At 40.1% G+C, this 72,089-nt stretch overlaps 1 protein-coding gene across 2 annotated transcripts; it reads left to right on the top strand.

Annotated features, from left to right (window-relative positions):
• The first annotated feature begins 23,358 nt into the window (after window positions 1-23,358).
• On the top strand, window positions 23,359-68,126 carry LOC147457862 (uncharacterized). Of its 2 annotated transcripts, XM_086512643.1 has the most exons (4): window positions 23,359-26,117; window positions 26,272-26,948; window positions 67,036-67,337; window positions 67,445-67,623. In XM_086512643.1, exons 1-4 carry the CDS (start codon window positions 25,045-25,047, stop codon window positions 67,487-67,489), a joined length of 2,097 nt encoding a protein of 698 aa, XP_086368769.1. In that variant the 5' UTR covers window positions 23,359-25,044; the 3' UTR covers window positions 67,490-67,623. The 2 variants fall into 2 exon arrangements, with proteins under 2 accessions (XP_086368769.1, XP_086368768.1); XM_086512642.1 differs by having other exon boundaries at window positions 24,217-26,117; window positions 67,036-68,126.
• Window positions 68,127-72,089: the final 3,963 nt, after the last annotated feature.

Raw genomic sequence — 72,089 nt, 5'->3', positions numbered from 1 at the left:
CGGGTGAAGAGAGTTTATTTCGCGCAAGAGAGAGAGAGAGAGAGAGAGAGAGAGAGAGAGAGAGAGAGAGAGAGAGAGAGAACTTCTGCAAGAAGCTGAGAGAGGAAGAGAGAGACGAAGTCCTGCAGCTCTTCTGCCACCTTCATTGCTCTGCAGATGTTTGCTCCAACCTCATGTTGTCGCTTCCTGCTGATGTTGTCTGCACGTGTATGTGTGAGAGCATGTTGTCTGCACGTGTATGTGCTGATGTTGTCTGCACGTGTATGTGTGAGAGCATGTTGAGGCTGCGCTACCATTTTTCTGCTAGTTGGCTACCTGTTTTTAGGTAGGGAGCTCCATGCCGTGTTCTGTAAGGGTTTGGGCAAAGGTTTTATGCTCGCTTATGCTGTGGTGCGCAAGGTAAATTACCAACTGAGAAGCCCATGTTTGCTTTCAGCTTTGTAAATTGTCTTTTCGTATGATTTAATTTAATAAAGAAGAAGCTCTGAACTGCTGTTTCTTTTATAAAGCTTTAATTATTAATTGCCATCCCCTCAACGTGATTGTTTTTGTTTTGAAATGCTCATTTGAGCTTGATTGCTTATTAACAAATTTTATGAGTTGGCTTATCTTTAGTTGTGCAAAACGGGCTGTCTGTTTTTGGCCTTCAGAAGGCCGTAGGAGAGTGGGTGGAGAATTGGTGCACTTTTCGGACAGTTGATTAAGAATCACGGATTGACGACACATGCCAGATGAGCTTGTTTTATAATGTATATTGGTCTTTTCATAATTTCAACTTGGTTCCTTCTTATAATGCTTAATTGACTTCCTTGTTTTATAAAGGTTATATTTTTTTTTTATAATGTAAATGGTTCTTTCCATCATTTTAATTTTAATTGGTCCCTTCATTTAATGCTCACTTGACTTTTTTTCTTTTTTAAATCTTTGTTTAGTTTATTAGTTTTATAAATATTATATTTTCCTTTTATAGTGTAAGTGTCTCTTTTCATCATTGTAATTTGGTCCCTTTATTAAATGCTCACTTGATTTTTTATTTTTATTTTGGTTTAGTTTGTAAATGGGTCTCTTCATTTAAGGATCTAATGACTTTTTAATCAACTTTTTGATTTAAAACATACATTTTTCTTGTAATTTTTTTTCATTTACAAACAATTTCTGACTAAAAAATTATAAATTATTCTAAAATGAAAAAAAATCACAATTATATATTTTTTTTCAACTTTTGGTTTTGATATGCAAATGTCGCCTTATTACTTTAGTGCACGTATTATTATTAGGGATTAGCTTTAGAATTTTTTCACACAACTAAGATTTTTTTTTTCAACTCTTTGTTTTGGCATGCAAATGTCACCTTGTTACTTTAGTGCATGTATTATTATCAGGGATTAAGTTTAAACATTTTCAATATTCATTTGTATCCTAAATATATTATGGATTTCTTTCATTTAATAGCATGCATCATTTTATTGTGTAGTTTGTTTTATTTATATATTTATACAAGAATTGGATCGATTTTTAAACTCTCACTAATATTTTATATGCTTTATGTTTTCATGAGGTCAATAAATATAACACTTATACATAAGTGCATAAGGAAAAGCAAAGATTTTTGGTGCAATTTCTTTATCATTGAATTGAATTATTGTTGGATGTTCTCCATGTGGCATTTGAACGTTTTTGAATTTAAATGTGCGCATATGGGAGTGCCCCTCCACTCCTCTCACTTCATTGGAGGTGAGGTAACTCTCTCTCTCTCTCTCTCTCTCTCTCTCTCTCTCTCTTTCTTCTGTAGGCCACCATAAATCTTTACCTTGTTGGATACACGTTTGTAAATGAAGCTATTTGTTTTTGCCTTAAAAATTTAAATTTGCAAACCTTTTCAAAGATTTATCTTGGTATTGTCTTTAAAAAAAAGAAAGAGAGAGTTGCGGACTCAACAACTCAACAGCCTCAATTGTCGTAGGAGCAGTAGTAGTTGTCTTTTGCTTCCACACACACACACACACAATTGCCACTACATTGGCCGTTTAACACCATGAAGCTAATTCGATGGTAGCAGTCTTGCTTGCACCTTTGGCTATGGCTCTTGCTCCCCCTCAATGCAGCAAGGCAACCCTTTGTTGCTCTATGCTTTGGCCGCAGCTTTGATTGTCCACCACAGCTATCGGAAATGCCAATTTTCATTGCTGCAAGTGTAGTAGATCCCATTGCTGCATTGGCCCAATCCCAAACATGCTTCACCTCGTGGAGCCTTCTCGATGCATGTTGTCTATAGCGGCCTTCCCCCATCTATCCATAACAAGCCCCCAACCGTCTACGATGGGTAACAAATGAAGAGTTGCCGTAGAAGAGGTCAGGGATGGTGAGCTCCTTCTACCACTAGCCCCAACATTGACACTTCGCTCTTGCTATGGCACTATTTGTAACGACATCACACCTTGGGTAGCATTGAATGCTTTGCCTTCCATAGAGCACGGAGACAGGAGTGGCAAGCATAGGATTGCCCACATACCTTGGAGACACAACCACCTGCGCTTGCATGCTGACGGCATGGTAGACTATCCAAAACATTGACATCGACGAAGACGCATGTCGGGAGTTGCCACAATCTCTACTCACCATCAGGCCCATTGCCAGGGCGTTCAACCCGATGAATGGTATCCACACGTGTGAATGCATCATAAAAAAATTGAGCCCGATTCCTCTAGAAACCCGATGACCACCAAAAGCAACAACATGATGTGGGGATTGGCATCAAGACAATTATTTTCCAAATCTCCTTCCTATGCAGTGAGCACATGCAACACACACACACGCACACATGTACACACAGATCCGAAAAGGGAAATACCTTATCGTGTAAATGAGTATGTCAAAGGTCCACTTGCTGCCAAAGCAAGCTTGAATTTCTCTAGGGGAAACCAAGGACAAGGTAATGGAGCCTCAAGATTTGGCTCAACAACAACCCTTAGGGCCTCTGTAATTTGTGCCTCATGTATCCGAGAGAGAGAGAGAGAGAGAGAGAGAGAGAGAGAGAGAGAGAGAGAGAGAGAGAGAGAGAGAGAGCACTACAAAGTTGTTTGAGAAACCAGACACAGTTCCTTTTTATCAAATTTTCAAGAGGAAAATGTGAAAACTTAACTGATGCATGGTTTTTAGGACCCCTTCTGAAGGTGCAATAAAGGCACAGTCAGTTGTTGGGGAGATGAGGATACTCTAGTCCAAGGGATCTCGAAAGAGAAGAAAAATCTACTTCACAAGCACCAAAGAGTAAAAAGTGCCATGGACAGAAGATACGTGGGAACGAGCTCTTATGCATGCCTACAACCTATATCTTACAGAATAGCCCATTCTAGGTCTAGTAAAATTTACACGAGGATGTTCGTGTGGACTCACAGCACAGCATACTCCGTTTTCACTTTTTTACTGACAGTAAATATTTTTTACCTACAGTAAATATTTTTCACCTACATGGTAAATACAAATCACTTTTTACCTACAGTAACTTTTTTTACCCATGGTAAATATTTTTTACTGCACCATAAGTATTTGGTAGGTAGCAGTTCACTGTTACTAGAAGCAGTGATTGGGCATCAACAATGCAGTTACAAGAGGAGAAAAGGGGAAAATCTTATGGTAAAGGTGAGTCAACAGGAATAAAGACTTTTGAGTTGAAAAGAGACATGCTGATTTTTTCAAAGAACACATGTCAAAAGAAGCCATGGTTGAGGATTTTTTGAGAATTTGATATTCAGGAGGACCCAGCTGCCACCTCCCCCCTGCAGGTCCCCCCCTGACATGTGCAGAACCTCTAGTTTCAACAGCCACCTTACCTGCTCTTAAATGCTGGTAAAGGCCTTATCCCCATGTGTCACAATCAGAAAAATCAACATTTACCCTCCCCTCTCACATCACTCTAGAGAATATCTTGATGGTGACATATCAGGTGACCTCAATCTGTTGACCACCCTAAGCAAAAAGTAACCCCAATCAGCGGATTTAAGCATGTTTATCCCTAATCCTAAACCCTCTCAGAAACCTATATAAGGAGGCTTTCTCTCACTCAAAACCAACACTTCACCCACTTCACCAAGCAACGAAGCTATGACGACATTGCTCACAACGAGGAGCTATGGATGGAGCTCTACTCTCTCTCCCTCTCTCTCTCTCTCCCTCTAGTATGCTACATTACTAGCCCTAAAACCTAAATAAGGAGTCTTCTCTCATGCTCCATGGCCACCATCCTTGCCATCATTCTCTAAGGTATTGATGTGTTGCTAGTAGGATCATACCTACTTGCTGGGTTGATTGTTTTTGACAAGGGATTATGCCATCCTTGGCTTGCTTCTCTATATCCTTGTTATGTATGATCAGATGCCGTTGTATTGTTAAGCTGATGTCTTGTGTATATATATGATACATAAGGTCCCTAAGCTTCGTTTCTATGTGTTTTGCCATATGTTTTGATGCCATCATAATGCCAGAAGTCTCACTTGCCTATGTGCACTATGTGTGAGGTCCCTAAACCTCTTAATTTAGGGTGGTGCCCCCTTTGTTTTGTTCTTTGCTTGTTTGCATGAGGCGTGGTTTGTGGAGTGTGCACGAGTACAGAGGCCACCCGATTGCACTGCTCTTTTTTCCGCTATCATTTTGGTGCCCCCACTGAGGAGGGCTACACAGACCTTCAGTCCACAAGCAATGAAGATGTGCAATCTACAACATGGACGAATGGCGTGAGGAGTTTGCAAATTGGAGAATAGAAGAGGAGGAGGCTTTAGAGGCCTTAAAAGCTTTCATCGAGGTCTTGTTACCAGGTTGCAGTATCATTGAAATTCAAGAAGTAATTTCTTCTACATGCCTTGTTCGTGATCGTCGCCAACGAAGGAGAGTGAGAAGAAGAGCTTGAGATACCTCTCCTCTCAACCTATGAGTGTCCAAAAACCTCCAATGCACACGAGCTTGAAATATTCTACATCAACATACACGAAGGTACTGTGACACACATTAAGGGAAGAGAAAGCATCACCAGACCTCTCTTTCCTGAGGAGCCGACTAAGAGGAGGAAGATCACCTCTACACCTAAGTGGCCCAAGGCCGCAACGCGTGCTCAAGCGTAAGGTAACATTTGGCTTAATCTCATTAATAAGGGACTACATGACCACTACAGGCAAGAAAAAGGCTAGTGAGCAACCAACTTCAACCTCCAACTTGCAACCACGACTCTCACCCCTAAATCCTTCTGAAGCAAAGAGGCGAAGGCTTGCCTACAAGATTGCCGCCCGTCTGCGAGTGCTCCCAGTGCACTTTGTGAATCCAGACACCACCAATCCCGAGCCAACCTCCTGTCCGCGTGAAGATCACTTTGGATATTGTCCAAAGTGCTTTGGAGACCGGGTGAAAAGCCTCCCTGCCCTACCTTTGCTGCTAATTTTCAAGAAGTTATCTCAATCTAAGGAAACTATTTTAGTTGATGATGTGCTGCACATTAATGGTGTCACTTTCATTCGTCATGCTGATTATGGTAATAGCATCCAATTGTTGCTTGCTAAAAGGCTCAGCATTGTACAAAGTGTTGCCATCACGCCTTATGTCTTCACAGATGCATCAGGAAGAGTCGAAGTGATCCGAGGTGCTGACCTTCTGTGGCTGATCAGGCTCATTGGTCCCAAGGTGGTGCAACTAAGCTAGGCTCTTGTGTGTAAGTATGGATGCCAATAATGGATATTGTCCAAAGTGCTTTGGAGACCGGGTGAAAAGCCTCCCTGCCCTACCTTTGCTGCTAATTTTCAAGAAGTTATCTCAATCTAAGGAAACTATCTTAGTTGATGATGTGCTGCACATTAATGGTGTCACTTTCATTCGTCATGCTGATTATGGTAATAGCATCCAATTGTTGCTTGCTAAAAGGCTTAGCATTGTACAAAGTGTTGCCATCACGCCTTACGTCTTCACAGATGCATCAGGAAGAGTCGAAGTGATCCGAGGTGCTGACCTTCTGTGGCTTATCAGGCTCATTGGTCCCAAGGTGGTGCAACTAAGCTAGGCTCTTGTGTGTAAGTATGGATGCCAATAATGATAATGATGATCCCCGCATGTTTCCTTTTCATTTTGTGCGTCATATCCGTGTGAATATTTGTATTGATAGAAAAATCTTTTATCAGCAAAGAATAGCCCTGTTGTTTGGAGCCGAGAGACTTGGGGAAATCTTGCGCTCTCCTCATCCTGTCATTCTACCCATACTAGACTATTACCATTCCTTTGATGTGTCGATCTTCATCCTATTTTGAGCTAAGTTGTGCTAAAGTTCCAAATTGTAATTACCATACTCTATTTTAAAATAAATTGGAGCTGTTTGTGTAATTGTTTACTCTCTCACTTATGGCCTTCCCTAAATTTTATGGTAAGCCTGGGGAGGTTGCTCTAGACTTTTTGGATAATTTGGAAATGGCCTTTCTGGTATCGGGAAGGGATGACGAAGCTACTAAGTTAAGGGCCTTTCCTTTGGTCTTGAGGGAAGGTGCAAAATTATGGTATCAAACTTTGGCACCTGAAGAAAGAACAGACTGGGAGTCCTTAAAGATGGCCTTCATCGAAGAATTTCGTCGCCATGAGCCTCCAGAGGAGATATGGAGACAGCTCTTAGAGCTACGCCAAACATCACCCAATGACTATAGAATCTATGAAGGAAAGTTTTCCAACCTGTGGGAGAAATGGTGTGCATCACTAGGTGAAGGAGAAAGGGCGCCAGAATGCCTAAAGAAGGACTGTTTCCTGGCAGGGCTTTACCCCATCCTTTGAGAAAAGGTAAAAGGTAAATTCCCAGATACCTTTGATAAAGCTATGACTTATGCAAGGGAGAAGGATACAAAGTTAAAATTCCAAGCTCAACTACAAGGGGGAATGGAGCCTCCACCGCTAGCTCAACCTACGGCAAGGGTACTAGCAGGGACAGGAGCAACAGACCAAGAGTCCTCTCAACAAGAATTACTTCAACAAATCACCAATCAACTAGAGAGCCTGTCCATCAATCTGGTTCAAGGTGTAAGGGCTCCCCAGCCAGGAAATGAACGAAATAGACAAGAAGGACAAAGGCAAGCACGTGAGTACATTTGCTACAACTGTGGAGAGGTAGGTCACGGCATGTATTATTGCCCCCATCCACGACGCTATCAAGGAAATGGTAATCAAAGACGGCCTCCTCGCCAGCAAGTCACTCCTCCTTGAGCTAGGCCACTAAATGGACAAAATGCACACGTTGCTACACCAATCCAAATATTGAGACCCCCTCCTCCACCACCACAAGCACCAGTAGAGATCCCTCCACTACCATCGGGAGGGGCACTACCATCGGGAGGGGAGGACAGGGCTGTCTCTGTCATAAGTCTTGACAATGGTAAGGATAAAGGGAAAGAAAAAATGGAGGAAGCTGTTGCCATGCCAATAAAGAGAGTTAGGAGACAAAGAACTGATGAAATGGAAGCTTCAGAGCCGGATAAAGGGAATGAGGGTTCCTCCCAAGTGATAGGAGACAAGAAAAGGAAGATTAGGTCAAGGAGGCACATAGGAGTAGAAGACTTTCCACTTGGGGTAGGATTCATACCTTACGACCTGGTAGCAGATGTGAGTAAGCAAGAACCAAAGATTTCATGGCAGCAACTCCTCCACCTTTCCCCAAAGATGCGTAGAACCTGGTCTAAGATGGTCAGCACCAGGAGGGCTAAGGCAAAGTCAGTTGGGTCTATTAGTGCAAGAGGCATGAAGGATATCGTGCCAGTCATTGATGCAGAGATTAAGAGTTAGCGAGTCTCCAATGTGTACGTAGATGGTGGAGCCGAGATTTGTGTTATGATAGAGAAATTAATGCACAGGTTGGGTTTGGAAGTAAACGAGCAAACTTCCTTACAAGCTAAGATGGCAAATAATGTAAGGGTGGCTTGTGTGGGAAAGGTTAATGGAGTGAAGGTTTCAGCTTTTGGTGTTGCAATCTCAATTGATGCTTATGTGATCCCAACTAAGGGGGAGGGCTATCCGCTAATCCTTGGAAGACCTTGGCTTATGGCTATGAAAGCTAGGCAAGATTGGGAGACAGGTTCCCTTGAGTTGTGACCAAATCATAAGGTAGGTGGCTAGCAACAAAAAATTGTGTATGACATGAAGCAGGGTAGACAACAAGACCTAAAGATGGAGATTTCTATGGATAAATGGAGCACAAGTAGTTGCTCTTCATCTGAGGAGGATGCTAGCTCTTTGGAAGTCATGGGTATAATACTGCGAAACCCAGAAGGAGAAGGTGGTCAAGAATCTCTAAACAAGGAAGAAGCCACATGCTTAGAGGAGATGCTAGCTAAGGACCTACTAGAAGAAGAGAGAGAACCCTATTTGCAGGTACTAAAGAAGCATGCTGGCCTCTTTATAACTGATTACGAGCACATTAAAGGAGTGACGGTAACCCAACACCATATCCAATTAAAGAAAGGTGCCAAACCAATGGTGCAAAGGCTAAGGAGATTAGGGCTAGTGCAACAAGATGCACTCTTAAAAGAAGTAAAAAGATTACTCAAGGCAGAATTTATCTACCCAGTGGAAGATTCTGAGTGGGTGTCTCCAGTTGTGGTAGCACCAAAGAAAAATGGGAAGTGGAGGGTATGTGTGGATTACAAGCCTCTAAACGCAGCCACAAAAAGGGACCATTTTCCTTTGCCTTTTCAAGATGAGATACTAAATGAAGTGGCTGGTCATGAAAGATACACAGTGTGTGATGGGTACTCAGGCTACTTCCAAATCAGAATTGCAGATGAAGACCAAAGAAAGACTACCTTCATAACACCTTGGGGGTGTTTTGCTTATAGAGTTATGCCTTTTGGTTTAACTAATGCCCCAGCTACTTTCTAGAGGTTTATGAACTTGGTGTTTCAACCTACTTTGGTAAGTCCATACGAGTCTTCATTGATAATTTTTGCATTTACAGCTCTAGGGAAGTACATCTGTCCAAGGTTGATGAAGGTTTCACCCGTCTGGCCCAATTGGGTGGGCAATTGAATAAAGACAAGTGCCACATAGGTGAGAGCAAGGTCACTCTACTAGGCCATGTTGTGTCTCAAGATGGTATTGAGGCTGACCCTGAAAAGGTAAAGACATTGTTAGCTTTACCTACTCCTTCAAACGTGAAGCAACTAGTCTCCTTCATTCAAAAGGTTCGCTACATGGGACGATTCATACATCTCCTTTCTCAGGCAATCTATCCTTTGCAGCAGCTCACTAAACACACTACATTGACATGGAGTGAGGAGGGAAAGGTGCTTTCAAGAAGTAAAACCATTTTGAGCTCATTGCCTGTCGTCCTACAACCCACATGGGGTGAATTATTCTATGTAAATCCTAGTGTAGGTCCAGAAGCTCTAGGAGCTGTCTTGATGCAAAAAGACCCAAAGACATCTCTCATGAGACCAGTCTACTTCTCTAGTAGAGTGATGACAGCTGCTGAAAAGAGTTTCAGCGCAACTGAATTTGTGGTGATCACAACTGAGGAGGTTTTTCCATATGCCCTACAACACATGGAATTGTCTCAAAGAATAGCAAAGTGGGTGGTGCAGCTTCAAGAGTTTGACTACACACTACAAGTAGAGGATTCCACCCGTGCTTGTTTGGCAGATGTCCTCACACAAAGGTGTTATGAGAAGGCCAAGAAAGAGGCACCTAGTAAGGTACCGCCTATCCCGGAGCCTGAAGTTCTACTGGGAGCACACAGTCTGTATTTTGATGGGGCTTACAAGAGGACCAAAGACAAGGCATCAGCAGGCATAGTAATATTAGGTCCAGAGAAGGAGAAGATCTTTGCAAAAGGGTTTCATCTAAAAGAGGTTCATTCTAACAATGAGGCAGAGTACCATGCCCTTGTTTTAGGGTTGCAATGTTGTCTTTCTCAGGGCATCACAAAGCTAAATGTTTTTGGTGACTCCATGTTGATTGTTAAGCAAATGGTTGGTGTATGGGCCTGTAAAAATGATAATTGTCTGTTAAGATGAGGGAAGCAAAGGCCTTGTTGAAGGGTAAAGAAGTTCGAGTGCACTTTGTACCTAGAGATCAAAATCGAGAAGCAGATGCCTTAGCAGGTGAAGAACTACAAACTCTCATAGTAGGTGCTATCCTTGTGAAAAGTCCTTTATACCAGGGAAAGGAGGAGCTGCATGATTTACTTTACTTTCTTGAGCATTGTGAAGCACCCTCTGGTATGAGTAAAAGTGAACGTAGGTGGTTGGCAAAAAAGGCTACCAGCTATAGCTTAGTGAATGAGGACTTGTATTCAAGAGGGAAAGATGCTGTCTTAAGGAGAGTTCCTGCATCCCAAGAGATAAAGGATATTTTGTTTAGTTGTCATGAAGGTGTGTGTGGTGGCCACTTTGCACAAGAGATTACTAGCAGAAAGATTTTACAAGCAGGGTTCACGTGGCCAAGCCTCCATCGAGATGTACAACATTGGTGCCGCACATGTGAGGTTTGCCAAAAAGCTAGACCAAGGCGTCTTACCCATGAAAATCAGCATCCAATCAAAACCTATGGGCCATTTGAAAAATGGGGGATAGATGCAATAGGGCCACTACCTTGCACTCAATCAGGGAAGGAATACATCATTATGGGGGTGGAGTACATGACCAGATGGGCAGAAGCTCGTCCCACAAAGCGCATCACAGCCAAGGACGTGAGTGATTTCATTTTTGAATGCCTTTGTTGCCATTTTGGCACACCTTTGGAGATTCTCTCGGATAGGGGACCGGGATTTCGAGCTGATTTAGTCGGGCAATTGATGAGCAAGTTAAAAATCAAGCGCATGCACTCTACACCATACTACCCTCAGTGCAATGGTCTTGTGGAAAAGGTAAATGGTCTTATATGTAAAATCATCACTAAGCAAGTGCATTTACATCCTAAGGCATGGGACAAACACCTAGACGCAACACTTTGGGCCTACAGAACATCCTTTAAAACATCCTTGGGGTATACACCTTTTCACTTGGTTTACGGGCAAGAGGCACTATTGCCTATAGAAGTGGAGCTAGCGAGCCTCCGAGTTCTAAAAGCACATCAAGAGGATAGTCAAGAGAAGCAGGTGGAAGGAAGAATCATCGATTTGGAGAGGTTAGGGCTAGATCGAGAGTCAGCAGTGAAGTACTATGCAGCCCAGGCAGAGAAGAAACGAAAGAAGTTCAATCGCAACCTTGTCAAGAAAGGTATCAAGGAAGGTTCTTTAGTGCTCAGATACGACAATCGCTTTGATCGCAGGAAGGATGGTAAGTTCTTGGTTACGTGGGAAGGCCCTTTTGTAGTGATACAGAGGTTCTCAAATGGTAGTTACCAACTAGGTGACCTAGATGGTAAGGTACATCAGACCCCGGTAAATGGTTGGCGATTGAAGGCCTACCAATGTCGTCTTTCACAGCCATATGCTGGTGAAATCAATGCTAAGGATGGTTCAGAGGAGAGCTCATCATATTCGAGCTCCAACTAAGGTAACAATCATGTACATAAGGTCCCCCCCAAAAAAAAAAAAAAAAGAGAAGACAAAAAAAAGAAAAAAAAAAGGAAAAAAAGAGAAGAAAAAAAGAAAAAAAGAAAAAAAGAGAATGCTACCAGTGAAAGCGGATATTGACAATGGATGGGGTATGGCTTTCAAGGGTCTAGGAGACTAGTTGTTAGTCATGGATGGATACAATTATTCATCAGAAAGGACTAAACAGGGTGCATCAGCAAAGAAAGCAGTAACATGGCAAATTCAATTGGTACCAGGTGGGTAAGTATTCAAGAGAACCCTATTGTAGCACAACCTACAGCTAGAGGCATCAAATACCTCTAGCTTAAGGGGGAGGGCTATATGATGCATGGTTTTTAGGACCCCTTCTGAAGATGCAATAAAGGCACAGTCAGTTGTTGGGGAGATGAGGATACTCTAGTCCAAGGGATCTCGAAAGAGAAGAAAAATCTACTTCACAAGCACCAAAGAGTAAAAAGTGCCATGGACAGAAGATACGTGGGAACGAGCTCTTATGCATGCCTACAACCTATATCTTCCATTCTAAGTGTGAATTTCTAGTGAAATTTACACGAGGATGTTCGTGTGGACTCACAGCACAACATACTCCGTTTTCACTTTTTTACCGACAGTAAATATTTTTTACCTACAGTAAATATTTTTCACCTACATGGTAAATACAAATCACTTTTTACCTACAGTAACTTTTTTTACCCATGGTAAATATTTTTTACTGCACCATAAGTATTTGGTAGGTAACAGTTCACTGTTACTAGAAGCAGTGATTGGGCATCAACAATGCAGTTACAAGAGGAGAAAAGGGGAAAATCTTATGGTAAAGGTGAGTCAACAGGGATAAAAACTTTTGAGTTGAAAAGAGACATGCTGATTTTTTCAAAGAACACATGTCAAAAGAAGCTATGGTTGATGATTTTTTGAGAATTTGTTATTCAGGAGGACCCAGCTGCCACCTCCCCCCCGCAGGTCCCCCCCTGACATGTGCAGAACCTCCAGTTTCAACAGCCACCTTACCTGCTCTTAAATGCTGGTAAAGGCCTTATCCCCATGTGTCACAATCAGAAAAATCAGCATTTACCCTCCCCTCTCACATCACTCTAGAGAATATCTTGATGGTGACATATCAGGTGACCTCAATCTGTTGACCACCCTAAGCAAAAAGTAACCCCAATCAGCGGATTTAAGCATGTTTATCCCTAATCCTAAACCCTCTCAGAAACCTATATAAGGAGGCCTTCTCTCACTCAAAACCAACACTTCACCCACTTCACCAAGCAACGAAGCTATGACGACATTGCTCACAACGAGGAGCTATGGATGGAGCTCTACTCTCTCTCCCTCTAGTATGCTACATTACTAGCCCTAAAACCTAAATAAGGAGTCTTCTCTCATGCTCCATGGCCACCATCCTCGCCATCATTCTCTAAGGTATTGATGTGTTGCTAGTAGGATCATACCTACTTGCTGGGTTGATTGTTTTTGACAAGGGATTATGCCATCCTTGGCTTGCTTCTCTATATCCTTGTTATGTATGATCAGATGCCGTTGTATTGTTAAGCTGATGTCTTGTGTATATATATGCTACATAAGGTCCCTAAGCTTCGTTTCTATGTGTTTTTCCATATGTTTTGATGCCATCATAATGCCAGAAGTCTCACTTGCCTATGTGCACTATGTGTGAGGTCCCTAAACCTCTTAATTTAGGGTGGTGCCCCTTTTGTTTTGTTCTTTGCTTGTTTGCATGAGGCGTGGTTTGTGGAGTGTGCACGAGTACAGAGGCCACCCGATTGCACTGCTCTTTTTCCCTCTATCATTAACCAATTGTGAAAATTATGAAAAGAGAGAGAGAGAGAGAGAGAGAGAGAGAGAGAGAGAGAGAGAGCACTGCAAAGTTCGAGAAATTCATTTTTGCAACTAGACACGATTTCTTTTTATCAATTTTCCAAGAGGAAATTATGAAAATTTAACCAATTTAACAATTTTCTTCAAAATCTAGGTGAGACAAAGAGAGACTCCACTGGTAGAGAGAGAGAGAGAGAGAGAGAGAGAGAGAGAGAGAGAGAGAGAGAGAGAGTACTTGATTTGTTTTTATGAAATTTGTCAAGAGCAAGAGTCTTGAGGGTAAGAGGGGCCATGTCACCGCCGAAGGCGTCACCGTTTTACTAGTGTAGAATAGAAAGTCTTTTTACTTTACATTTGAAAAGGCTTGTCAGTTCTTACATTGTGCAAAGGTTGTCATTTCTTACAATCTTACCTTTTACTTTTGCATTTTAAATTAGATGTTTTGTAAGGTGTTTTTTTGGCCAAGAAGGCCATAGGGGTGTGGTATAAAAAACATGCAATTCCTCTTTGCACCTCTCATCATCCAATGGTCACCATCACATTAACTTTCATTGTTGATATTTCAATTCATTTTGTAAGAAAATCACACCGTATTATTTTAAAAGTTGATTGATGGTTGACATTTCAAATCATTAAAAAAAATTCACACCATATAATTTTAAAACTTGATTGTTCATATCATGAATTGTCAGTGTTCGAGAAAAATCATTTTTTCAAACGTATAGTTTTATAAAATTAAATTTACTTTTTAGTTTTTTATACTATTTTGAGACAAAATTTTTCCTTTTTTTTTTCTTGCTGTCAATCGGTATTTTTGAAATTGAAAACGACACAATATTAAGCTGAGACACATTTTTCTCGAACACGGGTTTGCTTAATAAACTATGAAGAATATTTATTTGAATTTCTAGTATGCAATGTTAAATGCTATTTCACACACACACACACACACAATATACATTATATATATATATATATATATATATATATATATATATATATATATATATATATATATATATATATATATATATATATATATATATATATATATATACACATACACACACACACACGATTGTAAAAGGGAGAGGGATTCCGAGGACCCCCAACACGTGACACAACCTCCTTCAACCGCCCAGTGTGTCTTGCAGCTCCGATGTTACAAAGGATAGTGCGCATAGCTAGAGAGAGAGAGAGAGAGAGAGAGAGAGAGAGAGAGAGAGAGAGAGAGAGAGAGAGAGAGAGAGAGAAGCCAAAGGCCACCGGCCATACAAGTATATATGAGAAAGAGCCTTACAAATGTGCTGGCAATCATGTGTATCTCTCTCTCTCTCTCCCCCCTCCATTAACATGTCAAATGTGTTCTAATAATCATTAATGTCTCTCTCTCTCTCTCTCTCTCTCTCTCTCTCTCTCTCTCTCCTCCATTAACATGTCAAATGTGTTCTAATAATTGCTCAATTTATTACATCAAAAAATGTTACCTTCTTCACATGATTGCCAATACGTTTGTAAGGTTCTTTCTCATATATACTCGTATGGATGGTGGCCTTTGGCTTCTCTCTCTCTCTCTCTCTCTCTCTCTCTCTCTCTCCATTAACATGTCAAAAGTGTTCTAATAATCACTCAATTTATTACAGTGAGAATTGTACCTTCTGGAGGCCATCGTGAAGTCTTCATCTTGTTGAAATAAACCAGGGAGTGACACGCGGACACTCTCTCCTTCCTTGAAAATTTTAAGCTGCATTATAAAGAGTATAGACTAGTGTCACTTTCTTGTTTTCACTCGGACAAAGAAGCCTCTTATTATTAGATTTCTCTTTTTATCGATAGTATGTATTTTGTGACATATCATGCTTTGTTTCTTTTAGCAATGTGACTTGTTTACGTTTGTTGGAAGTCATTGCTCGAAAAACAAGTGAAAGGGTCACGGTGGCTTTCTAAAACAATAAGAACATGATAAAATCATTAGGTTGAGTTTAACTAGAATTATATGAGGTAAAGCATTATTCAGGAATATCACTTTTATTAAGGGACTGAGTTTCCTCCTTGCAAAGAAGCAAACCGAAAATATTAGTCGGATTTTGAATTTGCAAGATTTTTAAACTAAGTTTTCACATATTTCACCATTTTTTCTTCCCTCTACCATGGTTTGCTCATTTAATGTATATATATATATATATGTGTGTGTGTGTGTGTGTGTGTGTGTGTGTCTATGTATGTGTAAAATAAATAAATAAATATATGTATGTATGTATGCATATGTATAGAATTTATTAGAATTATGCAAGGTGAAGCTTGCATTCTAAAAGGAAGGAGGGAGAGAGAGAGAGAGAGAGAGAGAGAGAGAGAGAGAGAGAGAGAGAGAGAGAGAGAGAGATTTTTCTTCCTACTGACGTGGTTTGAGACCTGTTAATCTTGAGACCGACTAATCTTGACTCTCAACTATTAAGTCAAACATTGTTGGCAACAAGTCGTCATGTTGCATAGCATGTTAGGAGAGAGAAGGAGAGAGAGAGAGAGAGAGAGTGAGAGAGAGAGAGAGAGAAGAAGAAGAAGAAGAAGATCATAAGAGACCTAAAATTTTTAGCCAATGAACGTTGATTCTTGAACTCAAGGGCTTGCATGCTCACATACTTATACAAGGAGAGGGGGACACAGTGACCTCAAAGGTTAACGAGAGAGAGAGAGAGAGAGAGAGAGAGAGAGAGAGAGAGAGAGAGAGAGAGAGAGAGAGAGAGAGAGAGAGAGAGAGAGAGATATCATCCTTAAATATCAAATTGACCTATGGACCGAGTACAACATGTAACATGCTTGAAGACTATGGATATAAGGAAGGCCACTGACAAGTTGAATCCATGAGGTGGCTAGGAGAGAAAGGCATGTAGGCCATGGTATGGGCCAAAATGTGGGTAAAGCAAGTTTGACGTGATCAAAAGCTGAGACTCATGTAGGGTATGATGATCGCACTCTCAAATTGTTAAAGGATATAGTTCGCGTACAAAAAGAGACTCTCGTCCATGTAGTGCCTCAATGCTCTCTCTCACATTTAAGGGAGTGGGAGCTAAGCCAAATGGCTCCTATGGTATAAAATATGGGTAAGGGCAAGCATGTGAATGGTTGAATACAGTCTACTCTCTCAAAGAAGAATATGCATGTGTGTATGTTTGTGTGTGTGTATTTTACAGCACGCCCTTTCTTTTAGCATGATGCCCAAAACTCTTGCAAAGAGAAACGATTGAGTGAACTTTTATGATTTCATTGCCCTCACATTTTAAGGTGCCAATGGTGCCCAAATGTACACAAAAAAACAATATGCGCCTTATATTACTAATATGATTATGGTCAATTGCAAGAGACCTCAACATCCATGCGACGAGTCTTGGTAGATGCAAGTGTACATGCTAGCTAGATTGAGTGCAATCCAACCTATAAATTTTGAAATTTACCCACATATAGAGACAAAGTTGGAATAGTGCCTTTGAGAAGCAAACGACACACTACTCACTAAATCAGTTGTGCATACCAATGGCAAGTTTCTTCTACTACTATGTGGTGTAATGTTGGCATGTTGGGTCATGGCTAGTACATGCATCCTAAGTGCCAACAAATAGCAGTTGATGACTTAGTTGACAGTGATGCCCCAAATGCAAGACCAAAACTACATGAGAGAAGCATGGGACAGTTGCTATCATGACCAATGCCTTGATTGGTAAGGATGGTGAGAGGGGATGCTAATGCATCTAAAGAATTCGTCGTTCAATGCAAACACTATATTCAAAGAAGGATACCAACTCTCTGTTAGTCTATTTAGAGGGCCATACCAATCACCACGGTCCCATATCAATTGTGTGAGGGGGACGTGTCTAGCCTAATTGCAAATTGGTCACCTCCTTAGAGAGAAACATAGGATGTTAAGACAAGACATCATGCGAAGGGAGCCCATTACTTAATTCATTCCCAAGAGACCTCAAATTGACCCGATAATTCTTGAACTCAACCACACACACACATAGAAGGGGGGAGGGGAGGGGGAGGGACAAACTTGCCATGATTAGGAGGAGTATATTGGAGCTTGGCATGACCAACTAGAAGGAGATTTGTCCTTGGTCAATCCACAAGAATGTACAGAGTAACTACACTTCATTAGTTGTTTGATCTTACACTCGAAAAGGTAGACATAGTGTTGATCCAAAATATAGATTTGTGCTTGGTTGATGTGAATGTGAAGGGTACTTAGACCTTGTGTGTTATCATACATTGTCATCTAGAAGTAGTTATAGTGGTGGTTGATGCACAAGTGTATTAAAGAGCTATAAAATCTCACTTGAGAATCATGGGCATTTGCCTCTCTTTGAAGGGAAGGAGAACAATGGTTGCTTTAATTGACACACATGTAGCCGCGGCAACGCGTAGGTTACATACTAGTTCTAAAAGAATAGAATGCACGTGAAGTCAAACCTTGTAAGAATGTGAATGAAAGGTGAAATAGAAAGATACATTTAATATTTTAAAATGGAAATAACATTTAAGGTAAGTCTCCATCATGGCACTCAAAACAATGAAAGTATGCCTAACCCAACTCAACACTAAGGCTTCTTTTAAAAAGCCAAAAATCCTTTTTGCTAAAACTTACATATGAGAATTTTTTGTAGGTGATAAATCTCAAAAATTGTAGATGGGATTACACTAAACTTATGTTTTTCTTCGAGCATTGGACAATGGAAGTGGTTGTTCACACTAATATGGACAAAGCCGACGTCCTTCCAAACGGGTATGGCATTTTCTTTGAGAAACTGTCGGAATTGAAGGGCAGTTTAATGCGGCAAGCGATAAGCTACCTAACGATGAAAACTCCAAAGAAAAGACTAAAGCAAGTCTAGCAATCCCAATTCCCTGAGCCTCTGATTTGAGGTACTTGGTCGTTGTTACGTCCATAACTTTTTAGTGATGTCCACGATCTCTCAAGGGCTCTCCTCTAAGAGAGAAGATAAGCTTGGCCTCTTAGAGAGACGAATCCTTGCGTAGTCTAGGGACAAAAACATCTTCCGTAAGAGTATGGTGCAGTTGAAGCTTTTGTTGTCTCTGTCTCTTTCGTATTTAATTTGTACTAGTATGTGACCCGCGCGTTGCTGCGGCCAAGGAAACAATGCTTCTATTCTCATAGGGCTATCTTCTCTTCCAAGTGGAACACTATCAATACTCTCTTCCTACACGTATAAGTCTATGTCATCTATAAAAGTGATGCATGACACGACCTCTTAATAGATGCGGCAAAGCATTCTTTGATACCAAGATTGGAAGCTTCTCATAGGCATTATTTTTCATGAGGTGCTAGCCCTTGTTCAACAAACTTAAGAGTACTCTAATTCTATTGGTGTGTGTGTGTGTGTAGAGAGAGAGAGAGAGAGAGAGAGAGAGAGAGAGAGAGAGAGAGATTGAGAGATTCCTCCTTTTACCAAGCTTGATTATAGAGATTAGATAAGTTAGCATGGTGTGAAGAGATGAAAGCTAAGAGAAGTCAATGTAATAATAAAACTTTCTTTTATAAATGGAGTGGGTTCTAGAATTGGTTTCAATGATAGAAACGTAATTGGATTCGATGTCTCTTCTCTACTCTCTTACTTACTTCTATCTTTGTACGTATGTATGGATATATGTATACATATATATCTATATGTACACATAGTACACACACCCACACACACATATCTCTCTCTCTCTCTCTCTCTCTCTCTCTCTCTGTATATATATATATATATATATATATATATGCTTGAAGCGAAGATTTGTCACATAGGTCTTGAAACATCTTGATATGTTCCAATTATGTCTATATGTATACATAGCGCGCGCGTGCGCGCGCGCGCGCACACACACACACACACACACATATGCTTGAAGGAAAGATTTGTCACATAGGTCTTGTGGCATCAAGCTATTGTTCCAATACAATAACTATGACATTCAAAGTTTCTATGCTCCCCTCGTCCCCCCCCAAACCCTCTAGTTAAAGTGACGATCCCATGTGGACATTTAAAAAGGAGAAGCGAACTCCTTTTTCTCATTTTTTTGAAAAGAAAAGTATAGATGGCTCTCTCTCTCTCTCTCTCTCTCTCTCTCTCTCTCTACCATCAAATAGATCTTTGAGATCTCATTGGATGTTCCTACAACATTTGAAATTCTCCTTTTATCAAGATACGTGTGTGTGTGTGTGTGTGTGTGTGTGTGTGAGAGAGAGAGAGAGAGAGAGAGAGAGAGAGAGAGAGAGAGGATGAAACAAAAATAACTTTATTCTTACCCATGTTGTGAGATATACCTTTTGGGATTGTTCCGATAGCATTAAAAATTTTCTTCTTCTTCTCTCTCTCTCTCTCTCTCCTCCGCCCCATAGATATTCACTTTTGTTGAAGACTTGTCTTGTAACTTCTAAAGTAACTTTAGATTGTTCCTAACACGCGAACATTTTGTTATGTCTTCCTCTCTCCTCCTGTGTCATTTGTTGGATTTTGCATTTCAACACATTAAATACGGCACTAAAAAATTGTCCTCCCCCGCTCCCCCCCCTCTCCCCACCTCTCTCTCTCTCTCTCTCTCTCTCTCTCTCTCTCTCTCTCATTGATTTTAGATTGGCACCCTTGTCTGCCAAAATTTAATATATTAACTCTTTAAAATAAAAAAAACAAAATATCCAAGAGTTGGTAAAAGGTCCATCAACTGGGAAATCTCTCTACCCATTTGGGGTGTTCTCTCTCATTGATTTTAGATTGGCACCCTTGCCTGCTAAAATTTAAGGAATTTATAGATTTTAAAGCATGGCCCACATGTTAACTCTTAAAAGTAAAAAGAACAAAATATCCAAAGAATTGGTAAAAGGTCCATCAATTGGGAAGTCTCTCTACCGATTTGGGGTGTTAATGTGAGGGTTGGTCTTTGTCAGGCATTTAATATATTTTCTACGGGTGAAAAACTTTAGCTATCCTTTTAAAAATTCACTAATACCAAAAAATAATATCTTGAAAATTTGAAAAATGCGTGAGCTCAATGGTAAAATCTTTCTTGCTTGCTCTTCCCCTCATAAATGTATATGTGTATACACATACATAGGCAATGTGATGGTCTCTCTCTCTCTCTCTCTCTCTCTGTCATTCATGGTCAATAATGTGGATGACTACCCCTGCATTTGCATGTCATGCATGTCCTCAAAAGCGAGACAGCCCCAAATCAACGTTAGACGATTTTTCTCAAACTCTTTAAAGAATACATGCTTCCAAAATTTTCAAAAACATATCAATATTGGTCTTGGAAAAAGCCCGTTGAAATGATAAAGCCAAATATATCTTCAAAAATTACATTTCCATTAAACAAAAAAAATCATTAAAATTCTTCTTTTTTTGTTATATCTTCAAAAAGTAAAATCGCATTAAGTAACAGAACCTCCACTAAAGTTATCCCCTTTTTGTTATGTGCAATCAAACTTCAATATTTATTTTATGTAAAAGAGAAAATCTTTTGATTTTACATTTGAAAAGGGTTGTCAGTTCTTACATCATGTAAAGACTGTAATTTCTTACAATCTTACCCTTTAGTTTTGTATTTCAAAATAGATGTTTTGTAAGGTGTTTTTTGAAATGAACCAAGGAGTGACACTTGGATGCCGAGTTCTTCTTTGAAAATTTTAAGCTGCATTATAAAAAGTTACAATCTTACCCTTTAGTTTTGCATTTTAAAATAGATGTTTTGTAAGGTGTTTTTTGAAATGAACCAGGGAGTGACACTTGGATGCCGTCTTCTTCTTTGAAAATTTTAAGCTGCATTATAAAAAGTTACAATCTTATCCTTTAGTTTTGTATTTTAAAATAGATGTTTTGTAAGGTGTTTTTTGAAATGAACGAGGGAGTGACACTTGGATGCCGTCTTCTTCTTTGAAAATTTTAAGCTGCATTATAAAAAGTTACAATCTTACCCTTTAGTTTTGTATTTTAAAATAGATGTTTTGTAAGGTGTTTTTTGAAATGAACCAGGGAGTGACACTTGGATGCCGTCTTCTTCTTTGAAAATTTTAAGCTGCATTATAAAAAGTTACAATCTTACCCTTTAGTTTTGTATTTTAAAATAGATGTTTTGTAAGGTGTTTTTTGAAATGAACCAGGGAGTGACACTTGGATCCCGTCTTCTTCTTTGAAAATTTTAAGCTGCATTATAAAAAGTTACAATCTTACCCTTTAGTTTTGTATTTTAAAATAGATGTTTTGTAAGGTGTTTTTTGAAATGAACCAGGGAGTGACACTTGGATGCCGTCTTCTTCTTTGAAAATTTTAAGTTGCATTATAAAGAGTATAGATAGATATATCTTGTTCCATTTTGTTTTGGGGAGAGGACTAAGGGTACCCATTTGCTACTTCTAAAACAAACAAGTGATAAAATCACAAGGCCTGCCAGGCATGATAAAAATTTCTTTTTGACATCCAATTTTTCAAGCCCCCTTTCATATACTTTATGTAATGCAATCAACTTATATAATTGGCCATATATAACGTTAACTTAAAGATATAAATACAAAAAATGACAGGCAATTTTGAGATTGTTTTGATAGGTAAAATAGCCATTGACAAAAAAAGTAGGCATCAATTTTAAGCCTTGATTTGAAGGTAGATCCCACTTTAAAATCACTACATCGCTAAGCTTAAAAAAAAAAACATAAGCATGCACATATAATTGAATTAAAAAAGCACCCTTAAGCTCTACACCCTAAGCTTTAGATCCCTATGCTCTACACCCCACTTTAAAAACTCTACATTTTTAAGCTCTAGAATCTTTTTTACAAATTTAAAACTATAGATCCCCAAGTTATAAATCTCACTTTGAAAGCTTTAAAGTTCTAAGTCCTAAAACTCTAGCGTCTTGGGGTGACCCTCCCCCTACTTGTGGATCCATGTAACATTTTCACTTTCTTTAATTCAAAGTTCTACCTTCCAATAAAAAAAAACTCTAGGTCTTCATTGGATCATCTGAGACCTTACTTTAAAAGTTCTACATCTTTAAGTTCTAACTTAGCTTTAAAATCTTTAAAAATAAAAGTAAAAAATCTTTAAGGGTTAAAGCTTTAAATGATAAATTCCTTCCATAAAGTTTTAACTAACAAACACGACAACTTTAGTCTATTATCTCAAGTTTCAAGGGGTGAACGAAATTCTCAAAATGAAAAGGTGGGTAACATAAATTTCAAAATTAAAAGGTGACTCTTGGGATTTGTGGAGCCTCTAAAGCTTTATCATTTAACATGTAAGGCTGTCAAAGTTTCATGCTTCCAAAGGCATTGGGCAACCCAAAATCTTTTCCTTCATATAGACTATGAGAGTTCATTTCATATTTCAAAACTGAAGACATATCCATCATTAGATTTACACAATTCATTTCAATGAGTACCCACTATCTTATTTCAACCAATCAACATTTTTGACATGTCAAAAAATGCTTAAAAATACAACTCAACCTTTTTCTTATTTTAATCAGCAAAAAGAGAAGTGATCTTTTATAGCCTTTGCAAACCCTTTGGGCAGGCCAAAAAACTAATATGGTCAAATCATTTTATGGTCTCCCCTCTCTCTCTCCTCTTCTTCTTCTCCTCCTCCTCCTCTCTCTCTCTCTCACTCTCTCTCCACCAAATAAAAATCAGTAGTATGGCGTTGTTGGTGTGAATGCTTCAACTTTGACACAAACCTTGTAATTTTCTTTATGAGAGGTGACAATGACATTTACAGAATCACATGCGAGAAAATTAGTAGCTCTCTCTCTCCAAATTTATGTACCGTCAACGCTTGGCGTGAAAGCAGATTCTCTCTCATCTCTCTTGCTCTGAGCGATGAACTTCAGTCTTCTGTTCTGTGGTCTGGGTCTCTCTCTCTCTCTCTCTCTCTCTCTCAGGCTCACAGCTCGACTTCGGGAATCTCTCATCAGTACGGTCTGTAGGTACTCGCTCTGAGCGACTTGTGGTCCTTGTAGATGTCTCTCTCTCTCTCTCTCTCTCTCTCTCTCTCTCTCTAGTTTACTTCCACCAGAAGGCCCATATGGAGGCTCTAGATTGATGGAGGCCTTGGATCCCATCTGGCATCTCCCATGCCCATGTGAGATATGGTTTAGGGTCTCTCTCTCTCTCAATGGCTTGCATCATTGCTTGATGGATGTGCACCAGACGTCCAGCTCAAGAGAAAAGCTTCCAAAAGCTGGCCACTCAGGTATTCAAGTTTTCTTTTGTACCCTAGTTTACTTCCCCATTGCAATACATTTGCATGTCAAACAGTCAAAGCTCATCGGAGAGGTTCACATTCCACAACCTGCGCGTGCATGGGTGATGCAGCTAGGGCACATGGCTCTCATTTATCCCTCAGGTTGAATTCTCTCAACTGGGGGGATGGAGCAAGTAAATTGGGGTACCCAAGTTTACATTTTTCTTCAGTCTACTTTGCCCGAGATCTCTAGGTGCTCAATCATCCCACCCAAGGCTAGAGAAGAACATTTTTCCTAGCCCATCAAATTAAGGGGAAACTTGAAATTCTCTCAGGTTTCAGGTCAAAATTTGAATGTTTTGCCGGTAACTACACTAAAACTTGTGTAAATTTGTCGGTTTTCTTAAAGGCAAGCTCAAAATCTAACCGGGATTTTATAATTTCAACCGGTTAAAATACACTAGACCCCGGTTTTTTTCTAACGCTGATCCCACCGTATATCCCATGTGAGTTATACCCGACGAGTGCTTTATCTAAATTGCCACTTTGATTGCAAAATGTATGTAGCATGTAATGTAACTAGATTTAGGTCTAGCCAAGAGCTTGTATATTGTGTGCCTGTGGACGAGTGTTCGGCAAAAATCATTTTTCAAAACATACAAATTTCCTTTGCTTGGGTTTGCCAAGAGGAAATTTTAAAAAATTAGAGGTATTTTTGGGGTTTTTACACTATTTTTCTCTATTTTGGGGCGGAATTTCCCTCTACCTGCATTTTTGAAATTGGAAACGGCACAATATTAAGCCGAGACACATTTTCCCCGAACATTGTCAATGTGGACGTCTTGGAATCTTCGACTCACAAAAAAGTGTTATGTGTGTGTATATATATGTCTTGAAAGAGATTGAAAGCTTGCTAAAGCTTACACAACTAGCTCTTTCTGCCTGCTTTGCAAGAGGCCCTCTTTGTATGCAATTGGCCTCTCCCATGCAGATAAGCCAGCATTGCAAGCTATAGGCTATATTGCACAACCTTGTCCTTCCTCTCTCTCCCTCTCTCTCTCTCTCTCTCTCAAGTGTGGTAGATTGGTTAGCTCCCTCTTCAGGAGTAGGTATTGAGTTCAAACCCAGATCTAATTTGAGGTCTCTCTTCTCTTCTCTCTCCCATTCTTTACATAGGCCTTCCATTGTAGGAGTCCCCTACAGATGTACATACAGAATTGTATGCTTCATTAGACTAACTTCAAAAGCTTGAAACTAGTCTTCCAATTGTCACTATCATTTGCTTGGTACTGATGGCTGTCTTGCCAAATTCTATCCACATTACTTCATTTGAGTGCTGTATGGTCGGCTCTCTAGCTCATTGGTTTCTTGTCCCAAACTACTCCACACCTTGAGGGGTTCTTTTTAGCGACATTGCAAATTACCATGGGGGCTGAGCAAATCATCCAAAAGCTTTCTGATTCTAATTCATCACAAGCAAACACAGGCAAGTTGAAGCCTAGGAGAATACTGCTCCCAGACAAGAAAACTTTAATTGGTTTAACTTGCTTGCAATTCGGCTTTGCGCTCTACGCAACCTCCTTGCTCCTTTTCATCAGCCCACCGACAACGGACTCCTCAGCGCATTCTAACATCTCCTCGGCATCTCAAGCTGTGGTGAAGCAGTGGAGGGGCCTTGTGTCAGGCACATCCAGACATGGATACCTTGAGCTTCCTGGCATGTCATTTCTCCAAGAGAGCGCTTGCGAATTCGAGACCATAAATTTCAACCAGAAGACATCCATCGACACTGCGACAATCACCTTGAAGAAAGAGCTCTTCAAGGAAATTATGGACTTCCAGAATAGAACAAGGGGTTGTGAGACTCTCAAGGAGCTAATGGCCATGCCGTCAAAGTGGGATAAAGGCCCACCTCCGAAGGTTACCATTGTTTTGAACCATTACAAAAGGAAAACATTGTGTGCACAGCTAGATGCTTTACTCAAGCAGACGTTGCCATTGCACAGCGTATGGATACTAGCATTTGGGAGTCCAAATGAGGCAAAATTGAGGGCAATAGCGCAGGAATACAATGACTCAAGGATAGTCTTCATGAGCTCATCATATGATTTGAAGTACTATGGAAGGTTTCAAATGGCTTTACAAGCAGAAGGGGCAGATTATGTATACATATTGGATGATGATATGATACCAGGAAGGAAGATGTTGAAAATACTTACGCACACAGCAGGCACGAAGAAATATAGCAATGCGGTGTTGGGAAGCATAGGAAGGGTGCTTCCCTTTAGGCAGAAGGACTTCAGCTTTCCAAGTTATAGAAAGTATGGGGTCAAAGAGGCCGGGCTTTACTTGCCAGACCCTGCGTATGACATTACGGTCCAACGCATCATGCAAGTTGATTTTCTTTCCAGCTCTTGGTTTCTCTCTGCTGAGAATGTGAAGACACTTTTCATCGAGACACCTTTCACATTTGCGACTGGCGAAGATCTCCATTTGAGGTATAGTCTCTCTCTTTCTCTCATGCAGCAGCACAACCCAAATTCTGCTTTGCATGTTTTGTATCGTCAGTCATTCTTTGCATATGAGAGAAAATATTAGTCATAAACTTAGAAGCAAAAGCTTCATTCTAATGCGACTAAACTCGATGTCCAGCTACCAGCTTCAAAAGTACAGAGAGGCAGCATCTTATATCATGCCAATAAATCCCAGTGACAAGGATTCATGGGGTGACAGCGAGCACAGGCTGGCGCAAATTGCAGAAACGACAGTGATATTCAAAAATGTGGTGGAGTCGAGGGATGAGCAATGGTGGAGGGCATTTAGTAAGGGATATATAACACAATGGGCAGCAATGCACCCACAAGAGTGTGATGTACTCATGTATGCACATTCGGTTGCAGAGGCAACAGCATGGGCGCCGCTGATAGCGAGGTACTATTCGACGCCAGGAAAGAAGGCATTTCTGGTGGTATCAGGAGGGATGTATTGTCCATGTGAGGAGGCAGTGAAGAAGGTGGGGTGGCCAGTGAGGGCATGCAAGGAGAGGCGGTTTCGCGTGTTTGATTTGGAGGTGGGATCGGCGGGCATGAAGGGGCAGCATTCGGAGGTGTCTCTGCTGCAGGAAATATATTCAAGCATGAGGGGGCTGTTGGCTATCCACAATCCGGCGCTCGTGCTGGCGTTGGCAGATACACCGAGGAGCGTGGCAGAGGCGCTGGAGCTCGCCACTTCACGACACACAGGCAGTCGCACCTCGCTGGCGCTCCTGCCCCGCAACGCTGTCCCCCACACACTCTGGATCGCTGATGTCAAGCTCGACACTCTCCGCAGTATGATTTTTCTCTTCCTCTTTTTTCCGGCTTCTGCAATATCACAAGGAGATTTAGAAATTTTCTCACGTAGGAAAATGGAGTCTTTTTCAGTGTTTTTCATACAATACAGAACATCATGAGTTTCTGCTCGAGAGGCACCGCATACATAGCTAGGTACGATTGGGGGCAGGGGACCGTCGGTCAGGTGGGGACGTTGACGGTCCCCTGCCCCCAATCGTACCTAGCTAGGTATGCGGCGCCTCCCTCACAGATGCTCATGATGTTGAGGTAAGTCACAATGTGGGAAATATTGTGAGAATTTGTCCTGTTGTTCTTGTGAATTTGGTTCTTAAGTGCATTAGTGCATGACACGTAATGTGTAAATAGGATAATGCGATTTACAAAAAAAAAAACGATAAACTTTTCTAAACAAGAGCATAAACAATTTTGTGAAACACATTTGTGAAGACAAAACTTCATTTTTTTGTAAAGCATGCATGGAGTCGATCCCTCCCTCTATCCAAACCGAGCACTAACCTTATGAGTAATATCTTCACTTCAAAAACCTCGCTTTTGAAGAGCTACAACAAAACACTTGTTAAACTTTTCATACTACAAAATATTTTTTAAATTATCAAAACAATAGTTAGTGCACAGACTACGTGAGTCATATGGAAGTATGGTGGAGAGTCATCATAGTATCTCACCAATATTTATAAGAAACGGAAGCCATGTCCCGTCCTCCGTTGTCCATTTCTTATGACATAAGGATGGCCTTCAAGAACAAAATAACGAACGGGAATTTCTCTCCTATAATTTCCTATTCAAGTCTCAAAGCAAGTCCTTGCCACAACCATGTGAATTTCTCTTTTGTAAGTTCGTATCCAAGTCCTTGCCACATCCATGTTTGGCATATCCTGCGATCAAAATGTTTTGAGATACTACATTTCTGATAGAAAGCTCATTAAGTTCTTGATGTGCTTTTCTAAGGGTACCAAAGTGAGACCAAAGTTGACATACATATCGAACAAAGCTTCGTTTGGATGAAATCAAGCATGGCTACCCTCGTAACTTTCTCCTCTCTTTGGCCAAAGTAGATTGCAGCATTGCATCACTCTCAAATGAACCGTTTGGATTTCTTACGATTTTCACAAGTGACACATCAATGGAGTACCTTGTTTGCACTCTAAAGTAGGTTGGTTTATCCTCATTAAGCTCAATTTCAAGCTCCTCTTCAGTGCTATTGTCTTGATACAAGAGTTTACATCTATCAACAATCATAATTAGGGTAAATATCCAAGACCCTTGGCATTATTAGCTACTTAGCTTTCTATCTCTCGAGTGAAATCATTCTCTCTAGTGGTCACTTAGAAGAGCCATTTCCATCCTCCTATGTGATCAGTCTATGATGATAACGCAACTCATAGACTATCTTGGCTTGTCTTTTTGTCCACATCCCTTATGCTTCCAAGTCCTAGAAACAACCTTAGCTCATAACTCTTGGTCTTTCTTTCCAACATCTTTTTTATAAGCAATTATACATGTAGCAATTTACAAAACATGCACAATCCCTTCCTTTTGATTACAAAAGCCCACAAGCAGTACAAAGCAACCGAACAACTCAAGTTCCTTGGTTGATGCCCATTTGAAGAGCTAAAGTTTCTATCATCTCGATCTCTCCTCCTATAATATCTGTATTCTTTATTCAAGTCTTCATTGTCAACATATGTGTTGTATCTATCTTTGCAATCATCATGCTCTATGTGAGTCAGTCAATCACAGCATCCTTGTGACTACGATACTTTCTATATCCATCCTCTCTGTCATGATATGTTTGTCTTTCGTACCTTCTCTCACCTTGATCATGTCTACCATGATCTCCATAATCGTGTCGATCATGTCTACTAGGATCTCCATCATAATATCTTCTTTGTGAGTTCCACCATTTTGTCAAATGTGGAGTTCTCTTTTGATATCATGTGTGCCAAGGGTATCATATAAAGGGGGTACTTAAGGATTGCATAGGAAAAGGGTACATCTTATTCATGAAAAAATAACACATAAGGGGTTTTTCAAGTAGGCCTTGAACTCATAGAAGATCTAAACCCTCGAGACTTCAAAGACCTTGAAAGTGCTTGAAGTGTTTTGTAGCATTTCTAGAATGCTTGGAAAAACTTGAGAATGCTTAAAAGTGCAAGGATTTTCTCTCGAGCACTTCAAAGTGCTTGACAATGCATGCTAACTGCTCTTGAAAGTGCTTGAAACTCCTTTCAAAGTGCAATTCAAGATGCTTAAAAGTGCAAGGACTTTCAAGTGCTTGCAAGTGCCTTGAAGTGCTTGACATGCATTGATAAGTTGTAAAGAGCCCTCATGGGTTGCCAAGGCCAGAAATGCACCTAGAAGGTCATAGCACCTTATACTTAGATACATGCAAGTGCAGTGAGGTGTTTGTCATGTGTTGTTAATGCCAAAAATTTTCTTTGAAGTACTCATAGTTGGTTGTGTTATCCCTAATCCTCTTCTGTTTTGCATTATAAGCTTTAGTTGAGGAGATGGATAGGGTGGTTTGTGAGCTAGGGAGACATGCCTCCTTCATGATGGAGGCATGCACTTTCTTGAAAAGAGAGGTTCGGGCCCTTCTAGTGCCTACCCCTCCATCCGGTCTGTCTTAAGCACTGAAATGGTTGTGATTGGTGCATCATGTGTGGTTTGTGGCTAGCTATTGTCAATCAAACATGCAACGAGGAGTTTATTACCTACCTTGTGCCCACAAGTACCATCCTTTTTTTTCCGGTTGTCTACACCACTGAGCTCAACTATATTGTCCAAGATTATTAATGGGAGATACCCATTGTTGCAAGATGTTGGGCACTTGGGATTGCGTATGAGAAACCTACACCTAAGTTTCAAATATTGTATGCCAAGGTTCATACTGCTTTTTGAAATGTATACTAACTATTTCTCTTGTGTGTAACGTGAGGCAATGGCTGAGGTAATGGGTGATACAAGTGCTTTCACATTGTTCACTCATGATGTGGAACCTTCGACTTGGATGCCTTGATGAGGAAATACAAAAACTTTGAAGGTTGTAGTTGGTCTAAGAATGTTGCACAAATTGATGATCATGGCAATGGAGTCATCCACAAGGAGACACTTGGTTCTGCAAGTATGCAAGGTAATATTGGTTGATGTCTACGTATTCTTCTCACATATGTGACTGCACATGGTTAGTGTGGTTACCATAAACTACCTGCTCTATTATGTCCAACCCAGGTACTGATGTCGAGAAGGGCGATCCTATCATTGAGACTATTGTAGTTATGCTCAGTTCTCCCATCTAAACTATTGAGGTGACTATTAGTGCTCCTACTTTAGAAGCAAATCATGCTAATAAGGGTGTCCAATCTAAAGAGGATAAGGTGGATCCCGACATGGATGCAACCCTACATTTTGTTGTAGGGGAGCTACAGAAGAAGAGAAAAAGGCAGTTGGAGATGGTATGTCCAAGGACCCTACAAAAAGTACTAACACACATCTCCCAAGACCTGAGGTAAAGCTTTGTGTATCTTTGTATTTCATTATCATGCTATCGTACTTTTTGCTATTAGGAAATATGACGTAGCTAAGTAGATAATTGAGTAGTTTACTTAATGGAGAGAGATAATTTTTACACATGAGAGAGAGAGAGAGAGAGAGAGAGAGAGAGAGAGAGAGAGAGCACATGATATGTGGTTCACCCAATGTGGGCTACGCCAACATGAAAGCAGCCACTCAATGGCTTTAGTACTTCAAAACAAGAAGTAGATTACAAAGGGATTATACTCTTTTGGAGCTCCCACCTTGCTTCACTCTCACCACCTCACATCAACTTCACAATGCACCACAATGCTTCACAATCCGTTTTTTTGTGTAGAAGAGGCCTCCTTTTATAGGCCAAAAGGGCCGTCCTCTCTCATCAGAGGCAGTCGTGTGTAGCCACCCTTATGTTGACAAGTCAGACTTGGACTCTCTAATGTGTCCATGTGTGGTTGTCCTTGAGAAGACAAGTGCATATTGAAATCGATCACCGGCCATTGAATTCGACCACCGTCCATCGGCCATTGACTTCCGACCACCAGCCCACTGGCCATTGACTACCAGCCACCGACCAACCAATCGATCGTTTTTTGACCACTTTTCGGTCGTCGTCCGACCATATTATTTCGGCGAAGCTGACCGTAAAAAATTTGGCTTTTGGTGAGTGATTTTTCTTCACACATGATGACTTCTCCTCATAGGGGGGCCTTACAAATGTGCATTTTTAATACAAAAAATTACAAGGAGTAAATTAGGTTCCATACTTAACAATCTCCCATGATCTCCACACCAAAACTGTGACTGCTTTCCATCCTGGCTTCTTATCCTTGAATGCCGATTGAAGATGAGTAGAAGCTCAACTTCTCCTTGTTGACCACCTTTGTAAACATGTCTATAGGATTTTCACTTGTATGGATCTTTACTAGCTTTCGTTGTCCCTCTTCCAAAAGTGTACGTATGAAGTGATATCACACCTCAATGTGCTTTGTCCTTGAATGAAAGGGTGAGTTCTTCGCAAGATGGATAGCGCTTTGGCTATCATTGTACAAGACACATTGTATTGTTTGAATCGAAGCTCTTCTAAGAATCTGTGAAGCCACATAATTTCTTTGCTTGCCTTTGTCCTTGCTACATACTCTGCTTCCATGGTAGAAAGTGAGACCACTTTCTACAGCTTTGAAGCCCAACTTACTGATGTGCCTCCAATCGTGAAGACATAGCAAGTAGAGCTCCTTCTAGTATCTTTGTCACCTGCCATATCTACATCAGCATACCCTTGAAGAAAAATATCAGTTCCTCCAAAATATAAAGAATTTGTTGTTTTTCCTCTCAAATACCTTAGTATCCACTTCACAGCTTGCCAATGCTCTTTACATGGGTTGTCCATGAACCTACTTACAACTCCCAATGCATGTGCAATGTCTGGTTTTGTCCAAAGCATAGCATACATAAGAGAACCTATCGCTGTAGCATATGGAGCTTTAGACATATAGGCTATCCCCTCTTGTGTCTTTGGACACATATCCTTGGTTAATTTAAAGTGACCAGCCAAAGGTGTAGAAAACGTTTTTGCATTTTGCATTGCAAACTTTTTTAGTACCTTATTGACGTAATCCTCTTGAGATAGCTGTATTGTCTTCTTCGTTCTCTCCCTTGATATCTTCATACCAAGTATCCTATTTACAACACCTAAATCTTTCATTGAAAAAGATTTAGATAGCTCTTCTTTTAGGTCTTTGATGTCTTGCATGTTAGGACTTGCAAATTTGCAAATTTTGCTGAAGGAATATGAGGATTAAAAGTGCACTTCACAAAAAACACAATCAAAGCATAAGACTACGCATATTTTACATCCCAACGAGCCGTAGGCAAAACAGCTCTGGCGACAACAATCCTGTCATCAAAACCTGCAACATCCTCAACATTGCCTACATTCTCATAACCAATACGTACATCAATGCCCTGCACAATATTTCAAAACGCCCTTCGACACAAGTAAATGTTGCATCATATAAGCCCATATAAGGTAATTGTTCCCCATCCAATCTATCCTAAGTAGAAAACATCTTGAACACATCTGTGTTGTTGTCAACCATGGTAAATGCTGTACTTAATGTGAAAACTACTCGAAAAGAGAAGAAACAAAGCGGGAACAACATGTGCTATATAGCACAAAGCGTAGAAGATTGTAAGGGACATGTTATGAAAAAAATGGCACTGACAAAATTTTTGCATAAAATGACAAAATAGCCTATAGAGTATTCTCTATAGTGGAAACAGAGGCCAAAATGAGCCCAAATAAAATTGGCATGCCGACACTTGCCAAAGCTCACAAGAATAAGAGAAAGTGAGCAGGTGTGTGCTAGAGCTTCTGGCAACGATGCACCCTGCTCTGATACCAATTGTTGGAATTAGGGTTGCAAAAAAACATGCACAGTTTGGAGAGGACAAAGGAACCTCAAGGCACACAACAGAGAGTGTATTACTTAGTGTATAATGGAGAGATTAGATAGCCCTAGACTGATGGGCGTATATACAATGCACGAGGGAAAAACCTCTTAGTGAGGCAAAAAAAGCCCCGACGGTCCTAAGTATGTTCACACATCACTACCACATGTATATGGTAACATCCACCCCATAAGATTTGCAACTGCAATAAGATGCAAGTCTCATGTGGTATGGTGCATGGTTTGCTACAAAACTTGGCAAGGTGATTCCCATGTGTAGGGCAAAAGCTCCCCTAGAAAGAATTCCGTTCAAGTCTAACATAGAGCATGAATGTCGGGTCTAATACAGATTCAGGTTGCACCTAAAAGTTGAGGAAAATTGGAGGCTGAGTGTGCTAATCACTGCGGTGGACGGACTCTAACTTTAGTGTTGGTTGCATGTCGAATGGGGACATGTAGATACCATCCCAATGTGCAATCATGGTGTGCATAGGCTACCTGCTTCCCTCAAAAGTCTACCCATGAAAATAGGATCTTAAGTTGACCTTTTTGGCACAAGATGGCCAAGTTTGGCCTTGAGTTTAGGGAAGGTGAGAGCTTGACTAAAATAAACAAGATTTAAATAAAATGCATCTTTCATCCTATTCCCCGAAGATCTACAAGAGCAAGTAGACCTCTAGAAAGGTTTATTCCTTCCTTCAACCATCTCTTGATCTCAAATTATGGAGAGCCAGAATCATACAAGGAAGCTATGGAAGGCGAATCCAAAGAAGAATGGATAAAGAGCATGCAAGTGGAGATGGACTCATTACATCGCAACCAAACATGGGAGTTGGTTGAGTTGCCTAAAGGTAAGTGGGCACTTCAGAACAAATGGGTGTAATGGGTGTACAAGCTGAAGAAAGAAGAAGACGGGAAGAAAAGGTACAAGTTTAGGCTTGTGGTAAAAGGATTTTCTCAAAAGAAAGGTATTGATTTCAATGAAATATTTTCTCTTGTTGTAAAGATGAACTCAATTAGGCTTTTCTTAAGCCTTGTGGCTGCTCATGATTTAAATCTTGAGCAAATGGATGTAAATACGGCATTCCCTCATGGTGACGCAGAGGAGGACATTTACATGCTTCAACCAAAGGGACATGAAGTAAAAAGTAAGGAGAAAATGGTTTGCAGATTAAAGAAAAGCTTGTATGGTTTAAAGTAAGCATCAAGACAGTGGAACTTGAAGTTCAATCGATGGATGTTGGATCATAGATTTAGAAGATGCAACATAGATCATTGCATCGACACGAAGAATTTGGGAGATGGGAAGTTCATCATCTTAATGTTGTATGTTGATGATATACTTTTTTGCAAATAGGCTTGGGATGTTCTGGCAGATCTTTATTCAAGTCGTAATGAGGCTAAAATTGCATTGCTACGTAAAGAGCTGCAGTCGAAGATTATGCACGAGGAAGATGAAATGGACACTTTTCTTGTTGGTGTCAAGGATATAAATAAGCTACTTATTTTTGCAAGCGAAGTCATTTCTGACAGTTCCCTTGTGCAGACTATTCTGATGCTTTGTCAGATTCTTCCCTGACTTTTGCTAGTGATTGGAGACTTATGACCCAAGGAAATCTGGAAGTTGTCAAGTTTGATACATTATGCACATTGTTATTGCAAGAGTTGCTTTTTAGAAAAAATAGGGCTAAACAACGTGCATTTGAACATGCTTTTATTGTTGCTAAAAGAAAAGGTGGTAACAGCAATGTAACCACTTCTCATGGTTCTTCTGCGAGTGGAAAATCTTCTATTGGCAGCACTTCGTCTGGGAATTCTGGTGATAAGGGAAAAAAGAAGATGCATTGCCATTATTGTAAAGCTAATGATCACTTGATCAAAGCAGTGTCCCAAATTGAAGGCAAAGGGGCTAAGAAGAAAGAGACTAGATCAACTACAGGGTCCAATAGAAGTGCAACTATTGTAGAGTCTTCTGTGAAAGGAGTTTGTGATGTTGATACAGATGTAGAGTGAGCTTTTAGTGCAAAGTGTACTTATGATTTTGTTGTTTATGATGCATACATGCCAGTTGCTACAGATTCACATGTGTGGTATTTTGATAGTGGTACTATAAAGCACATTACCTCACATGGTGATTTGTTTGCCTCTCTTGAGTCTGTCCCTCAGGGGAATTCAGTCACTTGTGCCAACAATGCCTCTTATCCGGAATGGCATTTCTTTGACACTTGTTGATGCATTGTGTGTACTTGGGATCAAAGAATCTTTTTTCTATATATGCTCTTGCTAGACTTGGTCTTGTAGTCAAATTTGTGGATGACAGATGTACAATACATGATCTCAGTTTTGATGATGAAATTGTTGCATCTGGAATTTTATGTTGTTGGCTGTATATGACAAGTGTGGAAAGCATTTTGCAAATGCAGTTGTGGATTCTATGGCTATTTTAGATGCAAAACTTTGGTATGCACGTTTTGGACTTCTGGATTTTCCAATTTGCGACGTTTGCAGAAATTGTTAAGTATGGAGCTTGATTTACACTGTGTAACTTTGTCTTAAAAACGCACATAAGTAAGGCCCCTGTTATGAGGAAAAGCCATCGTGCATGAGAAAAATCGCTCGTCGAAGAACCAAAAATTCACAAAGATCTACAAGAGCAAGTAGATTTCTAGAAAGCTTCGTTCCTTCCTTCACCATCTCTTGGTCTCAGATTCTGGAGAGCCAATATCATACGAAGAAGCTATGGAACACAAATCCAAAATAGAATGGATGAAGAGCATGCAAGTGGAGATGAACTCACTACATCGCAACCAAACATGGAAGTTGGTTGAGGTGCCTCAAGGTAAGCGGGCACTACAGAACAAATGGGTGTATAAGCTAAAGGAAGAAGAAGGTGGGAAGAAAAGGAACAAGTTCAGGCTTATGGTAAAAGGGTTTTCTCAAAAGAAAGGTATTGATTTCAATGAAATATTTTCTCTTGTTGTAAAAATGAACTCAATTAGGCTTGTCTTAAGCCTTGTGGCTGCTCATGAATTAAAATCTTGAGCAAATGGATGTAAATATGGCATTCCCTCATGGTGACTTGGAGGGGAAAATTTACATGCTTAACCAAAGGGGTATGAAGTAAAGAGTAAGGAGAAAATGGTTTGCAAATTAAAGAAGAGCTTGTATGGTCTAAAGAAAGCATCAAGACAATGGTACTTGAAGTTCAATCGATGGATGCTAGATCACGGATTTAGAACATGCAACTCAGATTACCTCGTCTACACAAAGGAATTGGGAGATGGGAAGTTCATCATCCTATTGTTGTATGTTGATGCCATGTTGATTGCAAGTGCTAACATGTAGAATATCAAAGACGAGGAAGTGTCTAAATCTTTTTCAATGAAAGATTTAGGTGCTACAAAGCGGATACTCGGCATGAAAATATCAAGAGACAGGACGAAGAAGACAGTAAAGCTATTTTGAGAGGATTATATCAAGAAGGTACTAGAAAGGTTTGCAATGTAAGATGCGAAATCGGTTTCTACACCTTTGGCTACTCACTTTAAATTAACCAAGGATATGTGTCCAAAGACACAAGAGGAGAAAGTCTATATGTATAAAGTTCCATATGTTGCAGCGATAGGTTTTCTATTGTATGTTATGGTATGGACAAGGCCAGATATTGCACATGCAATGAGAGTTGTGAGTAGGTTCATGGATAATCCAGGTAAAGAGCATTGGCAAGATGTGGGTGGATACTTAGGTATCTGAAGGGGACAACCACAAATGCTTTGTATTTTGGAGGCACTGACATTTGCTTGCAAGGGTATGCTGATGCAGATATGGCAGGTGACAAAGACACTCAAAGAAGCACTACAGACTACGTTTTCTCAGTTGGAGGCACAATAGTAAGTTGGGCTTGAAAGTTGCACAAAGTGGTCTCACTTTCTACCATGGAAGAAGAGTATGTAAGTTGGAGGCACAATAGTAAGTTGGGCTTGAAAGTTGCACAAAGTGGTCTCACTTTCTACCATGGAAGAAGAGTATGTAACAATGACAGAGGCAAGCAAAAAGATTCTGTGGCTTCACAAATTTTTGGAGGATCTTGGATACGAGCAAGACAATTGTGTCTTGTAAATTGACAGTCAAAGAGCCATTCATCTCACAAAGAATTTAGCCTTTCACTCAAGGACAAATCACACTGACATGAGATATCGCTTCATACATACTCTTTTGGAAGAGGGATAACTAAACCTAGGAAAGGTGCACACGAATGAAAATCCTACAGACATGTTTACAAAGGTGGTCAATAAGGAGAAAATGAGCTTTTGTTCATTTTCAATTGGCATTCAAGGATAAGAAGCCAGGATGGAAAGCAGTTACAAGTTTGGTATGGAGATCTGTCTCCAAGCTGAAAATTGTTAAGTATGGAGCTTGATTTACCTCTTGTAACTTTTAGGTTTAAAAATGCACATTTGTGAGGCCCCCATTATGAGGAGAAGCTATCGTGCATGAGAAAAATCACTCGCCATAAAGCAAAAAATTCACCAAAATATTGTCTTTTTGTCATAATAATATGACCGAACGACGGTTGGAAAGTGTTTAAAAAATAGTCGGTCGGTTGGTCGATGGCCAGTGGGCGGAATTCTTTGGTCGGTGGCTAAATTCAATGACCAGTGGTCAAATTCTAGGCGGACTTTCCTTCTCAAGGGCGGCTACACATGAGTGCATGGGAGAATTCAACTCGGACTTGTCTACACAAGGGCGGCTATATATGGTTGTCTCTCTTGAGAGAGAGCAACCCTTTTGGCCTATAAAAGGAGGCCTCTTCTACACAAAAAATGTATTGTGAAGTTGATAAAACAAGGTGTATGTGAGGTGGTGAGGGTGAAGCAAGGCGAGAGCTCCATTAAGGGTATAATCCTTTGTAACCTACTTCTAGTTTGAAGTACATAAGCTATTGAGTGGTTGCTGTCTTGTGGATGTAGCCCACATTGGGTGAACCACGTATATTGTGCTCTCTCTCTCTCTCTCTCTCTCTCTCTATAATCTCTTGTGTGTGAAAATTATCTATCTCCATTAGGTAAAATACTCTAATATCTACTTAGCTACGTCCTATTTCCTAACAACAGAAATCTAATATGGTTTCTTCTTTGCCGCCTCTTGAAGCACCTGTCAAACATGTTTGTGAAGGCTATATTTTGGGTAAGAAGCAGTGTTCAAAGTTTCCAAAGGATGGTTCAGTTAGGGCCACATGGAGGTTGTAGTTTGCACATAGTGATGTTTGTAGGCCCATGCAAACTCCATCCTTGGAAAATTACCTTTACTTCGTGACTTTCATTGATGATTACTCCAGGCATGCATGGGTATATCTGCTTAAAGCAAAGCTCAAAGTGTTTATGTGCTTCAAGAAATTTCTGGCTATGGCTAAAAAATTCTCAAAATGTACTATGGACACCCTCCATTCCGATCGAGGGGGGTAGTATATGTCTCATGAATTTAATTTATTTTTGGCTAGTCTTGGGATAAAACACCAATGTACACTGTTGTATACACCTCAGCAAAATGGTGTTGCTGAGAAGAAAAACAGGTCACTTAGGAAAATGAGAGGATGTATGGTCAAAAGACTTGCAAGCTTTTCGCATTTGTTTTGGCTTGAGGCCATCATGTGTGCCACTTACGTACTTAACAATTGTACTACGAAAGCTTTGTAGTCTATGAATCCATATGAAGCATAGCATGATAGAAAGCCTTCTATTGAGCACATGCGTGTTTTTGGTTGTTTGGCATATGCTTTGGTGCCACAAACACAACACAAAAAATTGGATGATAAAGTTGTCAAATGTACTTTTGTTGCCTAGTGTTGAAAGCAAAGGTTATAGGTTGTATCATCCGCAAACAAAGCATACCTTGGTCTCACAGGAGGATGTGTTTGTGGAAGATTCTATTCATCCCTTTCTGTCGCCTCTTTTTAGTGATGAAATTTTGAATGTAAATTCCAATGAGGCAAATGTACAGTCTAAGGGGTTTTTTGAAATGTTACAGATTAGCGTATTACTAATGTAGATAAACCTGATGTACTTGACGAGGAAAGGGTTGAGAATGAGTAGGCTAGAGGTATGTCAAAATGGCTAGTGTATACTTTGCGTGACAGTTTATTGGATGCACCTTTGACTAGTCGTACTTGTCCAAGTTCTTGCCATGCATCTTATGCATGAGATTGTTATGATTTGGTTGTGTCTAGTATATGTGATGTTGATGAGCCTCTATCTTTTGATGAAGCATAAAATTCAAAAAATAAAAAATTGGATGGCTGCCATGCAATCAGAATATGATGCACTTATAGAAAATAACATATGGACTTTATGTGATGTTTGTCTTGGCAAAGGGTTATGCACAACTTGTTGCAAAGGGTTATGCACAACAAAAGGGCATAGACTATGAAGAGACTTTTTCTCCCACTTGTCGTATGACTACGATGCGTTTTCTATGTGCATTGGCAGCTCACTTTGCTTGGGATGTACATCAGTCATACATCATTACTGATTTCTTGAATAGTGACATATGGGAGGAAGTTTATGTAATGTAGCCTCGCGGTTTTGTCATCAAAGGGCAGGAAGATAAATTGTGTAAATGTAAGAAAGCTTTGTATGGGTTGAAGCAATCTCCTTGGGCTTGGTATGAGAGGCTGACACTCATTTTGTCAAACGAGGCTTTCTTAATAGTCCAACAGAAAGCACATTATATGTAAAGCATGAGGGTGATGCACTTCTCATTGTCGTTCTCTATGTGGATGATTTGCTGATCACTCGACCAAATGAGAGACATATTATTGCTGAATTTAAGGCTGATTTGAATGCTGCTTTCAAGATGAAAGATTTGGAGTTGCTGCATCATTATTTGGGTATACAGTTTAAGCAGTGTGATGGTGGTATTGCCTTGTGTTAGACGAGTTACATAGAGACATTGCTATGTAAGTTTGGACTTGAGGATTGCAAACCTATTGCCACTCCCATGGAAAGAGTTTTGAAATTGAGTCTTCATGATGCTGGTGATCTTGCCAATGTCACTCTTTACCTGGTTGCCTTTGTTATGTATGCAACACGAGGCCAGATATTCAGTTTGCAGTCTCACAAGTTAGCAAATCCATGCATAGCCAAGGATCTAAGCATTGACAGGCTGTCAAGAGGATTTTTTGCTACTTGAGTGGCACTGTACATCTTGGCTTGTTTTATCCCAAGGGGGGATCATTGCCTCTAGACTTACATGCTTTTTCAGATTCAGATTGGGATGGTTGTTTGACATGCAAGTGTCCACAAGTGGTTTTTGTTTCAGGCTTGGCAGTTCTTGCTTGGTTGAGTAAGAAGCAACCTACCGTGGCCACTCCTAGTTGTGAGGCTGAGTACAACGCATTCTTCACAGCTACAGTTGAGGTTGTAGGGCTCAGACACCTCATGGATGATTTTGGTGTTGAACAGGGCACTGCCAACACCATCTACACTGACAGTCAAAGCGCATTGGCAGTTGTAAGGAACCCAATTTTTCATCCTCGCACAAAGCACATTGAGTTGAATTACCACTATGTTAGGGAGAGGCTTTCAGTGGGAGAGATCAACTTGGCTCATGTGCCAACACAGGACAACCTTGCAGATCTTTTCACAAAGGTATTTTCTCATGAGAAGTTTGAAGCTTTTCACAAAGCTTTGGGCTTACTCCCCTTTGTGGATTGATCATGTCCTCAGGGCATGGCACTTTCCTATAGTCTATGTGTCAACTCTCGTTCACCGCATCACTCCCAAGGGGGGCTTTGTTACCATATGCATGTGGTAGTGATGTTTGTGAACACACTTTGGACCGCCGGGGCATTTTTTCCCTCTCTAGGAGGTTTTTCTCCCCATGCATTTTATATATGCCCATCACTCTAGGGCTATCTAATATTTCCATTCCACACTAAGTAATACACTCTCTGTTGTGTTCCTTGAGCTTCCTTTGTCTTCTCCAAGTTCTGTGTGTTTTCTTGTAACCCTAATTCCAACAGTGGAGCATTTCACTCCAATAGTGAATCTTGGATTTATATATTTACACCAAAGAGAACTTTACGAAAGAAATATAAATGATTAAAAAAAAGTAAAAAATAATCTTGTATTTCTATGATGAAATTGTTTATCCTTTGGATTTTTGTGTTGTATGTGGTTAGCATCAGCATGTATCATGTATATGGGATAGCTAGAATTTGTAATGGTCAATTTATTTGTTGCTATCTTGTTTTATTAGTGGCTAACTAAGGTGAGATTGGTGTTTGTGTAAACTGGAATTCTAAAAGTTGATGAAGTAATTGCACAATCAAGACTTTTAGCTTATTGTCAACGTCTATTATATCACTAATATTTGGCTCGATATAATAACACCAACTCATTTTGTATAATAAGTTAGAGACTATATTCCAATAAGATGGAAATCAACCCTTATGGTTCCATGCAAACCTTTTGTAGAAAGAGGGGTCTCCATTTTTTCCATTACTTTTTAATAAAGGTCAAATACCCAAATGCAAAGTGTATTGTGCACTTAAGGGGCTAAGACTGAGGACTATAGTGTGGGGATCATCTTCAATTCTACTCTAACTTAATTTCTGTGTGCAAATAGTCACCATATCCACATCTCATCTCTTCCAACTCCTTATAGCTTTAGGTCTACATAACACTAAGGAATTGTAAGGGATATAAGAGATGGAAATGTGGTAACAGTGACCACATTTTGCAGACATAGGATAGGTTAAGAGTGGAACATAAGAGAATCTGCACATTATATCTCTGAATCTTAGCCTCCAAAGTGCACACCAAACACTACACTTGGGTATTTGATATTTATTAAAACTTACCATATTATTTTTCACCTTATTAAAAATTGGTCCCTAACTTGATCGTATGAAATGAGCCGATGTTGACTTTATTAAACAAAATATAAAATGTTACTGAGCTTTATTAAATACATTGAGTTGTTGCAATCGCTTCCTCCACTTTTAGAACTCCAATATACGTAGACACCAATCTCACATTAGTTAACTACCAATAAAATAACATAATAATAAATTAATTGGGTAATTATTAAAACAACAAGTAAGTAAAACATAAACATTACAAGTCTAGCTATCCGCTAAAACATATGTTGGTATAGTAAACCTAAACCTAAAACATAACATTACAAGTCTAGCTATCTGCTAAAACATATGTTGGATGATTGTTGAAGCATCCCTTGAGATCATAGGGGGGGAAGACTATGACATTTCTTTTGTCAGGGACGGTAAATGTTTTCAATTTCTCTTGCAATTGCTTAACAAAGCTATCAACTAATTTGAGTAATAAAAGGTGGAAAGAAGGTCAAGAAGTTAATGAGAGAATTTTTTAGTATCCATGAGGCGTCTTCTTCTAGATGTTTTTGAATATCAAAATTTATCTATTGTACACACTAGTGGTGGTCTCGTAGTCAACTATCTTTTCAAGCACTTTTATTGTTCTTGGTCTACAAGTACTAGTGGGTTTTCATAAATTAAGTGTGATGACAAGTCTGTTTCAAGGATCTCAAATGGCTAACCTAGAATACATTTTGTATTTGCAAGTCTAGCCTAAGAGACACATTACTACCTTTTAACTATTGAGAATTCATAAAGTCAAGGAGTGTTGTGCATTTTAAGGGGTATAGATTAATGAGGAATTTATGGTGTGAATGAAATGGTTTAAACACAATTAATCATGTACTCAAAGCACTAACAAGAACCAAAGGATGAGACTAAACATAGTTTCATTAACAATCAGTCAAAAGATGAGACTAAACATAGCTTCATTAGCTCATAGATTTGATACAATGCTCTCTTATCAAATGTCTTGCGGGGTGGCCTTTATACAGTAAAGGTAAAGTATATAGGATTTTCATTCAAAGAGAGGTACATTGCTAAATAGTGGAGATAATCATGGGCAAAAGATAGAAATCCACGAGCTATCCAAGTGGATAAATATGGGTGAGTTTGGTAGAGACCCCATGTGATAAAGGGTTCTCACCTCATGGGTATTAGACACCTCATAGTAACTTGTTTTTTTTTTTTTGGGTATAATCTCAAGTTCTACAAGGGGCTTCTTCTCCTTAAGGATGATGACTAGTTGGTCAATGTCCTTGTCCTCTTGAACAACTTTAAGAAGCACTTCCACGTTGTCTTTTTTTCCAATATTGCACTCCAAATAAGTCAATTGGGTGCTTATGAATCATCCTATTATCAAGGCTAGCCCATCTTCTTCTTCCTACAACATCAAGTCAAAGAAATACATTTTCAAAAAACTTCTAATATTCTTGTCTCTTTGGGCCCAAAAAACCTCTCCATCTTTGAGAAGCTTAGAACTTTGAGCTAGCATTATTCATGTCATAAAATCTAATATCTAACCAACCCAAATAATTCTCTCATATTAAACTGTTCATTTAATGTGGGAGAATAACCGGGAACAAGAGTTAGGATATAGACATGTGCTTATGGTTCTATCTCGACATGGGGCAAAGGGTAAATGGTCCAAATGAGAGATGGTCTGTCAAAGAGCAATGCTAGCGAATGGAGCTTAAATACCTTAGTGTTAGCTTCATTAAAGACCTCCAAAGGTTAGTGTTAAAAGTCCTTGGACCGTAGGCAAGCTAGAGCTATGCTTGAGGTGGAAACCCGGCCCAAGCTTGAGGTGCTTGTCATGCTTGCTGACTAAGGTGCTTGAGGTGCTTGTTGACTAAGGTTCTTGAGGTGCTTAATGACTAAGGTGCTAAGGTGCTCCATGACTAAGGTGCTTGAGGGGCTTAAGGTATTCTCAAAGTCAACCACAATCCCTACTCATGGGGGGGCGAGCCCTTATTGTAGGGGCATGAGAGAGAATACACATACCCTCACACAAGGCAAGCGTTGCCTAAAGAAACAACAAGGACACATGTCAAGTTCCTCTCTATGTTGCCCTCATAAGGTACCTAAAGCCTATTAGTTGGCCTTTCAAGGGGTCCAATGATAATTTAGCTAATTTAATTAATTGTTTATGCATTTATCAAATCCCATCTCTCAAAGGGAAAAGGGGGATACTTGTCCCAAGGCTAGCATGGTTGCTTGATATACACTATGCATGTGATTGGCTAGGCTTGTAAGGGTCCAATCAACTTGCAGCATGAGCTACAAGGGGGGTCGACCAAAGCAAGTTGGGGGTGTGCTTGGGGATATACTCTCTAACACACACTCACATGCTCATTCTTGCTTGGCAAAGTGCAAGAGCTCTATCTCCTTCTCCAAGCTTGTTGAGAATTTGAAAGATTACACCAACACTCTTGGCTATGGAATGCAAATCCAACCAAGAGCCATGCTTAAACGCTTAAGCTTGCCATCTTCTTCATCATCATTATTATGCTATTATGCTATGCTATGCAAGAAGAATGATGATAAACGAGAAACTATTCTTTCTCGAATGTTGCTTCTTCTTTCTCAATTGTTGTCATGTTTTCTAATTCTATCTCTTGCAAAAGTATTGTTCATGCCAAGTTAATTAAGTATAATGGTTGTGTTGCTACCGCTAATTAAGTTCACCCTCTATGTTCTTAAAGTAGTCTCATAAGAATGCTCAGTATAATTCTCTTAATTCCCTTATTCTCAATGTTCGTAGGCCTTTTTCATTACATTGGTATCAGAGCTATTGGTTTCTCTTTTCTTGCTTAAGAAGAGAGGTCCTTAAGTTTTCCATGAAAGGTTGGATCTATTTATTGCAATACAGTAAGTGGGACAAGGATCTATTATCTTGGCTGAAAAGTACTTAGTTCGAGGTACACCATTGGGAACTATAGTCTTAATAATGGAGTCTCTCAGGGCTTTCTTTTGGCTTAACTATTATTGAGCTACTAGCAAGCTCAACAGGAACCATAATCAATCGAGCAATGTTAGACCCCTCCACTAGTCTTTGCAATCAACAATGTCTAAACCACGGGTGTGGCTGCTTGAGAACTAATTTTCAAAGGTAAAGAAGAGTAGTGACTAACGTTTTTGAGGGTATCAAAGCACAAAATAATTTATACATAAGTTTAATTAGCATGGCTGACAATAATCAAGAGAGTAGAATGAATATTGGCAGCCATGATTTTGCACATAAAGGTGCTAATGATGATGCCCCCATGTTTGTTAATTATCGTTTTACTAGGTTGCAACAAGCTATGGGCAACCCTGCTTTGCAAGCCGAAGTTAACAACTTCAAGCTTATGGGATTTCCCTTCCTCTCCAAGAGGAGAGAGAGCTTAGGACTCTCTCGCATAAGAGAGGAGGATTCCAAAGAACAAGAAAGAATCCAATCACTAAGTTTCTCTGAAGATGTGGCTCCATGAAGACAACGGTCTAGATGGTCGCCAACCTCTCCCAAGAGGAAACGGTCAACCCATAGTCCTTCTCCTCGTCACTCCGAAAGGGAAGAGAAGAAACAAAGGAAGAAAAAGGCAAGAAAGAGGTCACCCTCTTCTCCTTCTTTTTCAACTTCCTCTTCTTCTGATGAAAACAGGAGTGCAATGAAAATGGCCTATGAACTTTGAGGATAGCGGAATTAAGAGAATTAGAGTAAGAATTTTTGTGAGATCACTTTGAGAACATAGAGGGTGAACTTAATTGATGGTAGCAACATAAACATAGTACTTAATTAATTTGGCATAACAATACTTTTGCAAGAGAGAGAGTATTAAAGGACATGACAATAGGTGAAGACCGGATTTACTTGGAGCCAATCCCCCCTCCAAAAGGCGTTTGTATTATAGACTCTTTTATCAAGAGAGACTTGGTAGAATATAATCTTTGTGTTCCTTGTTTCTAGGTGACGCAATGAAGATGGAAAGCTTCATGCATCACGAGCATAACATAAACTTTGTAAAAAGCATTAACTATCCCAAGCCTCAATCTCAAGGTCTCAAACACCTTCAAAGGTGGAGAGAGCTAGCGGGGAATGAGGGCAGAAAAGAGGAAGAAGAATCACATAGGAGAAAGAAATAGTTCCTCACTTATCATCACTCTTCTTGCTTAGCATAGCATAATAGCATAGTAATGAAGATGAAGAAGATGGCAAGCTTAAGCATTGAAGCATGGCTCTTGGTTGGATTTGCATTCCATAGCCAAGAGTGTTGGTGTAGGCTCTCCACTTCTCAACAAGGTTGGAGAAGGAGATGGAGCTCTTGCACTTTGCACTTTACATAATGAGAGAGTGTATATGTGTGTGTATGGGAGAGTATATATCCCCCCCCACTTTGCACTTCACATAATGAGAGAGTGTGTATGTGTGTGTGTATGGGAGAGTATATACCCCCCTCTCTTTCTCTCTATCTCTCTCTCTCTCTCTCTCTCTCTCTCTCTCTCTCTCTCGTATTATTTAGTTATATCATTTGGACAGGTGTCCTCTTTTTCCTCTTTGAGAGAAAGAACTTAATTATTTATTTTTATGTATCTAAATTCTCCTTGGACCCTTTTAAAACCTATTCATAGGATCCAAGCACATCATGACGGCCACATATGGAGGATTTGACATATGTCTTTTATGCTTCTAAGTCATTTGGTTTGAATTGAATACTTCAAGCACTTAGTGAATTAAGCATGGAAACCGTTTATGCCTCTTGAGAGTTATCTTTGAATTGAACACTTTAAGAACCTTAGTCATTTAAGCATGAGAACCACCTCAAGCTTGGGCAAGGTTCCCACAAATACTTTAAGCACTTTAGCTAGCAAGCCGAGAAGCATCTCATGCCTGGGTAAGATTTCCACCTCAAGGTCAGCCCTAGCTAAGGACTTTTTAACGCTAACTTTTGGAGGTCTTTAATGAAGCTAAGCCTAAGGTCTTTTAAGCTCCATTATATGCTTATTGCTCTTTGATAGGCTACCTCTTTTTGTGCCCCTATTTAGATGTAACCATCTCTCCTCTTGGTCCCTTGCTGAGGTAAATCTATAAGCACTTATTACACATTGCTCTTTGGTAGACCGTTTCCTTTTGGACCCTATTGAGATGCAACCATTTCTCCTTTTGGTCCCTTGTGGAGATAGTTCTAGAGAGACATATCTATATCCTAACTCTTGTTCCCCTTTTATCGTTCCATATCAAATAGTCAATTTAATATGAGAAAATTATTTGGTAAAGTTAGATATTATATTTTATGACATTACCACTCTCTTGAAATCATAGTCATTCGCGGCTATGAGGTAGAGAAGATAAATCCTAGTCATTAGTCCATGTTTTTTAGCGGGTAGAGCATCCCTTTTTACCCTACGATATTATTCCAGAATAAATGACTAATCTATTTGGTGCTCGTGAGACTTAGCTGCCTCAAGCATGTCTGCTCTTTAGTCCATATCATACTTCCAAAGTAGAGTGACAAATTCTACTTAGTGTTTGGGAGATGTCGTCACCACAAACATGATCCTAAGCATGCATACTTCTTAAATTTTGTGCACAATAAGAGAAAGAGAACGAGTCTTATAAGACAAAAACATTGTTCATTTAAAATGCATTTTCATTTGCTTACTCTAGTTCAGCATTGTAATCATTGACAAGGTTTATATTATCCTTAAGCTAGGTTCTTTGCATCATCTAACATCTTTAAACGGATAATTCTTAAACTTAAGAAGATATCATTGGATAATCTTACGATTTCTTAGTACCGTGTCTTCGTGTCAAAGAATTGATTGGCGCTGCAACACCTCTTCTTGATCTTTGATCTTTGGCGAGTCCTGAACTATTGATTCTTTTTGTGGCTCTGCTTTGTAAGGCTTGAGTAGGCTCACATGGTTAACATTGTGAATTAGCCAATGGTTGGGAAATTTTAATTAATAAGCCATCTCATTGATTGGCTTAAGAATTTAAAAAGAACTATAGTATCTTTTTTCTAGTTTAACATAATACTCTTGGTGGCCCGTGGCATTCTTGCCCGTAGTATGCCTTAGACGAGCCTTGAGAAACTTTAGCAAGACCCAATCATTTTCCTTAAAGGCTAAGGCTCATCTGTGCTTATTAGCAACAACCCTTTTTGCCTTTGCTTTGAGATGGATATAACCTCTTTAATCTTTGGAAAAGATTCTTGCGAGTCTCGGCTATATTCATCAACAACAAAGATGTTCCAATGTACTTTAAGTAGTAAGGGACTTTTGGATCTTCCCTCTTTAACCCCAAAAGGTGCTTTCCCCATAGAAGTATGTACAATGTCATTGTAAGCATACTCTATAAGAGGTAGGTACTTCTGTCATTGAGAACATTGATCTACTTCCATGACATAGACTTTTAGTAGATTCAAGAATCGTTAGATTACTTATTTCACTTTGGTCATCCGTTTGTGGATGATAGACCGAAAGAGAAATTTAATCTACTTCCTAGATTCTCAAAGAGACCCTTCTAGAAATTATTGGTCATTCTAAGATCTTTGTCCGACACTATGAATGTTGGCAAGCCATGATACTTAAAAACTTGAGATTTAAAGAGGGTTATTTAATGTGTCTTAATAGTCTTTTTGACTATTAAGCATGTCGATTCAAACAATCCAAGTTGCTTCCCTCGATCAAATTTTATTTTTGGTATACCACGCATTTTGAAACATACTCTTGTATGTTTACATTTCATGGTAGACCAACAAAAATATATTCCATGGTAGACCAACATAAATACATTTCTACTCCTCAAAGAGTAGATTATGGAATCCCTCTTTGCCTCGCATAAGGAGAAGCATGGGATTCATACATGACTTTCTTATTGTATGGGTGAGTAAAACATAGCCTATTGCCATTTGGAAGATAACCATCCTTCAAGGTGAATGGGTCTTTTTTTCTTCCCTAATGCAAAGCCTGTAATTATGTACTTAAAGTCTCGTCAGTAGTATACCCATATATCATCAAAGATAGATCAAAGTGAGTTGATATAGACACCACATTTATCCTTGGCCGTTGTGAAAGTATATCGACCACTTGATTGTGATTGCCAGCAATGTGAGCAATATGAAATTTAAATTGCGAAAGAAAATTTGCCCACCTCATTTGTTTGTGGGAAAGCTTGGTTTGTGTCATGAAGTCCTTGAAGCTTCGTAATCCATTTGTAGGATGAATGGAGTGCCTAATAAATAGTGCTTCCATGTGTCTAGGGCATGTAGAATAGCTAAAAGCTCTTTTAATGTATGTCCAAGACCCATTCATCGGCATTGAGCCTTGGGCTCTCATATCCTATGGCATGCCCTTCTTGAAGCAAAACTGCTCCAAGGCAATCACCACAAGCATCATATTGGACCTCAAATGGCTTTGAGAGATCCGGAAGCATAAGGATTGGTTGAGAGGTAAGCTTCTCTTATAGCTTGTCAAAAGCATTTTTCTCCTTAACAGTCTATGAATACTTAATGTTCTTCTTTGTTAAGTCATGCAATGGTCCTGCTATTTGAGAAAATTTGCTATAAAGCATCTATCGTATGCACACATACCAATAAAGTTTCTTAGCTCATGGAGATTCCTTGGATTAGGCCATGCTTTTATTACCTCCAACTTTGATGGATCCATACAGATACCATCTTGAGAGATAATGTGACCTAAATATTGAATCTCTTGTAGAAAAAAAATCACTTTTCTTTTGATTAGTGAAAAGCTTTTTCTCTCTCACAACTTGAAAGATTACCTGGAGGTGTCACTTGTACTCCTCAAGAGAATTTGAGTGGCCTGAAGATTTTTACCCACCGTGAGTTTGAATGTGGCTAGAGCATTTGTCAGGCCAAAACTTGTAACTTATCAAATAGATCTTCTACTCGTGGCACGGGAAATCTTTTTTTAATAGTGATCCTATTTAGTGCTCTATAGTCAACACACATGTGATATGTGCCATCTTTCTTTTTCACTAAAAATACTGTTGAACAGAATGGAGAGGAGCTAGGCCTCAACATCCCTTTTTCCACCAGTTCATGCACTTGCCTCATGATCTCCTCTTGTTGAGCTTGTGAAACTCAATAAGGAGGTTTATTAGGTGGTGAGCTTCCTAGTAGAATCTCTATTGCATGGTCATCATCCCCCCGTTTTGGAGGTATCTCACTAGGGATGTCGTGGATGAAAACATCTTGGAATCCATTTAGAAAATTAGGCAACTCTAATTCCTCTTGATTTCTGTTATTGCTACTTGTGAAATTATTAAAATCATTTACAGATTCTCAAACAAAAAACATATACGTAAAAATAGATCTTTTCATTGAATTATCAAAAGCAGCGTATTTACCAAGGATATGGTGTTCCCCGACTCATTAGCATCTATGCACATGCTCTTTTCTTTATAGGTGAAATAGATTCTCCTTTTAGGGAACTTCATGTTGGCAGCCATGTGGTTGAACCATGGTGCCCTTAGGATAACATCCTCATGCTGGAGAGGAGAGATAAAAAAAATCTTCTTTGTTGACGTAGCTTTGGACATGAAGCCTCAACTTTTCAATCAAGGGAGTAACGGAGGCTTGCTGTCCCTTGAAAGCTGCATCGGCAGTTACAATATCTCCCATCTCAAAAGCTTGAATGCCCAACTTAGTGGGGGATAACTCTGGTGATATGAAGTTGTGAGTAGAGTCAGGGTCAAAGAGAATAAGGGCATCATGCTCCCTTAATTTTCCCCCAAGCATAGGAGAGGGATGAGCCTTTGCAACGAGTATCCTCTTTTGGAGATTCAACCATGGAAGCTCTAGGAGTGTCATTGTGTACATTCTTTTGGGGCAAGAACGATAACCATGTCCTTGCTCCCCACACTTAAATCATTTATGGTCTTTACGAAAGGTCTCTAATTCTTCAGGAGAGAGTTTATTTTCACCTTTGTAAGCTCCTTTCTCCTTGGCCTTATTCTTGTTGCTGTTGGTGTTGCCTTGGACAGAGTTTTGAGCATTGCTCTTCCCTTTAGCTTCATTTTGATCCTTGTTTTCCATGGGCTTGAAATTTCTTCTTGCCCCTTGTTGGGAATTGATCCTTGAAGCAACCATAGTGTGGTGGATGACCTCGGTGATAGTGCTAGGCTGTTGTGAGTTGACATACTCGTCCATTTCTTCAGGTAATCTCGCACAAAATTGTTGCTTTTGTTTGGCGAAGTCTATCCTTTGAAAGATTGTAGCTTTGAGATGTAAATCCCCAAACTTGTCTATATATTTGTGGATAGACTTGTTGAAGAGCAGCTTCAAGCTTTGCCATTTCATAAGCACTTTGTCCTTTGCATCGCTTGCAAGGAATTTCATGATGGAAACTTGTAGAGTTTTCCATGTCTTTAGGGCCTCGCTGTTGCCATGAAGGCTAGCCCACCATTGGCGAGCAAATTTCTAAAGTGCATAGGCTACATGGTGTATCTTGGAGGACTCTGTGAAGCCCTCATCTCCAAAGGCCACCTCAATGGCTGGATGAAGGCCAATACTTTGTCGGTGGCACCAAATGTGCCATCATAGGTGAGAAAAGAGATACTCTTTCCTCCCTCTTTGAACTTCTTGAGCTTTTGTGATCTTCACCATGTAGGGTATAATTTGCAATGTCCTCCCCTCTTGTATTCTCTAAGAGAATAGTCATAGCGTTCGTCGGAAGAGGAGGAAGGTGAAGAAGAAGGAGAAGAGGGTGACCTCTTTCTTGACCTTTTATTCATTTGTTTCCTCTCTTCCCTTTCGAAGTGATGAGGAGAAGGACTATGTGTTGACCGTTTCCTCATGGGAGGAGTTGGCGATCATCTAGACCGCTGTCTTCGTGGAGCCACATCTTCAGAGGAACTTAGGGATTTGATTCTTTCTCGTTCTTTTGGTTCCTCCTCTCTTATGGGAGAGAGTCTTCTTTTGGGAGTCTCATTAAGGGGCCTCCTAAACTTTACTCCTCTTGGAGAGGAAGGGAAATCCCATAAGCACGAAGTTGCTGGATAACTTCGGCTTCCAAAGTAGGGTTGCCCATTGCTTGATGCAACCTAGTAACAAGATAATTGATAAACATGGGGACATCATCATTAGCACCTTCATGTGCAAAATCAAAGCTATCAATGTTCATTCTACTCTCTTGGTTTTTGTCAGCCATGCTAATTATACTTATGTGTTTACTTAGTGTATTCTTTGGCAATTTAAAACCTTAGTGCTACTCCTCTTAGCCTTTGAAAATAAGCACTTAAGTATTTACACCCACGGCTCGAATTGGATAATTATAGAGAGTAGTGAGGTGGGTCTAACATAGCAGAATTGTCGAGGGATAGCCCCTTTGGACTTCTTATGGCTTAATAATGGAAAAGCCGTAGGCAAGTCTAAAAGACCCCATTATTAAGACCAAAGCTCCTGAGGTGTACGCCATATCCCACATAGTGGGCTCAACAAAACCGATAATAAATCCCAATCCCACCTACCCTAATATAATTAACAAAATCAACCATTAAGAGGCTACTTAAGAACCTCTCTTCTTAAGCAAGAAAAGAGAAACCAAATGCTCTGACACCAATGTGATGGAAATGGCTTATGAACTTTGAGAATAGCGGAATCAAGAGAATTAGAGTGAGCATTTTTGTGAGATCGCTTTGAGAACATAGAGGGTGAACTTAATTGATTGTAGCAACATAAACATAGTACTTAATTAACTTGACATGAACAATACTTTTGCAAGAGAGAGAGTATTAGAGAGCATGACAAAAGTTAAGGACCGGATTTACTTGGAGCCGGCTGTCCCCCCTTCAAAAGGCGTTTGTAATATAGATTCTCCCATCAAGAGAGACTTGGTACAATACAATCTTTGTGTTCCTTTTGACCTAGGTGATGCAATGAAGATGGAAAGCTTCATGCATCACGAGCATAACATAAACTTTGCAAAACGCATTAACTATCCCAAGCCTCAGTCCCAAGACCTCAAACACCTTCGAAGGTGGAGAGAGCTAGCGAGGAATGAGAGTAGAGAAGAGGAGGAAGAATCATCCATAGGAGAAAACAATAGTTCCTCAGTTATCATCACTCTTCTTGCTTAGCATAGCATAATAGAATAATAATGAAGATGAAGAGGACGACAAGCTTAAGCATTGAAGAAGGTGGAGAGAGCTAGCGAGGAATGAGGGTAGGGAAGAGGAGGAAGAATCATCCATAGGAGAAAACAATAGTTCCTCAGTTATCATCACTCTTCTTCCTTAGCATAGCATAATAGAATAATAATGAAGATGAAGAGGACGACAAGCTTAAGCATTGAAGCATGGCTCTTGGTTCAATTCGCATTTCGTAGCCAATAGTGTTGGTGTAGGTTCTCCACTTCTCAACAAGTTTGGAGAAGAAGATGGAGCTCTTGCCCTTTGCACTTCACATAATGAGAGTGTTTGTGTGTGTGTGTGTAGGAGAGTATATACTTAAAGAGAATGGCACACTAAGGGTACTTGTGGTTGAGAATGAGAATCTCAAGAGGACACTTGAGATGCAAACAACAGGTTTGATGCAACTTGAAGAGGAAGCCAAGGAATGTAAACGCTCTCTTGTGGACCTGAATGCTTTGAAGGAGTGAATGAGCAAAGTAGAGCATGACCATGTATTGAAAGAGGAGAAATTTGACACCATGAGCCAAGATGTATGTGACATGAAAAATGTATGCACAAAAAAGTCTTAGGCTGATGTATGTGGTAGCAATGTGGTTTCTAATTCCTCACTCTTGCAAGATATGGTTCAAACAAAGAATGTTGAGAATGTGGATGTGGAGGAGTTGAAGGAACGGAAGCAACGTTCCAGGAACATTGTTATTCGTGGAATTCCCAAAGAGAAGCTAGAGACACCTCCTTCTCTTGCCATTGTTATCGAAGATTTCTTCAAAACCCACTTTGGCATGTCCGGAGTTATGGTCTATGGAGCACATAGAGTGGGGAAGCAAGGAGCTCCGCGCTTGGGAGAACGGCCAATTGTATGCACCATGCCCAATGAGACCTAGCGAAAGATTATCCTTGATAATAATTGGATCTATTTGAGGGATACAAAATGTTTTGTATGTGAAGATCGCAGTATTAAGCAACAAAATATGCGTCGCAAGGCATAGGAGAAAAAGAATAAAAAAAACAAGGAGATCTCTCATGAAGAAAATGTGCCCAAGGAGGAGGCAAGTCCTTCGAGCAAATAGGTACACGTGACCTATGAGACCGAGTTACAATTAAAAATATGCTTTTAGAATTGTAATGGATACCCATGAAATGTGTGGGTTGGCATTGATGAACTAATAAGCAAAGCCGATGTCGTAGTTCTTATTGAAACTTGGGAGTATGATACACAAAGGATTGACGGCTTGGAGGATTACAATGTACATTCATTGATGTGGTCAAAGAATCTTAAGCAACAAAGAGGAAAAGGAGGGGTAGCATGTATGATTAAGAAAGGATTGGAAGATTTTGTATCAATTGCGAAAGATGACAAGTACAACCGTTATGTATGGCTGAAAATTATGACACCAAAAAGAGCATCCATGTTTGTAGCCGGTTGCTACATTCCTCATCATGATTCCCCCTTTTATGCTTGCATGGATAGAGATCAAACATTTTTTGATTTAGAAGAGGACATTGCTTATTTCAAAGGTAAAGGTGATGTTATTGTATTTGGGGTTATGAATGCTCGCACAAAAACATTGCAACATTATACTCAACAATTTGATATGCCATATATTTCAAGGGAGTTGGAGGAAGTTCACTTGTATGATTGTTCTTCAATGGATGAGAAAGAGCGGGATCACTATGAAAAGTTGCTTTTACACATGTGTAATAGCACGGGTATGCTCATTGCCGATGGTGTATCTTTGTGGAGTGGAACCAATGGATTTACATGTAGGAGACATAACGGGGACAGTGTGATTGACTATATGCTTCTCTCTGAAGCCATCATGTATCGCATAAAGAGTTTTATGTTTGGCCAATGGACCCCGGAATCCGACCATTGCACCTTATGTATTGACCTTTCATGTGTAGAAGCAACTTAGCATGATAATCTCAGCGAAAGGAAAGAGAAATTATCACTATGTATGGATTTCAAACGGACACCAATGTACATTGGAATGGTTGAGCAAAAATTATGGATGAAAAGCTTCAATATGATGCACCATTTGGAAACCAAATGGGAAGCTTTCAAGAAAGTTATTTTTTCTTGTGTCCAAGAATGCTTTGCTATAAAGAATTTCCATGGCATCAACAAAGATAGATAACGCAAAAAGGTGGTTTGATAAAGATTGTCAAGATGCTCGAAAGTCCTTGATAAAGCTTGATGCAACTATGGACAAAGACAATTATCAAAGTCAGTTGCATACATACAAGGCATTGATTCAAAAGAAGAGAAGAAGATGGGAAATAAAGCAACAACTTTTTCAAGTCCAAGAAAAGGCACATTCATGTGGAAGATTTTGGAGAAACTTGAGGGGCAAGTGGGTTGAGAAATTTGGTAACTTGAGTCTTGTGGATATGTACACACATTGTAGGCAATTATATGAGCAAGAAAATGCTAAAAAAAATACCATTTTATGGTTCACTCCCATGTATGCCCTCTTTTTTTACTATTGAGGATGTATGCGGTGGGCTTGAAAAGTTGGCCACTTGCAAAGGGGAAGATCTTCAAGGTATCAAGCCGGAGATGATCAAATGGATGGGAGATGGATATGTAATATGTTCGACCTTGCACTTCAACATGGTATGCCTTATGATTGGAGTACTAATTGGGTTAAGCCTTTGCATAAAGGAGCGGATGTAAAGAATGTAAACAACTACTGGACTATAATGATTGGGTCTCTTATGGAAAATTTGTTTGGGTGCATAATGAAGATAAAATTAAGTGATTGGGCTAAAGATAATGACAAGCGTGCAAAGGGACAAGCGGGTTTTCGTCGATGTCATAGCACCATTGATCATATTGTCATTCTTCGTGTTCTCATGGAGGAAAGTCGGTTGAAAGGCAAGCGATTGTATTGTTGTTTTGTGGACTTTAAGAAAGCCTTTGATATGATTCCACGTAACAATTTGTGGAGAAGGATGGAAGAACTCCAATTGCCAAGTGAGTTTATGCTTACAGTTTCTTGAATCTATGAGAAGGTGATTTGTCAATTGCGCATGTGAAGAAAAATTTCAAAAAAATTCGTAAGCACTATTGGGGTTGCACAAGGATGTCCATTGTCACCAACTCTCTTTGGTCTATCCATCGATCAATTGGAACACATGGTACTTGACTTTATGTAAGAAGAAGGCAATGAAGAGGTCACTATTTGCAATGCGGTAATCATGCTTTTGTTGTATGCGGATGATGTAGTGCTTCTAGCACACACTTTAGAAGATTCACAAAAGCTTATGGTTGTCCTTGTTGAGAAATTTTTCTTGTATAGTGAGCTGATTGTGAATGAATCCAAAACAAAGGTTATGCTTGTAAAAACCAACCATAAGGAGAAGGAGAAGCCATGCATTGTGTACAACAATGAGACACTTGAAGTTGTTGAGAGCTGTAAGTACCTTGGCTTCGAGGTTCCATCCAATCACAAGTGGCATGAATGTGCTATGTGTCGTTTGGAAGTGGAAAAAAGAACATATTATGCATTTGAGAACATGTGTAATGCGGGAAACATCAAGTGTTGGGTTCTCAAGAAGTATCTTTTTGATGCATTGGTGACACCGGTTCTTCTTTATGGAGTTAAAGTGTGAGGCGGGAGCATCTCAAAGTCTACTTGGAAAGAGTTTGAGAATGTCCAAAAGTGTTTTCTTACAAACTTTCTTCAAGTTAAGACACAAACACCATATATGCTCCCACTTCTTGAGTCGGGATCTCTTCCAATTGAGGTTAAGGGCATGGAAAGGGTTGTGGACTGCATGATAAAGATGCGTCAAAACCCCTCACATCGACTTCGTACAATTGCATGGGAAGCAAGCAAAAAAGTGCGAAAGACTCATAAAAGCAAGATCTTGAGCATGGGATGGATGCAAGACATAAAGAAGTGGTTTGGGAGATGGGATGCATTACACTTGCTACATGATGCTTCAATTGACTCCCAAGTGAATGAAGCTTTTCTACAACGCCAATGTATTACGGCTTGGGAGAAATCCGGTGGGTCACGCTTCATAAATTACACCACCCATATTGCCCCCAACTACAAAACCATGTTCTTCGCTGAAAGAGAAAACCGTACTCACACTTACATGCTTGAGCCTATCCCCTTGTCGGCGATACGCACTATCGTAGCCATTCGGCTTAGCTCCCATTTCCTTCGATGCGAGATAAGGCGTTGGGGAAATGGAGAAGAGTCCAATTGACTGTGCACATTATTCTCACTTCAAGTTTGAGAGTCTGAGTAACACACACTACTAGAGTGCTCTGCTTTTGGTCACATCCGAACTTGCTTCTCTCACATTTTCAGTCATAACTTAGACCTACACACTTTCCTCTCCTAGCCAAAGTGTGGGATCTCCATTGCGACTCTTATCACCACAATTTTGGAGCGTCAAGAGTCACTCATCAGCCATACACATACTACATCACATGTAACTTTGGTCCCATAGGTCATATTTGACTGTCGAGGGCGATAATAAAATCTATCTATCTATCTATCTATCTCTCTATCTCTCTCTTGTATTATTTAACTATATCATTTGGACACGTGTCCTCTTTTTTCTCTTTGAGAGAAAGAATTTAATTATTTATTTTTATGCATCTAAATTCTCATTGGACCCCCTTAAAGCCTATCCAAAAGAATTCAAGCACATCATGAGGGCCACATGTGGAGGATTTTGACATGTGCCCTTAATGCTTCCTAAGTCATTTGGTTTGAATTGAACACTTCAAGCACTTAGTCAATTAAGTATGGAAACCGTTTATGCCTCTTGAGAGTTTATCTTTGAATTGAACACTTCAAGAACCTTAGTCATTTAAGCATGAGAATCACCTCAAGCTTGGGCTAGGTTCCCAGAAATAATTTAAGCACTTTAGTTAGCAAGCCGACATGCATTTCATGCTTGGGTAGGATTTTCACCTCAAGGTCAGTCCTAGCTTGCCTAAGGTCAAAGGACTTTTTAACACTAACTTTTAGAGGTCTTTAATGAAGCTAACCCTAAGGTCTTTTAAGACCCATTAGATGCATATTGATCTTTGATAGACTACCTCCTTTTGGACCCCTATTGAGATATAACCATCTCTCCTCTTGTCCTTTGCTGAGGTAAATCTAGAAGCACTTATTGCACATTGCTCTTTGGTAGACCGTCTTCTTTTGCACCCCCATTGAGATGCAACTATTTCTCCTTTTGGTCCCCTATTGAGATAGGCTTAGAAGCACATATTTATATCCTAACTCTTGGTCCCCTTCTATCTTCCCGTATTAAATGATCACTTTAACATGAGAAAATCATTTGGTAAAGCTAGTGGGGATGTCGTGGTATTTAGTCAATACTATACATGATGGAGCTGATGGTTATATTGTCTCTACCATGAGGCTATACCTTGCACTTTCCTTCAAGGGTGAATCTGGGTATATCTTGGATTCATCTAGGTACATTTGGTAAAGTTAGATATTATATTTTATGACAAACAACTATTCTCCTAGAGAATAGAAGAGGAGAGGACATCACAAGTCCTACCTTGCATGGAGAAGGTTTCAAAAGCTCAAGAAGTTCAAAGAGGGAGGAAAGAGTATCTCTTTTCTCACCTATGATGGAATCTTTGGTGCTACCGACAAATTATTAGCCTTCATCCAACAATTTGATGCGGCCTTTGGAAATGAGGGCTTCATAGAGTCCTCTAAGCTATGTCGTGTAGCTATGCACTTCTAGAAATCTGCTCGTCAATGGTGGGCTAGCGTTCATGGCAATGGCAAAGCCCCTAGCTCTACGAGTTTCCATCATGAAGCAATTCCTTGCAAGCGATGCAAAGGACATAGTGCTTACCGAATGGTGGAGTTTGAAGCTGCTCTCCAACGAGTCTATCCACAAATATGTGGAGAAGTTTTGGGATTTACATCTCAAGATTATCGTCTTTCAAAAGATAGACTTCGCCAGGAAAAAGCAACAATTTTGTGTGAAATTACCTGAAGAAATGGTCGAGTATGTTAACTCCCAATGACATGGTTCTATCACCGTAGTAATCCACGACACTATGGTTGCTTCACGCATCAATTTTCAAGAAGGGGCTCAAAGAAATGCCAAGCCCATGGAAAACAAAGATCAAAATGATGGAAAGGGGAAGAACAATGTCCAATACTCTTCCCAAGGCCACTTCAAAAACAACAACAACAATTGGTCCAAGGAGAAGAGAGTAAGGTAAAAACAAACTCTCTTCTGAAGAGCTAGAAGCTTTTTGTAAGGATCACAAAAGCTTCAAGTGTGGGGAGCAAAGGAAATGGCTATCGTTGTTTCCCAAAAGAAATGCCCGCAATTAGACTCCTAGAGATTCCACGATCGAAGATCCAAAAGAGGATGTTGCAAAGCATCACCTCTCTCCTATGCTTGGGGAAAGGTAAGGGATCAGCATAATATCTGCATCTTGTTTGACCCTGGCTCTACTCACATCCACGGAGTTGGCCACCGAGTTAGGCATTCAAGCTCATGAGATGGAAGATGTAGTTGTAGCCGATGGAGCCACAATTATTCCCTTGATTGGGAAATTGAGGCTTCATGTCCAAGGCTATGTTGACAAAGAAAATTTCTTCATCTCTCCTCTCAAGCATGAAGATGTCATCCTAGGGGCACCATGGTTTGGCCGTATGGTTGTTAATGTGAAGTTCCCCGAAAAAAGGTTGTATTTCAAGTATAGGGAAAAGAACATGTACATAGATGCTAATGAGCGTGGTCAAACCATACCCCTTGTAAAATCTCTTGCTTTTGGCAAATCGATGAAAAGCACAATTTTTGCATACATGATTTTTGTCGAACAATCTATTAAAAGTCCTAATGTTTATCAAATGAAGATAGTAGGAATCAAGTAGATTTAGACTTGTCTAATTTTCTAAACGGATTCCAAGATGTTTTTATCAATGATAGCCCTTTGGACTTACCTCCAAAACGAGGGGATGATGATAATCAAATTGAGCTCCTACCAAGAAGCTCATCGGCTAACAAGCCTCCTTATCAAGTTTCCCAAGCTCAACTTCTCAAGTCCTTTTAGTGCAAAAGAAAGATGGTACATACAACATGTGTGTGGACTATCGATAACTAAACCATATCATTATTAAAAACAAATTTCTCGTATCACCACGGGTCGAAGATCTGTTTGATAAGCTACAAGGTTAGACCTACTTCAATAGGATTGGCCTTAAAGGTGGCTATCATCAAATAAGGATAGTGAATGAAGATATCGTAAAGACCGCGTTCCGTACAACATTTAGTCTTTATGAATATCTTGTCATGTCCTTTGGTTTGACAAATACTCCAGCCACATTTAATCGTTTGATGGAGAAAATATTGAGACCCTACTGCAAGTACGTAGGAGTGTTCTTTGATGATATCATCATCTACTCCAAGTCCATGGAGGAGCACAAGCAACATCTCCACGTGTTCTTTCAAGCTTTGAGGGAGAACAAGCTTTTTATGAATAAAAAGAAAAGTAAATTTTTCCTTCAAGAGTTTCAATACTTAGGTCATATTATCTCTCAAGATGGTATCTGTATGGATCCATCAAAGTTGGAGGTAATAAAAGCATGGCCTAATCCAAGGAATCTACATGAGCTACAAAGCTTTATTGGTATATGTGCATATTATAGATGCTTCATAGCAAAATTATCTCAAATAGTAGGACCATTACATGACTTAACAAAGAAAAATGTAAAGTACTCATGGACTGCTAAAGAGAAAAATTCTTTTGACAAGCTCAAAGAGAAGCTTACCACCCAACCAATGCTTATGCTTCCGAATTTCTCAAAGCCATTTGAGGTTCAATGTCATGCTTGTGGTGATTTCCTTGGACCAGTCTTGCTTCAAGAAGGACATGCCATAGCATATGAGAGCCAAAGGTTCAATGCCAATGAATGAGTCTTGGGCATTTACGAAAAAGAGCTTTTAGCTATTCTACATGCCTTAGACACATGGAAGAACTATGTATTGGGGACTCCATTTATTTTGCGAACGGACCACCAAAGTCTCAAGTAATTCATGACGGAAACCAAGCTTTATTTTCAAACAAATGAGGTGGGAAAATTTTCTCTCGCAATTTTATTCTCATATGGCTCACATTGTTGGGGTAAGCATAATCAAGTGGCCAATGCACTTTCACGATGACCAAGAGTCAATAGGGTGTCTATAGCAACTCACAATGATCTATCTTCTATGATAAATGATTATTCTATTGACCCTGACTTTAAAGACATAATGTTAGCCCTTACCTTAGGAAAGAAAGAGGAGCCATTCACCTTGCTGGATGGTTATCTTCTCCATGGCAATACGCTATGTGTTACTCACTCCCTTCGTGAGAAAGTCATGTGTGAATCCCATGCTCCTCCCTATGCGAGGCATAGAGGCATTCAACCTACTTGTCGAGGAGTAGAGACATAGTTCTATTGGCCTACCATGAAAGCAGACATACAAGATGTGTGGTATGCCAAAAGACCAATTATGATAGGTGGAAGCAGCCTAGATTGCTCCAGCCATTGCAAATCCCTTATTCACCATGGGAGAGTATATCCATGAATTTTATCTTTGGATTACCCAAATCTATCCATTAATGTCCATACTACTATGGGAAAGGAACCTTTTGAGATCATAGAGGGAAGACCTAAAAGTCCCTTGCTACTTAAAGTACATGGGAAGATCTTTGCTGCTGATGAGTATGGTTGTGACCTACAAGAGTCTTTTCAAAAGATTAAGGAGGCTATATCTATCTCTCAACAAAGGCAAAAGGCTGCTGTTGATAAACAGAAAAGGGCCTTGACGTTCAAAGAAAATGATTGGGTGCTACTCAAGTTTCCCAAGGCTTGATTAAGGTAAACAACAGGCAAAAATCCTACGGGCCACCAAAAGTATTATGCTAAACTAGCAAAAAGATACTATGGTCCTTTTCAAATCTTGCAGCCAATCAATGACATGGCTTATCAACTTAAGTTGCCCAACGATTGGCTCATACACAATGCTTTTCATGTGAGCCTACTTAAGCCCTACAAAGGAGAGCCACCAAGTGAACCCATTATTGAAGACCCCCAAAAATCAAAGACCTAGAATAGGTGCTACAAATCGAAGCTATCCTTCGGCATGAAGACAAGATGCTACAGCATGGTAAGCATGGTAAGATTATCCGATGATATCTTACTAAGTTCAAAAACTATCTTTTTGAAGATGCTAGATGGATGCAAGGAATACAACTTAAGGATAGTATGAACCTTGTCAATGCTTACAATGCTACATTAGAATAAGCAATTAAATGTTTCTTTTAAATGATCAATGTTTTTGTCTTATAAAACTAAGTCTTTTTTTCTTGTGCACAAATTTAAGTGGTATGCATGCTTAGAATCATGTTTGTGATGACAACGTCTCTCAAACACCAAGTAGAATTTGTCACTCTACTTTGGAAGAATGAAATGGACTCAAAATCAGACATACCTGCGGAAACTAAGTCTCCCAAGCCCCAAATGGATTAGTCATCCATCTTGGAATGATGTCGTAGGGTACAAAGGGATCCTCTATCCGCTATGAAACATCGACTAATGACTAAGGTATTATCTCTTCTACCTCATAGTCGAGGACGACTATGATTTCAAGAGAGGTAATGTCATAAAATCTAATATCTAACCAACCCAAATGATTTTCTTATATTAAACTGATCATTTAATGTGGGAGAATAAACAGGAACAAAGATATGTGCTTATGGATCTATCTCACCACGGGACCAAGGTTAAAGGGTCCAAATGAGAGATGGTCTGCCAAAGAGCAATGCTAGCTAATGGAGCTTGAAGACCTTAGGGTTATCTTCATTAAAGACTTCCAAAGGTTAGTGTTAAAAGTCCTTAAACTATAGACAAGCTAGGGTTGTGCTTGAGGTGAGAACCCGGCCCAAGCTTGAGGTGCTTGTTGACTTATAAGCTACTTGAGGTGCTTGTCGTGCTTGCTGACTAAGGTGCTTGAGGTGCTTAATGACTAAGGTGCTAAGGTGCTCCATGACTAAGGTGCTTGAGGGGCTTAAGGTGTTTCCAAAGTCAACCACAGTCCCTACTCATGGGGGACAAGCCCTTATTGTAGGGGCATGAGAGAGAACACATACACCCTCAGACAAGGCAAGCCTTGCCTAAAGAAGCAACAAGGACACATGTCAAGTTCCTCTGCATATTGCCCTCATAAGGTGCCTAAAGCCTATTGGTGGTCCTCTCAAGGGGTCCAATGATAATTTAGCTAATTTAATTAATAGTTTATGCATTTATCAAGTCTCTCTCTCAAAGGAGAAAGGGGGACACTTGTCCCAAGGCTAGCATGGTTGCTTGATATACATTACGCATGGGATTGGCTAGGCTTGTAGGGGTCCAATCAACTTCTAGCATGAGCTACAAGGGGGGGTCGACCAAAGCAAGTTGGGGGTGTGCTTGGGGGGTATACTCTCTCTTAGACACACTCACATGCCCATTCTTGCTTGGCAAAGTGCAAGAGCTCCATCTCCTTCTCCAAGCTTGTTGAGAAGTTTGAAACCCTACACCAACACTCTTGGCTATGGAATGCAAATCCAACCAAGAGCCATGCTTCAATGCTTAAGCTTGCCATCTTCTTCATCATCATTATTATGCTATTATGCTATGCTATGCTATGCAAGAAGAGTCATGGTAAGTGAGGAACTATCTCTTTCTCGTATGTTGCTTCTTCTCTCTCAATTGTTGTCATGTTCTCTAATTCTCTCTCTTGAAAAAGTATTGGTCATGCCAAGTTAATTAAGTATAATGGTTGTGTTGCTACTACTAATTAAGTTCACCCTCTATGTTCTCAAAGTAGTCTCATAAAAAATGCTCGCTATAATTCTCTTAGTTCCGCTATTCTCAATGTTCATAGGCCTTTTCCATTACAACTCAAGCAGTGAACAAAACGTTATCCAAAGTTTTAAGGATGATTACAAGTCCTTCCTTATCCCTTTGTTGAAGTGGTCCTTGGGTGCCCTTGTTTGGATGGTTTCATTTGCTCCTAGGGGCTTAAACATCACCCCAAAGTTTTTTCTTCATGTGATAGCTAGGCTTACCCCGCCTGAAAGGGTAGTGTCTACCTCTTTTACACTTAAACCAATAATAGAACATCATCATAATTAAAAATGCATATATCAAAGGAAGTATTTAGATACACTTCCAATGCTCCATGAGTAAAGGGTAATTAAGAAGATAACTCTATATAAATAAGCATTTCCAGAACCAAAGGACCTCTTCTCAATAACAAGAGTTACAGGAATTGTCAGAGTTGATAGTATAGAGCATCAATGATGATGAGGATTAGGGAGAAGGTAGGTTACAAAGATGTACAAATCATCTTAGGAGGGCTTGGGATAGTTTATATTAAACCTCGAGTATAAGTTGATGAGCTACATGTGGGTTTGAACCTTCACAGAGTGACAAAGTAATTGTTGAAAATTAGCCTTATGATACCTTAATTTCTTCAGTTGGTAGTACAAGAAGGGTCATCCCAAGCTAGTGCAAACATTTTCTTGTAATGAAGCCTTCAAATGTGCCATTGATTATAACAGTAGAGTCTACCAACTTTTTGTAGTTAAAGGAGAGATTTTAGGCTACCTTTTATTTTATAGTTGATCAATAGTTTTATACCCCATGAGAAATTAATAACAACACTTTAGAGGCTAAGATATGCCCAAATGGTCTAGCGTAGCGGTGTCCTAGGATTACAAGAGTTCAAGAGGTAGTAAGAAGAGGCTTTGGTACCATTTGTATGGGCTTTAAGGAGGATATATTAGAGATGTATTCATGGTGCTAATGAAATGGCTTAAACAATATCAATGGAGTACTTAAAACACTAATGAGAGTTGACAAAAAGAAGATACTAAACATATCTTGATTATCTCTTAGGTCTGAATGTAGGGTAAGTATACTTAGATAAGAAAGGTAGAGGACATAAGGTTTATACTCAAAGACAGATAAATGCCCAAATAATGGAAGGAGTCATGGGACATAATGAGTGTTGGAAAGGAGGATGAGTTTGGTGGAGATTCCATGAGACAAGGGGATCACACCTCCTAGGCATCACATCATAAAGAGCCTACCCATGGAAAGAACGAAGAGTTCTACTCAACAAGGAGAAAGTTTTACAGATGCATTAGTATGAACACTCTTAATTCTACAATTTTCAATTCTCAACATTACATAATCAATTTCTCTAAAAACATGAGCCCTCATGTGCTCATTAATGGCTTTAGTGTACTACTCTTATGAGTGTTTATTGCCTGGAAAGATAGTTGACCATGAGGCCACCAGTACTCAGCATGGCAAAGTTTTCAATCTTTTGCATTGGATGCCTAACAAATCCTTTGGAATTATTCTTGCCTTTCTCTGTAGGCACTCTATAGGCAATCGATAACTCTATTTAGCAACTAAAAGAAGTTGTTATCCCGAGCTAGTAGGATGTTATGACCTTGTCCACCTTCCCTGATTCTAAAACTTCATGGGGAATCATCTTGTTGCATGTGGTTTAGCATCAGTATGTGTTTTGGGATAGCTAGAGATGTAATGATTTTCCTAATGATTAGTCGCTTTTAAGTGCAAGTTGATGATTTGTAGACTAGAGCTTGCACTGCATTTCAACTCTAAAATAACTAGCTAGGATGGTTTTTGTTCAATAAATTAATTTATATAAGGATTAAAATAACTAGTACTATTATTGCGAGCCAATCTTTATATCTTGCAGTGGAGTTTACATAAGCAAAAACCTATTTGTAAAATAAAAGCCTTTATTTTGGCATGCTCTTTTAATAAAGCATCAAATACTTGAGTGCACATGTGTGCCGTGTGCCATGTACTTAAGGACTAGGATTTGAAGCTAAAGTTGATATTATCTAAAATTCTTCTACTCTCTTATGCATTATCTATATAGTGTATAGAGTGTATGGAGTATGATATCTTTCTTTCCATGTATATAAAATTCTTCAACTTCTCTCTTATGCCATTATCTATGTAGTGTATGAAGTTTAATCTCTTTCCTTCCATGTCTCTATTTTGTAAAGAGGGTGTGTGTGCGCGCGCGCGCGCACACACACACACACACACACACACACACACACACACACACACACACACACACACACACATACACCGAAAATCCGCGGATGGGTCACCAAGTACCACTATTGTTTGAGGGTGAAGAGAAAATCTACCTTATGCTCTCTATTTTTTCTCATTTGGCAATGGGATTTGATACCACTATTGTTTGAGGGTGAAGAGCAAATCTCCCTTATGCTCTGTTTTGTGCCACACGCACTCACAACCATCTCCATGATCCCTCTCAAACTTGATGCAAACCTTCATTATCTTTTCATCCATCAACTTGATGTGTGTCTATATATATATATATATATATATATAGAGAGAGAGAGAGAGAGAGAGAGAGAGAGTGAGAGAGAGAGAGACACGGACGAGTGACGAAGGGAGCCTGTGAATGTCGTTAAGAAGAACGATGATGTATGAGATGTTGGCCGCATGCAAAGAGGCAGGAGAGCAAGGGGGCACAGGCAGGAGAGTGCATGGCTGGATATACGCATGAGTTGCTGAAGCCAAAGCTCAAAGGTTTGGATGTATAGGAAGCTTAATTAGCTGATAGAGGATTTATCAAAGCATTCATGATCCCCCCACCCCGCCCCGCCCCCCAACGCACATGCATACACACGCGTGCGCGCGCGCGCGCACACACACACACACACACACAGACACACACATAAACCGAAAATCCGCGGATGGGTCACCAAGTACCTAATGCAATGTGTCTCCCCCTCTCAGGGACATCTACTTGTCTTGATGTTTCCTTGATTTTTTTTTTTTCCTGGCATTGACCCTTTATGTGCTTCATTATAGGATATATTTTGGTGCTTTGTGCTTGCTAAATGATTCTTTCATGGTGGCTAACTTATTCCGCATGTATATCATCATAATTTGCTTTGATAATGAACAACTATATTCACTTGAGTGTTTGTCTTTTTGACAGGTTGGAGGGCCATGAGAATATCAGTGAACATAATTACTGAAAGCAGAGCCTACTCGTTAGAGAGACTTTTGAAGTCTTTAAGTGAGGCTTACTATTTGGGGGATGAGATTCCTCTCTCCTTCAATGTGGATGCGAAGGTGGACAAGGTGACTCTAAACATGATAGAGAGCTACACTTGGCCACACGGACCAAAAACACTACGAAGACGGATTGTACAAGGAGGTTTGATACGGTCCGTGAGTGAAAGCTGGTACCCAAGAGATGATCATGACTATGGACTTCTCCTAGAAGATGATACAGAGGTCTCCCCTTACTACTACATTTGGCTCAAATCTTCTCTATTGAATTATCACTACAATCCATTAGGGTCTCTCCCTGAGCTTAGTGCAATTTCTTTATACTCACCTAGGCTTGTCGAGGTAGTCAAAGAACGGCCAAAATGGAATGCAACTGATTTCTTCAAGGACATACACCCAAACACACCATACTTGCACCAGCTGCCTTGTAGTTGGGGTGCTCTCTTCTTCCCAAAGCATTGGAGGGAATTCTATGCGTACATGGCAATGCGATACACGAAAGATGCAAAGGCAAACAATGTGCAAATACCAAAGTCGAGGACAAACGGATGGCAAGCATCATGGAAGAAGTTCTTGATAGACATGATGTATTTGAGGGGGTATGTGGCATTGTATCCAAATTTCCCAAATCAGCAAAGCTTTTCAACCAATCATATGGAGCCAGGAGCGCATATAAGTGCGTTGGACAATGTGGTGAAGCATGACAAGGAGGACTTTGAGGTGCCATTGTTGAGACAGGACTATTGGAGGATGTTGCCACAAGGCAAGCTTCCACCCACAACCAAGCTGCCTGTCATCAACCTCTTCAATCGGCGCTCCTCCCTCAAGGGCCTCAAAACTGCAGGTGCTGCCTTGCAGCAGGATGTGCTCCCTTGCAAGCCCAAAGAGCTTGTCCTAGTCAACCATGCCACAGGCCTCCCTGACCATTGCTCTGCCTTTTAAACAATCCATATCCACAATACAGGAATAGGCAAAATTTTCATTGATTCAAAGCTTTCAGCTTGTCTTGTTTAATTTTGTGCATGCATATATAATGGGTGGCTGAGAGTGAGAGTGTGTGTGTGTGTGTATGTGTGTGTGTGTGTGAGAGAGAGAGAGAGAGAGAGAGAGAGAGAGAGAGGAACCTCAACATGATGATGGGTTTTTGTCAGTCCATCACACACCATGGGCCACTCTTGATACCCCTGATTATTTTCTTTGTTTCCTCTAGTTTTTCATACATCCATTCTTATCTATGACAAGGCTCTCTACTTGTTTCTCAAATTTCAGATTTCTAATTGCCTACCATAGGAAAGGTGTTACTCTCTTATTCTTGCTTATCAACCATTCCTTTATGTTGTGCCATAACTACAACCTCTTCATAGCACCCACCTTGCCATGTAAGAAAACGTTGGCTCTGGACTTTTCTTTCAACTCCACATCTTCTAAAAATGTGCAACCATTCCTACATTCTCTGCATTCACATTGCTTGGAAATTATTGACATGAGCTTTGGTAACAACATAATGTACACCACCAATCACATTGTTGTAGGGAACAACTACCATGATATGTTTTTCAAATAGATACATTGAAGACAAGCGAATAATTATTCACTAGAAGCGGAGTATCTATATTGCCACGACAAGATTCCACTTGGAAGTGACATAATAAGGGCTCAGCATAGAGGCATTTAATGAGACGTAAAATTTCTAGCTTGATCACGGTGGATCTATATGTCAAGGATGTATTTCAGGTCACCCATGTTTGGATTCTTCAATGGCATTGAGAGAACCACTTTCAAGTATAATATCATCTAAATAAATGGCAAGATTGGTCCAGCACAAAGGTAGACATTAGCATCAAACAAAGAGAACCACTTTCAAGTATGATATCATTTGAATAAATTGATTAAACCTCCCGTACCACAGCAACCTTCCATTGAAGTAGGGATCTGAGTTTGGAGTCCATTGCTTCCTTCCATTTTTCAGCATTCAGGCTTGAGGATCAGAAAAAGGGATACAACTTGAGGAGAATGCCTGCATATCATGCGGATGCATGAGAATCTTGATTTTTTGACAAGATCATGGTTGATCCAATTGTTTTTTCCAGGATCTCTTGCATTGGGTCGAGGGTGTCTCCTATTACAACACAACATGGAGATATCGACGTGCGTATATCGACGAAATTAGCGGGCGTCGCTATACGCGTCGATATGTACGTCGATATACGCGTGGAAAGGCTTTATTTTTCACGCCTATAGCGACGCAAAAAAATTGAGAAAAAAAAGCGAAACCCGCGAGTAGTAGGGGCCATTTTTGCCTGCGCTCTGCTCAAATCTTGGCTTCCACCTGTTGCGCATGTATTATACCCCCCCCAACCCCTCTCTCTCTCTCTCTCTTTCTACATCGTGTGTGTGTGTGTGTAGGAAAGAGAGAGAGAGAGAGAGAGAGAGAGAGAGAGAGAGAGCGGTGTGTGCGTGTGTGTAGAGGAAAGAGAGAGAGAGAGAGAGAGAGAGAGAGAGAGAGAGAGAGAGAGAGAGAGAGATGTGTGTGTGTGTGTGTGTAGGAAAGAGAGAGAGAGAGGTGTGTGTGTGTGTGTAGGAAATAGAGAGAGAGAGAGAGAGAGAGAGAGAGAGAGAGAGAGAGAGAGGTGTGTGTAGGAAAGAGAGAGAGAGAGAGAGGTGTGTGTGTGTAGGAGAGGGAGAGGGAGAGAGAGAGAGAGAGAGAGAGAGAGAGAGAGAGAGAAGTGTGTGTGTGTGTAAGAGAGAGAGAGAGAGAGAGAGAGAGAGAGAGAGAGAGAGAGAGAATTAATGTATGCTTAGGAAATTAAAATTAAAGAAAAATAATTAAAGAGAGAAATGAAATGAAATGTTATATTAACGTCTTCGAAAGGCCAAAGTGACCTATGAGACATGAGACAAGAAAATTACAATGTGATGGATCTGATACAAAGTCAGAGTAAGAAGATGACAAAAGAAAATATTATGGAATCCTAAACTGCTGGGTATGGACTAAACGGTTAAACCAGCTAGCTGGGATAGGTAGATCATAGGAGATCCAGCAGCTGTCGCTGGCGGATCTCATCAATCTCCTCCATGGTCAGTAGTCTGACCGGGCGTTATGCATGTCGAGCCAAAGTGACCTAGCTAGATCCTCTGATGCAGCCTCTGTCGATGTTGTGTAGTCCTTCGCAGTCGTGGACGTCTAGATCTCCTTAGCTCAGTCGCTCGTTCGATCGGTAGAGAGATAGGGAAGTAGAGAGCGAGAGAGAGAGAGAGATAAGAAATAGAGAGATAGAGAAAGAGAGTTATATATATATATATATATATATATATATATATATATATATATATATATATATAGAGAGAGAGAGAGAGAGAGAGAGAGAGAGAGAGAGACAGAGAGAGAGAGGTAGGGAAGTGAAGAGCGAGACAGAGAGAGAGATAGGAAAATAAGGAAATAGAGAGAGAAAGAGAGATAGCGAGAGCGAGATCGAGAGGGAGAGAGAAAGAGAGATAGCGAGAGTGAGATCGAGAGAGAAAGAGAGATCGAGATCGCTTTTTTGAGCAAGAACCATGCAAGGCTTCTGAATCTTTCTCAAGTTGCTCATCCATCTCCACATTATCTTCTGGCTTGGACATGGAGGCCCCATCTGGTTTACAATCAGGTAGAAAACTTTCATTGGGCTGAGAACTTCCATGGCTTGTGCTTTCATCAAGTGCGGCATTGGAAAGCTTTCTCTGACAGGCTACCTCGGAATGGAGGCAGGTGGGTTCGTAGACAGAGAAGAAACTATGGAACTAAAAGAGGCAAAGGGATTTTGTCTACTACATGCATTGCCATGTACACCTGGGAGTGCACGTATGTGTCTACCCATATAGGATTTGACCAATAAAGACGAGATTTTGGCCCGGTGGTCCTGATCTCCGTACACCTCTGGACCGAGGTGTACGGAGATTGGGCAAGACTAGAGAATGCGAGGTAGTTTACATTGTGAGGAGTATATATATATATATATATATATATATATATATATATATTAAAACAACATTCATAATCATTGTAGATGGCAACGTCATCAACGAACATGGAGGAAAAGATTGCACGCTCGTGCACGCTCTGCAAGTGTCAAATCCTGCGCAAGTGTAGGATATATAATGAGCATGTGCACAAGTATGAAGAGTTTGCTAGAGAAACCGTATAGAATCTGCGATACGACTCCTACGGAACGGGCATTGATTTCCGCGACATAGCACCTACATCTGAGAGAGAGAGAAAAAAGATTATGCGTGAAGGTCCGACCAATATAGAGCCACGGATGGAAGCAGAAAAGGGCTTACAGACAGAAGACAACGCATGGAGGAGATGCTGGATGCCCTCTTCCAGACAAGCGAGGAGAACGCGAACGAAGCAGCACCAGAAGCCGTGCGCCTATCTCCTGAAGACATGTTGAGGAAGTTGGCACGTCAACCAATCTATGAAGGCGCCAAAATATCTGTGCTTCGTACTTGTCTAGCGTTTTTGAATCTTCAGTGAGTGTACGGGTGGTCAGACACGAGATGATTAGCAGTCGGTTGGAAAGATGCCAGAGCTGTGGCCTTTCACCAATGCAGTTGGTCAAACAAAACTTCCAAGAGCTCCATGGGTATTGCTAGAGCGACAAGTGAAAAGGGTGATTTTAGAGTTCAGGACGCCAACAGGATATATGCGATGTCTCAAGATAGCATTCACCCGTGATGATCAACTGTCAGGGTTGAAATCGTACGACTGGCATAAGTTCTTGCAATTCATTCTTCCAATTTCGATCAAGGGGTGTTTAACGGAGGAAGTGCGGACTTGCATATACAAGATTTCAGAGCTAGTGCGGTGGATCTCTTCCAAGGAGATATGGGAGGAATCTACTGCAGTCGCAAGGGCTAACTCCATTGAGGCAGTTTGCATGATTGAGAAGTATCTACCCACGAGCTACCTAACTATCCAAATGCACTTGCTCGTCC

The sequence above is a fragment of the Adiantum capillus-veneris genome, chromosome 5, assembly GCF_014529385.1.
Source record: "Adiantum capillus-veneris isolate H3 chromosome 5, ASM1452938v2, whole genome shotgun sequence".
Lineage (NCBI taxonomy): Eukaryota > Viridiplantae > Streptophyta > Polypodiopsida > Polypodiales > Pteridaceae > Adiantum > Adiantum capillus-veneris.
The sequence above is the reverse complement of the archived record's forward strand: the minus strand, read 5'-3'. Positions and strand labels throughout refer to the sequence as shown.

Coding starts and splice junctions, on each gene's coding strand:
- LOC147457862 (XM_086512642.1), top strand. CDS start 25,045: ATGGGGGCTGAGCAAATCATCCAAAAGCTTTCTGATTCTAATTCATCA. Junction 26,118..26,271: donor GGCGAAGATCTCCATTTGAG/GTATAGTCTCTC, acceptor CTCGATGTCCAG/CTACCAGCTTCAAAAGTACA. Junction 26,949..67,035: donor CAAGCTCGACACTCTCCGCA/GTATGATTTTTC, acceptor TCTTTTTGACAG/GTTGGAGGGCCATGAGAATA.